Genomic DNA, 66,886 nt, shown 5'->3' with positions numbered 1-66,886 from the left:
GTGGCAACTGATTGTACATTTATTTTTTTTTTTTTTACTGTAATGGTATCCATGTAATAGATGTACAGCTCCAACACTTTACTTACTTTAATTTACTTAACTTTACTTACTTGACTTCACTTTACTTACTTTAATTTACTTACTTTACTTACTTCACTTTACTTACTTTACTTCACTTAACTTACTTTACTTATTTTACTTACTTTACTTCACTTACTTTACTTTAGTTTACTTACTTTACTTACTTTACTTCACCTTACTTACTTTAATTTACTTACTTTACTTACTTCACTTTACTTACTTTACTTCACTAACTTTACTTTCTTTACTTCACTTTACTTTCTTCACTTTACTTACTTTACTTTACTTACTTTACTTCACTTTACTTACTTTAATTTACTTACTTTACTTCACTTTACTTAACTTACTTTACTTACTTTACTTTCTTTACTTCACTTTACTTACTTCACTTTACTTACTTTACTTAACTTACTTTACTTTACTTTACTTACTTTACTTCACTAACTTTACTTTCTTTACTTCACTTTACTTTCTTCACTTTACTTACTTTACTTAACTTACTTTACTTACTTTACTTTCTTTACTTCACTTTACTTACTTCACTTTACTTACTTTACTTAACTTACTTTACTTTACTTACTTTACTTCACTAACTTTACTTTCTTTACTTAACTTTACTTTACTTACTTTACTTTACTTACTTGACTTTACTTTACTTACTAAATGGACTATTGTGGACTGAAGCATGGACTGGAGCACTGACGCTGTAAACAGCTTTCAGTCAAAAGAGGTTGTCTGATAAAAAGGTGAAATGGTGAAAATACGCTCAATATAGTGTACTTTTTAACAGTTCTAGAATTTTACGGGAGGGATTTTTTAGGTTGTTAAAATATGTTTTGTTTCTGTCCCCGTCCACAGCAGTACATTGCTGAGCTACCAAAGTGGCACCCCTGCTGCTTCTCCAAACTGGGGTCGTGCCAGCTGTAGGTAAAACACTGACACTGCATCCCAGATCCAGTAAAGGGAACAATAACTGGTTTTGTTCTCAGTGCTTCTGGGTTCATGTCAAGTTTATTTTCTTGCAAAGCTCTAATCGCCAAAGTATTTCAAACCTTTTTTTTCCTACAAAATTAGACACAGCACCTTTGGCTAACTGAACCCATTCCTTTGTGTTTTATTGTGTGTGAGTCACGTAGATGGAAGCAGGATTTCATTTGGACAGTGCTCATGCATGTTATGACTTGTCTGACTGACCGTCTCGTTTTAGACTCTCAGATGTCTCATAGTGTTTGTGTGTGTGACGGCATCTGTGTATTGGCTGCTGTAGCTGCACATATAATATATATGTTTGTTAATATGTTATATTTCATGCTTGTGTCTTGTTTTCATCTGTTAGTGGATTGTGAATGTTGAGTTGTGTTTGTGTGTGAGTGACACCAGTGGGTCAGTCTTCACAGTGATGCTGTTAAACCCATTTCACCGGGCTGAGGGTTGGTGACAACGATCAGAGTTTCAGGTTGCAGTGTGTTCCTGAACACGCACAGTTGAATTTAGTGTCTCCGTCCACAGCTCATTTACAGCTGAGGTGACGGGCGGAAGTATTTGGTTAGCGTTGCACCTACAGCAACTTTCCCAAGACTGTGTATAAATATACAGGCTTAAAATGGAAATGCAAACTTGGCGACTGAACTGTAAATAAACTGTATAAATAAACAGAAATGTAATAGGTGAGTGAACTTTCATGACACAGTTGGCACCGAGATTTTTCAAAAAAGCAAAGCTGGCTAGGTTTTATCGTGATTATTGATGATGGTGTGTGGCCTGTTATTTAAAACTGTTAAACACATACACACACACAGAGGTTTTGGAGATGTTAGAACAATTAACAATGTATGAGCCAGTTCAGTGCCATGCTCACTTCAACAGGAAATAGGAGACTCTTTATGGGGATTGAACACATGGCTTTTCAGTATTGTATCATAGCGTTACAATTAAGAGAAATAAAAGGAAATAGTAATTGCTTGCTGTCTTGTCAACGGATTTACTTTCTAGCCACCAGCAGTGTTCATTTAGGATCACATCAACCAAACAATTTAGTTTTCTTGCATTTGATAAGTGAGAAAAAAGGTTTATTGGATTTTTAAATTGGATTAATTAAGGAATTTGTTTGTTTGCACTCTGTAAACTGTCACGAAGTAGTTCTGGAAACAAAGAGTCCTTTTCTTATACCTGACATGTCTGTGATATTTGTTCCAATCGGCTTTCTGTGGTGTCATGTTGGTTTGTAAATGAAGAGGAGTTCGGCTTCATTTTTGTCTGCTCATGTTTCCAAGTGTAATAGAGCTGCTGACTTTCAGACCTCAACATCCGTTTCCTTATACCCATAAGCCCTTGTGTTATAAGGTCATTTCTGTCGTTGACTGAGGATTCTCACTTCTAACAAATCTCTCCACATTGAGCTTGGAAGGAAACAGTGAACTGCATTTTCAGACATTATTTATCTAGACGTACTTGAGGTTAAATTGCAGCATTCTCACCTGCAAACATACCCAAAGTAAAGCTGGTCTGAAAAATGGTTTTAAAATTCACAATCGATTAAATGACAACATGTACTGTGACAGATTTTGCTTGTAGTGGCAGCAAACCAACAGAGAATTTCCACTTGACTTTACAGTTTCCCTCAGCTCTATGCAGCTTTTTAATATCCTTCAGCTCTCAGCAATTTTTTTTTTCAGAGATGGCTGCAACTGTTTGAGTTCAGTGTTTTCAGACACAGTAAGCAGCTATTTTTAGCAAAAATCTCTGATAAACCCACTGTGCCCAACCTACCCAGTATTTAACGACACAAAGACAAAGTTGGCGACTAGATGGGGAACAGCGAGAAGCACCTGGCAGCTAAAGAGTCACATACTTCCCTCTGGAGTTATTGGCCCCTTTTACACTGCTTGTTCAAGATAGGAATATAGCGCCGTTATGCTGCCTTGCCGTTCTGTAGAATAGGTATGACTGGGGCATGGGAGGACAGAGCTGTCTTGCCTTTAAGCTTGCAACGGAGATAGTAACAGCAGTAGTAGTAGTAGTAGTAACAGTAACTGTGTAAAAAGGACAGCCAGCAGGATAGGACCATAGGCGGGACAGGTGTGAGGGTTTTGACGATGTGCTATGCATGCGACCAAAAAGCAGCTAGAAGCTGTTAGCAGTCAACTCAAAGAAGAGAACAGCGGCTGAATGTCTGCGAATGAGGACAACAATGTGGTGAGGGAGCTCCTCACCTTCCGGGCAGAAGATAAGATTATTCTCCTTATAACAGAGACAGTAAATGATGATTATTGCCATGTAATGCCGCTGTTATTGTTTAGAAAGCACTGCGGACTAGAGGCTAACGCCATTGTGTTAAACGTCATGCCCATCACGCTTCTTTTGTTTCTGGGATGCCGGCATGCTGTCTAAAATCACGCACTGGAGCATCATGATGCCTTAAGGGACTATGTAGCGCCCTAAAGTGCAATCTCTGTGTCAAAAGGGCTAACGAATACCAAATCAGAGATAGGAAATTCTAAAGAAACACAACCCTAAATAAATGCTAATGTCTGCGTCTGCTGGATTTGTAAACAGGCAACTGTTTGCTAAAAAATACATCGTATCAATCACTTCTCACGAACTGCAGTCAAACTGTCAAACTAGGCTGATCACATTTAAATCAAGTGTCTGTTACTGCATTGCCCATTTCTTGTCTCAAAAGTTTTAGGAAACATTTTAGTGTACTGTTCAGCTGTAAAATGCATCCATCATTGTGGCCCAAACTGGTCTCACTGCGAAGTCACCAAAATCCAGCACTTGGGAAGTGACTTGCGGCATCAGACACCAACAAACAAGGCCATTCTTTCACATCGGCATGATACATGGCCAGTTGACCTTATAGTTTAACAGGGCTCAGCGGCATCAGGGGAAACACAGCGGGACAAGAATGAAAGTTAAGACAACAAAAGTCCGAGTGGGGCAGGTGGGAGGGGTGGTGGATGGGTCCAACAAACACCGACTTACACCCAGGAGAGTAATGTTCGCGTCCCATAAGTTTACAAAGCCAAACCCTGTTCTTTTTTCCTAAACCTAACCACATGCTTTTGATGGCTTAACCCAACTATGTGCGTCAGGGGAGCACATTTTCGGTTTTGTATCAACATTGTGGGTTTATTTTGAAAGAGTCTACTGTATGTAAATGGAGAATTTCCTGTGAAAACAGAAGTGTATTTTGAAAGAAGACAATGCATGTGACAGGCAGAACCTGACACGGCATCCCAAAATGTCAACAACCAACGCACCCAGGGTATCTTGCACGTTATATCCGGACATAGAAAGTCCATGACCAAACACTGATATGTGATGAGGTCAGAGTGAGAATGTGTTGGGTGGCCAGATCAATAACTCTCATTTAACAGCTAAACAGTACACTAAAATATGTTTCTAAAAAAACACTTGAGGCCAGAAACAGGCAATGCAGGATACGGGCCAAACGGAGCAGTTCCACCGGAAACCATGGGGACAGTGTTGCTGTCACTACCCAGTACGTAGCTCTAGTGAGACACGAAGAAGAAAAAACAATGGCGGTTATCGAATGCCCCGGCGGACATCCTAAAGTACTGGAAATTACGCTTGTCGTCAAATTCTGTCATCGGCAGTATTAGAGACTTTGTCTTTTATGCAAGAGGTACATTATCAATATCTCCTCTACAGTCGCCATGTTTGTTTTTGAGTCTGTTGTTGTCATAAACTTTTGACTCTGGGCTGCCTCCTGGTGGATATATTGGTTAACATCCATGCCAACGTAAAGGACGCATGGAAGTATGTGGGCAGTGATGGTAACATCGTTTGAAATGGACGTATACATTTACGTACAGTACAGGCCAAAAGTTTGGACACACCTTCTCATTCAATGCGTTTTCTTTATTTTCATGACTATTTACATTGTAGATTCTCACTGAAGGCATCAAAACTATGAATGAACACATGTGGAGTTATGTACTTAACAAAAAAAGGTGAAATAACTGAAAACTGTTTTATATTCTAGTTTCTTCAAAATAGCCACCCTTTGCTCTGATTACTGCTTTGCACACTCTTGGCATTCTCTCCATGAGCTTCAAGAGGTAGTCACCTGAAATGGTTTCCACTTCACAGGTGTGCCTTATCAGGGTTAATTAGTGGAATTTCTTGCTTTATCAATGGGGTTGGGACCATCAGTTGTGTTGTGCAGAAGTCAGGTTAATACACAGCCGACAGCCCTATTGGACAACTGTTAAAATTCATATTATGGCAAGAACCAATCAGCTAACTAAAGAAAAACGAGTGGCCATCATTACTTTAAGAAATGAAGGTCAGTCAGTCCGGAAAATTGCAAAAACTTTAAATGTGTCCCCAAGTGGAGTCGCAAAAACCATCAAGCGCTACAACGAAACTGGCACACATGAGGACCGACCCAGGAAAGGAAGACCAAGAGTCACCTCTGCTTCTGAGGATAAGTTCATCCGAGTCACCAGCCTCAGAAATCGCAAGTTAACAGCAGCTCAGATCAGAGACCAGATGAATGCCACACAGAGTTCTAGCAGCAGACCCATCTCTAGAACAACTGTTAAGAGGAGACTGCATGGTCAAATAGCTGCTAGGAAACCACTGCTAAGGAGAGGCAACAAGCAGAAGAGATTTGTTTGGGCCAAGAAACACAAGGAATGGACATTAGACCAGTGGAAATCTGTGCTTTGGTCTGATGAGTCCAAATTTGAGATCTTTGGTTCCAACCGCCGTGTCTTTGTGAGACGCAGAAAGGTGAGCGGATGGATTCCACATGCCTGGTTCCACTGTGAAGCATGGAGGAGGAGGTGTGATGGTGTGGGGTGTTTTGCTGGTGACACTGTTGGGATTTATTCAAAATTGAAGGCACACTGAACCAGCATGGCTACCACAGCATCCTGCAGCGACATGCCATCCCATCCGGTTTGCGTTTAGTTGGACCATCATTTATTTTTCAACAGGACAATGACCCCAAACACACCTCCAGGCTGTGTAAGGGCTATTTGACCAAGAAGGAGAGTGATGGAGTGCTGCGGCAGATGACCTGGCCTCCACAGTCACCGGACCTGAACCCAGTCGAGATGGTTTGGGGTGAGCTGGACCGCAGAGTGAAGGCAAAGGGGCCAACAAGTGCTAAACACCTCTGGGAACTCCTTCAAGACTGTTGGAAAACCATTTCAGGTGACTACCTCTTGAAGCTCATGGAGAGAATGCCAAGAGTGTGCAAAGCAGTAATCAGAGCAAAGGGTGGCTATTTTGAAGAAACTAGAATATAAAACATGTTTTCAGTTATTTCACCTTTTTTTGTTAAGTACATAACTCCACATGTGTTCATTCATAGTTTTGATGCCTTCAGTGAGAATCTACAATGTAAATAGTCATGAAAATAAAGAAAACGCATTGAATGAGAAGGTGTGTCCAAACTTTTGGCCTGTACTGTACATAAAGGGAACATAAATGGGCCTTTATGCTGCCTGAGCATTAGCATACACTGTCATGTCTCTCCCCAAGAAAGGGAACTCTGGGTTTCAAAATAAAAAATTTAAAAAAAAAATAAGGAAAGGGAAAGAAAGCAAACTGACTTTATACAAAAGAACAATTCAAAAGGTGTATGTGAGAGACATGGATCAAGAGAGGATGGACGGGGGCCCACAGAGACTGCTTATGCATAGGGCCCAGGATGTGATGTGACGCCCCCAACTGTAGCTTTATGGAGAAAGGCTTCAGAGCTTTACATAAACTGCTCCAAAATGCAGGTATGAACACTCTTCACGTGTCCTTGAACACAACACTGAACCCCTGAATTAAATAAAATCTTTAGGATGGGTCATACATACAAAACTGTTACACAGACTGGAGTATCATAACGTTGTAAACTGCACTGTGTTACAGTTTGTGTAATCTGCATGTGTGTATCTTTCACAATAAACCATCTTTCCTGCTGTGGATATTTTTTGCAGGTGCAGCCCGCCTCGGGGACGCGCAGGACCGCGCGCCCCGGCTTCACAAGGTACCTCCCACTTCCCCAGCTTGTTTAAGTGTTCGCCTCGTTCACTTCAATGAGCGCTATTGTTGAAAAGTCTGTGCGTCCCTGAACGCCGGCGGACCCGAGTCTCCAACTCTGACAGACGGAGCGGAGCGAGTGCGCTGCAGTGATACACCTTTGGTTTTTCTGTGGACTGTTGCGTTGCAAGTAGAGGTTTATGAGCAGTTTCGGGGTTTGGCACGGAGAGACACGCCGGCAAAGTGGATAAAAAGTTTGGGTAGAAGCTGCTCCAGCGCATTCCCGCGGACTTTGGATTACTTTAACAAGGTAAGGCTCCCCTGCGCTTCTCTCCAGCCAACTTTAACTGTGATGTTTTAACTCGCTGTGGGTGCATTTTTGTGCACAACGCGACTGACTGAGTAAAACAATTACTTTGCTTCTCAGATGGAATTATGCGCTTTTATATAAGAGAAACCCTCCTCATGTGTGAAGTCTTTTAAGATGCTGTGTTATCGATTAAAACCACAGAGTTAATCAGTTATCCTGTAGAGGCTCTGATAATTGATCCAACCTCAGCCTCTTCACTCCGCCTGCTTCACATGTGAAAGCTTCCCTTGTAGCCGGTGACTCTATCAGCGTATCCTCGCATTCCTCACCGGGGCGCACGGGTCACTATCTCGGGTCAGGATCTGCCGGCCAGACGCGCTCAGAGGGAGGCACGGACAGGAGAGACACAGAGAGGAGTGTTACCCGCAGAGAGATGTGGAAACAGGATTAGCTCTGATCGTTGTCGTGGCTTCAGACCGTGTTTGTGTCGAATGTATCGGATTAGAGGTCGTTATCTGCCGCTCCATGGTGTCTCTCACATCTGGCCGTTTGTTTTCACCTCACATGAGAGACTTTAATCTTTATGATGGGCTGCTGATCCCCAGAGACAAATCAAGACATCCCCACTGGGACATAGAGGCTGTCTGTGGGTTTAAAGCGGTTACTTTGTGGTGTTTGCGTGCAGCGTTTCCTCTGCGAGTGCGGGTCTGTGTGCATTAAGGTTTGCACATATAACCTTTATGAGCAGGTGTTTTTATTCATGCACTAGATATTATTTATTGTGGGTGAGGTTCACGTCTATTTTATTCTGTTCTACAAAGCTCAAACAAGTACGTAATGATTAATTGCAGAAGCAGATTTTCAAGCAGAAATGTCAAACTGTTTCCAGCTTTATAAATCTTAAATTTGCTGCTTTTCTGTTTTTTATTCTTGTAAATTGAATATCGTAGTTTAAAAAATAATGTTCTTACTTTCTGCATTAATCATTTTAAAATAAAATCATCAAATAAATTGACAGTGGAAATAATAGTTAGTTGCATCCCTCTGTGCTATTGATGATGTAAATATTTCCATTAAGAATCTGCTGTGCAGCTTACTGTAAATTATTAGACAATGAAATCTTTAGTCTGTTGAATGATTGCATTTTGATCAATAATGGACTACTTAAGGTTTTAATCAGTAATAAAATGCCAAGTACTGGCAGCTTTCAGCATAACAAATGCGAGGAATTGTTGCTTTCCTTTGTTTTATATCACTGTAGGTTTAATCATTTGGGGCTTTGGACTGTTGGTCGGACAAAACAAGGAGAATAAAGATGTCACTTTGAGATCTGGGAAGTTGTGATGGACAGTTTTCAGAGATTTCTAAAACAACCCGAGACTTAAACTGAAACGCCTCCTGCAGACAAGTGTTGTAAGCTGCTGTTTTGCTACAGTCACTCAACACAGTGCACCTTGTTCTTGTGTAAAACATACAATTCCCCTGCTGTGATGACATCCATATCATATAAAATAAATTAACTATAATTAAGAGATGAATCATAATGTGTTAGGAAAATAAGTTGCAGCTCCAGCTGTGGTATTTGCATGTGCACATAATGTCTTTGCAACATTACATGCAGAAAAGACGATACAAAAAAATCTTAGTGATCTTTATTCATGTCTAGACTGCATATAAACACATACATTATGGTGTACATTGGTAATACATGAGTAATATGTGAGGAAGCATTCTGAGAATCTAATAAATGCAGACCATGAGCTAGGTTTTTTTTTTACCTTACATCGCAATTTTCTGCCTTTGCTGAGTTTGGGTACAATAAGGGCTCTCCAAATCAATATTGGTAGGTGAGCAGCAGGCAGGGAAATAAAGCCAGCGTGGAGTATGAGTATGGGAAAAGCAAAGAAAGGTGGAGACAGCAGGATGGACCGAAGGACGTACGGGAGAGAGGGAGAGCAAAGCAAACATTCCTGACTTGGTGTCTCAGCAATTTAATTAAGGTTTTTGTGAGATGCTGCAGCGAGCACCTCGAGGTGAAGGCTTAACCCCTCTTCCCCCTGTTTCCAGCTTGGACTAATCCCAAGGGTCAGCTAATAAGTGTTCGGGTCATGCCACCATGACAACTAAATAGGGGCGAAGCCGAAGGAAAGCTCCCCAATCAGGGAGTTAATAACCCCATGAAGGAAGTTAAGAGGTACAAGGTGAAGCGGATGGAGTAGTGGGTTGGTTTGTGTGTGCTTGTGTGCATGTGTGTTTTTGTGCGTGTGTGTGTGTGCTTAGAGATGAGATTTCAGTTGTTATCAGCCACACCAGCTCAAAGCCCCTCCTCTTAGTGGGATTTAAGTGTGCCCTGTGGTGCTCTGATGTTACACACAAACTCACCCACACATATACACACACACCCTCCCTTCAGGTCAGATTTCGGTCACTGTACCACTGGTTGGGTAGATTGTTTTTATGGGGAAATAAAATCAGTGACACGACTGGCTGTTCTTATTTTCTGAGACTTGTAACTACAGTCCTGCTTTCTGCTTCAGCGTTGCTGTTTTAAATTTTGGTGAAGTTTTTCTTGGCTTTCAGGGACAAAAAATAAGTCTCCCTGCTTTTGTCGTCTTGACCATTTCTGCTATTTTCTGCTGTTCCCCACATCCACTGTGTTTGACAAGTGCAGATGTGACATTTTTACAACTGCAGAGAGGCCTTTTCCAGCCTCACCCTTCTGCTCTCTTGTTCTTCGATCTGTTTTCCATCTTGGTTTTCTGCTATTCGCCTGATATTTTCTCTGGATTTCTCTTTATGTGGGACAAAGCACCACACTTACTCTCACTCAAATCATCAGTACTGGACAATTCTGTAAATCCCTGGATTACATTTAGTGACAGTGATTTTTAACCTTCAGTGCCAACATTTTTAAATTTTCTATCTACAGTATCTGTGCATGGCAGCTATGCTATGGTTAAAGTAAGGGAAAGATAATGGACTTAAGATATGGTAAGGGTGAGGCACCTAAACACTTGGGTAAGGTTATCCAAAGATAGTACTTTTGAAAGTCAGACTCGCTACACGTCCATCCATCTGTGTGACCTCTACGCCCCTACTTTACACCTACTGATTTGCTAAAGGGCATTGCCATTGGACATTAATTGTGTGCTGCCAAATCTGTGCATGTCAATGTAATTCTTAAGGATACTTAACTATTGTCTCGCTTTTATTTACGATGTAACTGAAGCACTATCAATCAAACCTCAAATGAAGGAAAACAATGGATGTTTATACATTTTTCTACGAAAAGTAATGCATCAAAATTCGTACATATCCTACATATGTACGAACTACTAATTTGAGTATAAACCATGTATTTGAGAAGGCTGTGATCACATAACCAATGTGATGATGGAAGTAAAGACGGTAGCGGCCCCAGTAAGGAGGCAGGTTTGGGTATCAGAGACTTTGCCAAGGAGACTGGTGTTCGGTACCATGTGAAATCTTAGTCCTTTTAAGACTCTGAGTCATGTTTCCTTTCCTAAATCTACCACAGTAACTTTACTTGCTTCAACCTTACCTATGAAACACTACATTTCGCACGTCGTATCTGTTGTATGAGGATTCACTGTCTGGTAACAGCTCTGCATGCATGCATATGTGTGTTAAAAGACAACGCAGAGAGCTCACAGTGGTCTATGCAATGACTTTATGTCATAATTTATCAGCTGTTATATTTCAGTTGCATTAAGTTGCATTTACCTTTTTTACCTTTTTATCGCTTTGTGTTTTTCCTTTCACTAACACGCCATTTCTCATCTCAGGCGGTTTTTTATTTCTGGTGTTTCCGTCATTAAGTTTTGAAGCACAAAATCAAACTGCACATAAAACACAGGTGGAAGAAATCTTGATCTCTCCCTCCTCTTGTCGTCGTGCAGATGTGTAGGTGGGGTGGGCTGAGTGGCTTGTCAGCTCATTTGGGAGCGTTTAAGGAAGCGGGGACCACGCAGATGGAGCGGACGTCCAGCATCAAGCCTCGGACTGCTGATAAATCATTCTGCTCAGTTCAGTCATTACTGCTCAGGGCTTATTTCCCCCTCGTGAACAGGCTGCAGCCATACTGAAACCATTTACAGTAACAAGCTGTTTTGGTAATGCATGCTGACGCTGGTTTGTATTTGGCATACGCAGTTTTCCAAATTATCCAGAACTATAAATCTAAACCTTGGAAGTATCTGGGGGTGCAACTGTGATCACTCTCATTATAGATTGTTCTCATGAGTGTAAAAATGCTGATTATTCCCTGCGACCCCAAGGTGACATCTTTGATTTGCTTGATTTGTCAGAGCAACAGTCCGAACTCCAAAGAATCAATTTGTAATAATACGAAATGGAGAAAATCTGAGAATTCTCATGTTTCTGAAGCTGCAACCAGAGAATCTTTGCCACTTTTTGCTTGATAAACCACTTCAAAGACTCACTGATTATAACTGAATGTTGCCTCAATATGTGTTAGACCCTATAATTACAGTTGTTGGTGACAGACGTTCCTCTCTATTGCACAGCATGAACTTGTTGAATGCACTATTATTCAGATGATGGCAGTTGAGATATTGCTAGACTTAGTTTCTGTTTTCAGCGACATAAAAAGGCTCACATTACGTCTTTACAAGGTTTCTTGACACCGGAGGAATTTGAGACTGAAACCTATGACAGGCTGAGACTGAACATGCTCACCAGAGGGGAACCTCTACTTTTCTAGAACTCAACCCCCAGGGAGGGTTTAGGGGTTGCTGCTCCTTTACTAACCCATGAAGCGTGTCTCTAAGCACCTTCCCCCCTCATCCTCGCAGTGTGTTGTATAAACATGGCGGCTCAGTAGGAAGGTAAAGAGCGTGACACATACAGACTCCTCGTAACATTCCTCTGTGGTACCAGGAGGCACCAGGACAGAAGGATGCCTCCAACGGCAGGTCTGCAGTCGGATCACCTGATGCAGAAATACCAAGATGAGACTGAATGTGACCTGATGTCAACAGTTTCTCCCTCAGCTCATATGATGACATGTTAAAAGAAGTATGCATCTTGTGCAGAGCACATATTCAGACTAGTTGTGGTATGCTGACTGTATGTTAAACATGCAGCAGTGAAGTGAACACCAGGTATGAGCTGGTGCTGAATACAGAGCAGGTAACCAGAAGAGAAAAGTTGTTGTCTCAATGCAAACATCACATGTAATGCAAAAGAAAAGCCAACTTTTTAACCGTGCAAGGCTGGAAGAGGTGGCCATAAGATAAGCTTCAACTAAGTAAAGCACTGACATCCAGTTTAGGAACAACCAGCAGGAAAGTCTGCAAACTAATTCATCCACTCTTTTTCATTCTTCTTCTTCTTCAGAAGAAGAAGACTGTACATACAGTAAGCTTTCATATTCTAACTTGACACCTAATATAACACCGCCTCTCCCTCCATCAACAAACAGCAGCCATACCACTACCTGAAGGTGAGGGGAGGTGTCTGTGTCTGAGGTGGTGAGAATAGGGGAACCCCACCTTCCAGCTTCCTTTTTCAGAGCCCCTCTCTCTTTTTTTCCTGAGGGCACATAGTCTAGCTGTACAGACACACATGCACTCTTTCATCCCCATTCAACAGCCTTCATTCCCCAACACACACACAAACACACAGGCTGGAAGTAGACCATGGCCTGGGGGCTCCAGGGCCTCACAGAGCACTTCAAAGGGTCGAGGTTTGGGATCTATGACATCCTGAACAAGTCAAAGCCACAACAGGTGAAGAGAGACGCCGTTTGACAAACACAAGGTAACCAACAGTGTTGGGTACCATGCACGTGTGTGCTGAAGTCCACACTCGTGTATACTGTGTCATATGTGTCAGGACGTGTGACAAATAATTGAGCCACAGTTGCCTCAGGTGTAAGTTTAAGGGAATGTGTTCTGTGCTTATGCGTGTCTGCGTTCAGGTGCACATGTAGTATCATGTTCCCTTTATTCTCCTTTTGTTGTACAGTTGTGCAGCAAACCCCACTTTTCAAAGAAGTCTGGCCATTTAGAGTTAATGCAGTATTATGCAGGGGTGAGGCCAGGTGTTGTAAACATTAGGGGCTCAGCCCAAACCCAGGGGGGTCCAGGGACATATTTTTCCCATTTACGGCAGCAATGGCACTTTTTTTCAAGCCATTTCAGATAATAGGATGCCTAAAAACCTGTGTCATTTGGTAAAAATATGATAGTTGCCAAGGGGGAAAAAAATATCCAGTAGAGTCTACATCCTATTTTGTATCTAAAGGCCCTGACACACTGAGCTGATGATCAGCTGTTGGTCAGTGTCAGGCTGTCGGTTAGCATCTGTCACCATAATTTTTTCAGTGTCCTGCACCATTGGTTCTCATTGGCCCATATCGGCTCTTTTTTGACTGATTAAGCATGTTTAATTGACATTGGAGGAGCCTGTCGGTGAATGCAATCACTCTGGTGGGCAGTTTGGCTCAGTGCATGAGAAGAGAAACAGAAGTGAGGAAAGTAAACAAAGGGCTAAAGTCAAGAAGGAGTGAGATCAAAACAAACTTGTTATATTTGGTAAGACTATATTTTTAGCCATTGAGATCTTTAGCTGAAATGTAACAAGCACACAGTAAATATGATTTGTTCTTAAAACATCGTGTTGGGTTACTAATACGCTAACTGGCTAACTATCATCTTGAATGCATCCTGTCAGTCCTCTGGTTTCCCTTTGTGAATGATGAACACATACTGCAGGTATGTAGAGTTATTTCTTCTCACGCAGGTGGAGAACGTACGTGCTAGTTGGCTGTCGGCTGTTGTTTTGGTGCACCTTTTTGGCCAAGGCACAGGACACCTGAGGTGACCCAACAGTCAGCTTTTGTCAGCGCTAGTTCTTTGATGTCCATTTTAGTGTGCCTGGGCTGTTTTTGATTTCCTTTTTACTGTCTTCATCATACTAAAATCTAAACACAAAAAATGTTGAGCACGACTTATTTTCAGTCCTGCGATGTGGAAGGAGGTAAAGATTTTCTGATGTTACTAGTTTTAAGTTACATAACATAGGTAGGGCAGGAAGTTGACGTAACCAACATTACTAACCTTAGAAACCTATTTTATTATACTACGCTGGAGTTCACAGAATGACTGTTGAGCTGACAAATCTGAATCCATGCCAAAATAACCTGGGCTTCTGTTATTGCAAATCAAGATCCCCAACAATGCCAAGTCAATATGGCCTTCACTACTCTGAATTGTTGCCAGCAGAAGGACATTTAGATTCTTTTCAACTGATTCGTCTAGACATCTTGTGACTTGCTAATCAGTCACTTTAAATATCAACTATAGCGTGATGGGAATATATGTTTCAGATGCATTATAGAGGGGAGAGGTATGATTGGTTTGGCAGTGGGCCTTGAGAAAAGAGAGTAATGAACAGATTAAAATGATTTGGTGTGACTATAAAAAAGAGAGACTGGACAACAGTTGTGGGAGTGAAAACAAGCAAACTGTATCAGACTGAACATAAATATGGGAAGAATGTGGAATGAAATAACATTGAGGAGAAATATGAGGTGTATGTGAGGAGTGTTGGGGTGAGGTGGTCCAATGGCTTCATTTGTTTATACATAAAACTGCAGGGTTTGAACTGTTGGTTGAAGCTGGCGGTTGGATGGTTTTGGTTTTTGTAGATGTCCGTGGTTTTATTGTACTGGATTCAGACAATTTATTAAATATGAGTGAAATTAATTTTTATTTATAGTCTAGTATTATTTGGTTGAGTAGCAATAGAGGGGCATAAAAGTGTCAGATGATTTGTTGCCAATTAATTGTCATAGAAATAATTGCGATAGACATTTTAATTGTCTATTTCTGTTCATTTGGTGCCACGCAGTGCTGCTGTTGTGTTAGGCTTTGCAACTAGACCTAAATCCATGTTATTTTTTTCAATGTCTGCTCATCAAAATGATGATATTGTTGGCAAAGGAGTGTCAATTAATCCTCAGATAGTTGTCGTCAAATGTTTCACCTCTTGCCTTGCTGCACATAGATTTATTTTAAACATGTTGTTGTAAAACTGTTCAATAATGTAAAGAAATGTGGTTCAAGACAGTAAATGTAGAAGGAGGCTTGATTCTTTTTGTTAAAGTTAGTATGCAAGGGGGAAACAAAACGCCTGTGTTGACTGCTCCTGCTTCAGATTTCAGACCATGGTTGGGAGGCACAGGGGAGACTTTGTTTTGCCTCCAAGGCTTAAGTTAAACTGTACATTCATTTACTACTACTAGACAGCTTTACTGCTTATCTTTTTTCTGTTATGATCCCCAATAACTGTCTGCTTTGAGCGTATCCACCGGCACTTTCTCTTTACTGCTCCACCACACACTCTCTATGCTTGCTCTCCATGCTGAGGTATCCCTGACAGAAGCTACACTAATCTTATAACACCGTGTTTCCAACTGTCTTTTTAAGTTATTTGATTAGACAAAGCTGGATGTGAGTGACAACTCAGCTTAACTTTCCCTGTAGATGTCAAACACACTGCTGCACCTGAAGGGAAGACTTTCAGCTATAAATCAGGGACCCATGATTGGCACTACTCTGTCATCCTCTTGCTGTGTCAGCAACAGAATTTAACCAACAGCAGTAAGATGTGGACAGCCAAGCTCTGTTTTTCCATATTTTTCTTGACATTTGAACCTCGTGTTTAAGTAGACTCTTTATTCAGCCCATACAATGAATGAATACACACCTGATTCACTTGTGTTTTTGCTTCATTTGTAACATTAGCTTTGAATTGCCTTGATTGTGGAATCCAACGATTATGCAAAATGATCGCAGTCAGCTCAAATTATCGCAATCACATTACATAATAGCTGCGACAAGTCCAGGGAAAAGATGTGCGATTGAACTCAATGGATTATAAGAAATGATGCTACAGTGCAAGTATATTAATACTGAATTACAGCCTCCAGGTGTGGCACCACGCTTCTTCCTCCACAGACTAAACCGAGAAAACTGTGACTAACTCAACTTGTTTTGCCGTAAGTCAGACGCACAGTGTTTGTGCACAAGTTCACTGAAATTACACTCCTGTGTTGTTCAGTAATAGCCCCAAGTGAATTTACAGCAACTATAGTTGCGGTTTGTGTGCCTGTAAGCCCAGTCTTGTCGTACCCAATTATGTTGTAATACTCCATAGCCCATTATTTAACTGACACCACACTTCATAGTTTTGTAGCAACGCTGCTGCAGAAAAGATTAGAGGCATGAACTCGCGCATGTAAAGAAACACACATTCATGAAGAAATGTCAAAAAGCTGCTTGATAATTCTGATTTTAACAGACTTCAGGCACATACTGTAGACTCTCTTAAACTTGCATCTTCTCTCTGTCACACACACATTCACACATGCATGCACACACAATCAGAGAGTCCTCCTTGGAGGCCTCACTGCAGCTGGCAGGGGATTAAAAGGTCAGGAGTCAAAGTAGAGGACCAGTCATCCCACAGACTGCCACACAGAAACCGACAAAGCGGAAGAAACACAGAGAGTGTTGAATCAGAGTCAAATTTACAATCCAGATTATCCAAATCAGAAGAAATCTGCCGCACTGTGCGAGCACCACACAAGCGAGTGTGTTCTGCGGTTCACCGTGTTTGAGTTTGGCCTGGAGCTGACTGTCAGATGATTCCTGGACCACCACAGAAAGACAAACCAATTGCCAACATAATTATTATTAATGTAGGTAGGGATTTGGCTCATGAAAAGTATCTTTAACCAATCACATATTTAATATAATTGTTTACATGCAATTAAGAAAAAAGCAGAGTTAATTTGCACATTATACTTTAACACGCAAAGTATCTTTTAGAGCCCGACAACATTGGTCTCTAGTGTTGCAACAAGGCCTCTGATGGCAAACTAAAAAAAAAACCCTCAATAAATCTTGAGGGAAAAATTAAAAAGATCAAAGGGACAGACTAAATGATCCATATAATACAAAGTATCCAAATAAAACTACTGTGGAAGTTAGAGGCTTTCTGTAAATTGAACGGCTTTGTCTGAGGGCAGGGCAAAGCTATGTATTTTATTTTTGTGGGTGACACTGCAATGTTTGGTTTGCTGTAAAACAGGAACTCCAATATTAAAATATGCAGAGAGCTAAGGATAATTATACCAAGCAAACGGCGTCCACAAAAAACTTCAAACGGTCGGCTCAGCATGAGCAATTTAAAGTTGTTCTGAGTCGCCAAGGCATGGATTATTTACTCATCATTCATACATGGCATGTTTGCAGAATGAAAAACTCTCGTCGGCAAAATCTGAGCTTTTAAATAGTAAGACAAACAGCTGCTGGCTACATTCTTGGCATTAGGGTGAAAGTGCAAACAACAGAGAAGCTAATCAGGTTTATCTGGTGAACAAATCGACTATTTAAATGTATTAACGCTCCCTCTGGCTTTCCAACCAACCCTCTGTTTGAGTTAGTGCCATCTCAGATGAAGCATCAGTCTAAATTGTTTTGCACTTGACTCTGCACTTTACACATCCTCTGCCCACTGAACCCAGAGTAGCACACTGTGGCTGTGGGCGAGCCTGTGGTATTTTTTAATTTGGACATCTTGTTCACAGATGAGAACCGAGAGCCACTTCAAAGAGGTGGCAAGAGGATCAAAAGTTATGCTGCAGCAGCTTTTGATGCACACTGGCAGAGAGGAGAGGGAATAATGAAAGTAGGCTTCGTGCTGTGTGTGGAAGCGTATCGGTGTATGTATAAAACAAGACAGCAAACACAGCATGGACAAACGTTAATAAAAAATCTTGGTGGTGTAAAGAGTCACAGTTTGGATCATTTCATGCCCTCGAACAGAAAGAGATACTATCAAATCACTGCGTAAATCCTGTGAATTGAATAAGCCTAGCATTATCTGACTCATTACACAACACACTCTTTCTTCTAAGTTGTTTTAATTAAGGGTGTAGTGCTATCTGTTCAGGTATCAAAGTGCACCTATGATGTGCGTGCATGCTTGCTCCTGCACAGTTAGGTTGTGGCTAATTTTGAAGGTTATGTAACCACTGTACCTATGACGGCAAGTTTATATATATTAGTCACCTTTAACTGTAAAATAAAAGGATGTTTTTGTACCTTTGCATCTTTACTGCTTAACAGATAGGTAACTATAGACTGATAAAAACAATAATTAATTCACTGTGGCCCTCAAAGGCTGCTGACAGCAGCTAACGGCAACTTTCAAGGTGGAATGTTACCTTACATGTTACTTAATACATGAGCTGACATGACATGAATCAATCAACACACCTTAAATGTTAATGAGCCTGTTTATACCTGATATCAACATATGTTTACAGATTACAAGTGGACAGCACTCAATACACGTGCAAACGGCCACCAAGACGGATTGTGATCTGATAACCCAAACCACTTTCTGAGGTGGTCTTGAATGCACTTGACCACATTTCTTTTGTTGTGTTAACACTAATGCCACCCGATGAGTCGGCAGCGGCTCAGAGGTAGAGCAGGTTGTCGACTAATCGGGAGATCAGTGCGATCCCCAGCTCCTTCAGTCTAAAATATTTAAGTATCCTTGGGCAAGATACCGAACCCCATATTGCTCCTAATGGCTGTTCCATTGGTGTGTGAGAGCTTGTGAATGGTTACTGAATAGCAGGTGCCACCATGTATGGCAGCCTTGGCCACCAGTGTGTGAATGTGTGTGTGAGTGGGTGAATGTGACGTTGTGTAAAAGCACTTTGTGGTGCAGAAAGACTAGAAAGGCGCCATGCAAATGCAGTCCATTTACCATTTTTCATGAGTCCGCGATTAGCATGCAACAGGATTTGTTGGCAGCACGCTAACGCTCTATAACTTACTCATTGTCGACCAGTTGGACTAAGTGACCGTCCATCATTTTTGCCCCATGGAGGGAGACATGTTGGATTCTGCTGACAGGGATAGCTCCAGCTGTACAAACACAACGGCTAACATAACTTGTGAGCAGCTAGCAAGAGTGTGGATGTGATAACTGCATGGGGCCCTCTGACAGCAGCAGCAAAGTCTGAACAAAAGTGATGAGCTGAAGACGCATGATAGACGCAGGTATGAATGGTGATGTGTCTCAGCTGTTCACTTGTGTTCAGATCACAGAAACATGCTCATGGTTGGTAAAATCAGACTCAGTATGACAACTTTGACCATTCCATTGTCTTTTATGTCTCTCTTGCATGATGCTTTAGTGACTAGATCTGCAAGCACTTGAAAAAAATGTATGAATTTCCACTGGAGTATGTGACCTGTGAATATTTTATTTCATCACTCTGTTCCGCATTGCTTCGGTGTGCTCTGGCAGCACTACATCTCAGGTTTTGATGTTACAATGGAGGCTACCTTTGTTGCTACACACTGTATGTTTAGCATACTTCATCTACTCTTTGCCAACAAGCATCTAGCTGCACACAAGCTGCTGTATACGTGCAGAGCAGAATAAACTAACCTATCAGTTCATGGACAATATAAACAGGCTGCTTGGGATTTATAAGGCTTCCAGATTTTTTATGATTTTGGACTGACAAACATGGAGCCTGTGTGACTCAGGTAATGGCTGCCTAACATAATGTCAGGTTGCACATTTTACAGGATACTTGCTCCTGATGTGTTTATATGCACCAATTATTAATCTAATAGAACACTTCAAGTTACTAGAGGGTAAAAGTATTACTAATTTGATGGCCCACTACCTAAAAGTTGGACTCTGATACCTGCTGGACTCTTTATTAGACTTTCATAGAGAAGACAGTGTTTATTTCTCTGCGTCTGTTATATGTAATGGACCAGTGCATTAGAGATGGCCGCTAGCTAAACCAAGACACTCCATAAACACAGACACACCGATGCACGTCCAAGACAAGCAGTCAGCAGGTCAGTCAGCTGCAGAAACGACGCGGCCAAAACACACCAGACTGTTACCCTCATTGGAACAGATGGGACGTATTAAACAAACTGAGGTAGCAAAGATTGATGGAGCAATTTCACAGCCTTGTTGCAGAAAATGAACTTAATATATCTGCGTTGGGTTTGATTGGGTTGTTGGTCACTTCAGAGCCTCCTGGCTTTCCCTGCTCGTTAGAATTTGACTGCTGCCATTATTCAAAGGGATGAAAAGCTTTGTGTGCGTGCATGTGTGTGGAGGCGTGCCTCAAAGTCTGTTGCAATAGAAAAAGGTGATAGATTACCACCATTCACTTTACTTGTTGTTTTATATGTTTCCCTTCATATTATTGCCTGTGCTTAATTAGAGTCACAACCATGCAGGGACAGATGAAAACTTTTAAGATGGAGTGTAGTCTCTCAGCTGAGGGTAACAACACATCAGGGTCGGCACACAGTAAGCAGATAACAGTGGACGTGGAATAAAAACTGTAAGTTCACTCAGTTATGTCCCTACAGTTGAAACAAACAGTGTTTTTATAATTGGCAGCTGAACCTATAGAGACGTTAACCGCGTCTTTGTTTTAACATCTCTGCGGCTCACTCTGCTCTTGCACAATGTGTTTTAAGTAAATGTATGCTTCAGCCAAACCCTAAAGGAGGCAACACTACCCATATGCAGAGTTTAAATGAAGTGGAAACCACATGAACTTGGGCCACAAGAACTCAAGCAGGCCCACTGTGAAATCCGCTTTTATGCGCTAAAAGGGAATTTATTGCTGATGCAGTCCTGATCTGATATTGACAGGACACTGTGGACTCATTTCAGCACAAGTTGCGTAGAGTAAAATTTAATTGAAATGACAGGATGGACAGAATTTGCTGGAACTTGTTACACTTGATTGGTTTTTTTATAACAGTGGAATAAAATATTTAGTTTCAGGCAAGCGGCAACCACAGGGGCTGAAAAATGAAGCCAACACTCATGTGCCACAAACTGTAGTTCCTTGAATGGCCACTTGAGGCCAGCTCCAGAAGTGAGTCAATCCTCTTAGACTCCATGTTAAAATGCCAAACTTCACGGCAGAAATAAACATGTTTACAGCCTGGTACAAAAAACAAATGTTGGTCTATAAAGCTAATTTTAATATCTATGACAATTTTTACACAACTCATCTGTTAACATTTCATAAAGGCTTAAAGTTACACATAACTTAGGGCAGGCCGCTTTGAGTAACAGGCTGTCAGCAAGGCTGCTGCAGCTACACCCTCTCATACAAATGTGGTCACTTCTGGCGCCAAAAAACCAAGATGGTGCCAGCCAAAAGGCGAACTTGAGGCTTTAAGACAGAAGTCCACAAACCAAGGGTTGATGCCATGGCAGCTACATCCATTATTTATACAATTTATGCATTCAGGATGATTTTGCATTAGAATTTGATTTCTTTTTGTGGACTAGCTGGTCGACCTGTGTTTGAACTCAGGGAAAACATGTATGTGACTAAAGGAAAGCGTGCATTTCTGCATGCATACCTGTGTTTTTACCACAGCTGTTGTGGTCAAAGCTAATGTGAGGAAATCAGTACAAATCTGTCTGATTTAAGAAGGCTTAACTGCTCAGAAATGTGCCCCATGTTTAGTTGTCCTGTACGTTGTTGAGCTCAGTCTCAGTTTATTCCCTGACTGCTTGAAACGACATATCTTCCCATGAAATCAAACACACCAGATATTATCTTTAAAGGAAACTAACAGGAGCATGGCATCGCTGTCACTCATTTCAGTTCCCGTGAAACTCTCTTAAGTTAGAAAATACTTTTAACTTTTGAGTTAAGTCCAACTGTTTCCATGGGGATTAAAAAACATTTGGGAACTCAAAAACAACAACTTTTAAACCAAAAAAATTGTCAAAAATGTTTTTCAAAAGAGCTCAGTGATCTTATGCCCCGAACAGCAAAGTGTTTATAAAGGCCGGCATTATTCATGCTATCAGTGCAAAATCAAATGAGGTCACTTGTGGCTTCTGTGGGAGTCTTTGCATGTGTGTGTGTGTGCACACTCCATCCATCCACACAAACACAACATATTTTTCTCCCCATTCCCTCCCCAAACATCTCCACAAGCCTCTGGACTTTTTCTTTTTCCTTCAGAGTCGTGTGTCAGCGCCCGTTCTGCAGCGGACCGTGTCGTTTGCCATTCCTTCACATTTCTCTTCCTTTGCTTTGTCTCCTCTTGACAGAAACCACAGTGTAACTACTTGAACTGCTGTTTCCTCATGACTGTAGTATCATTTTACTATGCTGTTGTTTGTAGAATCTCATTGTTGTCTGGTTTTTAGTCACTGTCATGGGATGTTGTTGTCCAATGCTGTTTTCACAAACTTCTCTCGCTAAAAACCTGAAAGACAATCCATTGTCTGCAACCTGTACTGGGAGTGTATGTAGTTGCTGCATGGCTGTGCACCCACATGCATTGCACAAAGTTCAGTTACATCCAACAAAGTCATATTCTGTCCTACTGTGTTTCCACAAAGCCAAAATTGAGTTTAAGTTAATTTCTCTCACATGAAACAATAAAATATCAAAACAGAAAAAGAGAAAATAAATCTCAAGATCTGGGACAAGAAAAAAAACAGTCCCACCTAAAAAGAAAACAAACAGAAGGAGCAAGACAGAGTGCCAACGCCATCTTTGACCTCATTCAACTAAATCACTTGTGGGGCAAACTGAGCTACTTCTTCTGCAGCAGTACAGTCGCAACTCAGATTAGACTCACAGTTGACACATTTGAGGTGAATGTTCACAAGTTTGGTGTTTGTTACTGCTGATAGTGAGGCGAGTGCAAACGCAGAGAGCAAGAGAGAGCCTGGTTTCTGTCCTGATTAACGGTCTGCTGAGGAGATAAGCACTCTGATATGTGTGTGTTTGGGTGTGATGTCATCAGTGGTCTGAACCCATGCTGCTTTGTGAGTTTAGGTAAACATCAGCTGTGGTCTCAACATTAAATGTCCTCTTCACGATAGTTTTGTTGGTGATAGTTTTTCTATTTTGAAAAGGTTTTCTTAACAAAAGTAGAAAGTGGTGGAAAAAACTGAACACAATTGCAGCGTGAAACCTGATTTTCTGGCAGTGACATGTTGCACAAATAGCACAGGATGAACTTTGTCCCAATCTAAAATTAGTTCCATATTTTCCGTCTCTCGCAGACACAAAGGGTTCTCAGCAGAGTCACACTCCCAGGACACATTCTCCGTGTCTGTAGCTGCTTTCACACTGTGAAAAATAATGGCAAGGATCAGGTCTGGTCTTGTAAACTCGATAGCCTGGCGTGGCGCCGAACAGCCCCACAAAGAGTTAAAAAAATCAGATTTTTCTGTTCCTGTGTAAAATGCAACCTTTGTTTCTGGGTCATGAACCAGCCACCGGTCACTGGCTTTAACCGAGCCAAACAAACACAGTTCAGTTTGCACTAATTGATTCCTCTTCCAGCAGAGACAAGAATAAGTGTGTGTGTGTGTTTACTTTAAAGGATCTGTGAGGAGTTTAAGTAAATAGATAAGTGACAAAGTAAACACCAATCCCCTCTCACTAACACACACACACACACACACACACACACACACACACACACACACACGCATGCCAAAACAACACCCTACTTTAGGGATACATTTCTATACACATGAACGGGTTGTGCCTCATATAAATACATTGTTCTGTCTTCATAAGTTTTTGAAGGAAAACACATTTGCCATTTATAATCCAATCATAATCATGTGTATGTGTGTGTGTGTCCTTACTGGCAGTTCCTATAGAAGTCTCTCAGCAGTAAATCTGCCCACACTCCCCGACTTTACACTGGGTTAATGAGGTGATCCAGCAGCAGGGGACGGTTGGTAGAGGTCTTTGTTTCAGTATGTGTGTGTTTGAATGCATCTGGTTACAGGTTTTAAGTGGGTGTAGTGGGGCAGCATTCAAGGCATAAAGGTGTGTTTGCACCAGACAAATATGATGTGGAGATGTATGGCTGTACGTAGCGGCACGGGTTGTTGCTGATTGTCCTGTGCGAGTCTGCCATGCCTGTAAATCTCTGGCACAAATTACTTTGGAGGTTTTGGTGAAGACAGAAGTCCCATAATGGGTTTACAGAGCTCACTGCTGAGGCTGTGGGGAAGTCTGAAGGAAGTTTTGAGCAATTTCTTTTGCAGAAATTTCTTATACTGCTTTGGGAATGGTTCTGTTGATGTTTATGAAAACCAACAAATGACCTGAGAGAAGGAAATACTACTGCATTCATAGTGATGTAACAGGGTCAATTATACAGCAGTAATATGTGTAACAAAGTCAAATATTCATTTGTATTATTAAGTATTATAATTACACTCTTAAGCCTCCTTAGTCAATATGTGGAATGTTTGATACTCAGCTTCTGTACCCCTACGATCACCTCTGGGAGTACTCCACCTATAAAGAGGTGTCTCCCACCATGCCTCTCCCCTTTTGCTGTTGTGCTCCATGGGAGAGGTACGTGACATTGCTCTCATAGTAATTTCCTGTTTTATGGCTGCTAAACTATGTTTATAAATTCATTTTTCAACCTTAACTTTTGTATAATATGCTAACATATTCCTGTGTCAGTTATATGGTCGTAATTGACTAGGATTTTGTTTTCACCTGCAGTTGTCTAGTTAAGCGCATAGCTCGGCTAATCCGTCAAGTCGGACTTCTCGTCTTGTCTGAGTATACATGCAGAAGAGATAATCGAATTTCTGACCAAGTACGTTTGACTCCACCTCGATAGGCAGCACTGTGTCCTTCTTAATATACTGCGTATTGAACTCGTTCCGGTTCTTGTTCAGAAACTTTTTTAAATAAATCCGCATTTTGCGTTTTCCTACCATCCATAAACTTCTCCTTTAGCTGTCGGGGCGTGAATGTAGTTTCCCCATCTGTCCAGAAGTGCATCTTCTGCTTCTCGGTTGCCATGGTGTTTATTTGTTTGTTTTTCCGGGAGTTACTGCACTGCTGCTACGCCATCTCCTTCTTCTTCTGGGTGAAAGCCTGCGAAAGAAAAAGTGGTGCATGCGTAGAATGCCGAGTCCGACTCCAGTCGAACTAAGTGGATACATCCAGCAATAGATTGATTTTCAATTGATTTATCTAGGTGTGTTAGTCGAGCTATGGATAGTCCAATTTCAGTCGGACTAAGCTGTTAACATGCATTTAAAAGTCTGGTTTCAGTCAGACTGAGCCAATAAGTCGATTTTCTCAAGCTGCATGTAAACGTTCTGAGTGAGGTGGGGCATGCACAGCCATACATTTGCTGTGTGTATGGTCCACACAGACTCAAAAAATGGAATGTATGTAGACGTCTTCATAGGGGTCTGTGCGGACCCTTGCAGACATGTGAACGTTGCAGTGAATGTGCAGGTAAAGCCACAATTTGTCAACTAATAAAGGCTCCAACTCCTGAAGGCCCAAGCATAATTTGATATGGTTGCTGACTGCTCAGGAAAGTGAAAGGGGTTAACCCTGAACCAAGAGGATGGCAAAAAAAAAAAGTCTGTCCTGTGCTTTTCAACCTTTGCGTAGAGGCTGAAGCAGGAACAGTTAACATGCAGTTGCCATATGCAGATTTTGTAGGAAGTAAGAATAAAAACTGTTGGATGACAGTAAGGGAAAAAAAACATTGAGGAACATAATCCAGGGTTTAGCAGATTTGTCAACTCGTGACATCCTTGTCTGACAATAGGGTGTACAGACAGTCAAGTTGGGTTCAGTCAAACTGTTGAAGTTTCGCATGGTGACAACTTCGCTGTGACAACACTTCTTTGGCTTTACTTTAAATGTTATTTCCGTCTTTAGTTTCAACTAGAAAAGACATGTATGGCATGATAATATAATAGAGAGATAGATATCATTCCTAGCCAGAATTGGGTCTGATGTTTGTTCACAGCACAGATAAGCTGTAATGGTACAGCATCTGTCTAGACTTGTACAAACAGGAGGTGTCTGACGCCCCCAGTCACCCCCCACAGTCCGGCCCAACCTGTACCCTGCCAGAGGCCACACTTCAGTAACTGACAGCTGGGCTTAACAAGCATGACGGGGCCCCTGTTGGGAAAAAGTCCCGCAGGTGATCATCACTCAGTAATCAGGGGGGATGGATAGAGGGAGGGTGGCAGGAGATTAATGAATGAAAAACAGTAACAAGTGAAGAGTGTTTGGCTCTAAAGCTGCAGTGTGCAACAGCACAACAATGATGGCAGGAAAGTTTACTACATGAAAAAAAAAGGCAAATTAAAACCCCTGTGAACCCTCGCCTAAAAACATTTACTGCTTCTGTGGCTTCTGCCAGCATCTCTGCTTCAGGCTAGGTGCCGTTTCCAGGTGTAAACATCTCATTGAGAGGATCGACAAGTGATGGCAGGGCAGGAATTGACGGATCGGAGGGAGAAGTAATGATACACTTCACTGCTTCAAGGTGAAACATTTGCTTATTGTAGATATAAGACTTTTATTCTAGATAAATAAGCTTAAGCTAATGCAAGAGGGAAATTCACTGTGTACTTAAATTAGTCTTTAACTCCAGCTTTGGGAACTGTGTATCTTTAGCTTTTATAAACATGAGTGTAATTTATTGGGTGAAGCTGTCTTTTGTCTATTAATGTTAGACTTAATGTACTTACTACTAATTTTGGGTAAGCAAAAGTCTGCACTATGTGTAACTGTACTCTTTGTACTCTTTGTAAGCTACTGGAGGATTTGTGACTTCCCTTCTGGAAAGATTTAACAAATGTGTACAGTAAGAAAGGAAGGATAAGGAAGGATAAGGAAAGAGTAGAAATGTTTGAGAGTGTTGTCTCTATTGCCAGTTGCTCACTGGCATGTCTTTGTGAAGCTGAGTGCAGGTAACATGCTCATTTCCAGCTGTTGACAGACAGGCTGTGAGCCAGTTTAGTGTGAAGACACAACACACACAACCTTTACATTCATTCTTTAGTTGTTACCACAGACAGCTTAACTGTGCTCGTGGCGCCTCATCGCTTGCATTCATAGTTTTATCACCTCAGTGGAAAAACCGGTGTCACCAAAAGTCATCCTGGATCAGGGTGTGTGCCCAACTGTGCCACGAGTAAACACCAAATCAGACTGGTGAATTCCTCCTACGATGGTGTGTGTTTCCAGTCTCGCTTCTCTCAATACTCTCTGCAGGTTTGCATTGCATTTGTGTGTGCATAAGTAACGGTAGCCGACATATATACATGTTATCCCTGCACACACAGATGTAACTTAGTGAGTTTGTGACCAGAACGTTGTTAGCTTAAAGTTCCACCACTGCTTTGTAAATTCTGAGCGGGACAATTTGAATAAGGTGTTTTTTTTATGCTGATGAGCATGTCCTTATATGATCTGTATCTTGTGTTGAACCACTGCAAACATGAGGATGCACATGTGTGCTACGAGCATTTTTGGTGACAGGATGCATTTTACGTTCAACTGCAGAGGCTGCAAATTTGCATCTGTAATTAGCACCAGGAAGTGAAATGCCAATGAAAGAGGAGAAGAAGAAGAAGACCAGTAGCCTGCGCTGACGTGGGAGGCTTTAAGTATTAAAAATGTTTTATAGGGTATGCATCCGACATGTTGGTTAGGCCTTAAGGAAACACATAATGTGTCTTTGAATTTAAACCATACTGTCTTTCACTCAAAGCCCGCTGTAAGTTCAATCAACAACACCAAAGAGTTTCGCATGAGTAGCAGTGGCAGTAAATAAGGGTGGCATGAAGAAATCAGAGTAGCGTTAGAGACTCTTAATTTGCATAATTATCTTTGACATCTGTGCTGGACACATTCATTCATTTTTATAATGTTTTTTTTGTTTTGTTTTTTATACAAATATTTTTAAGACGTTTTAAACTTTTTTATACATTTTTTTTTTACTTTTTTGTATATTATTTGCATGGCAATACTTTTTCAAATTATGTATCAACTACTCCAAATCAGCCTCTGGTTACACTGACAGAACAGTTACATAAATATAACACTACAAATGCAAAGACATGTGCGATAGAGCATTCTCACCATGAACATTCTGACTTCTTAAACACAGACGTAACTATTAACCCTAATGATGGCTAAGGTACATTTAGGTGCCAGAGCTCCTGCACTGAAATGGAATGCAGCAATTATCAGTGATATTAGTTACACCTGTGTCTCAGAAGCCAAAATGTGTGCTGTGAGAAAGGTCTGTTGATGGCTCAGAGTCAAACTAAAATATTTCAGCTTTCAAAATCCCCTCGTAGTGTCTTTTTTTTGTATATTTATAGTTTATATATCAGATGTATACAAAGAGTAGACGATAAAGTAGATGCAGTCACAACATCTGTTGGCCTTTCTTGTATTCAAAACCTGCAAACACTTTAAATGTCACATTTCAGTACATTGAGTTTTATAGTATTGCAATGTGAGCACAGTGGCATAATTGGATGTTACACCACATGAGTTTGTACTTCTTACTTGTGAGGACCCTCATTGACAGTGCATTTCCGAGCCCTTTACACCAGACTAACTCCAACTGTGTCTCCAAACAGGAGGCATAACAGTCACATTTTTCAGTTGTCTCACTTGCATCTTTGGAACAGATCTATTTTCAATACTGTATGTCTGCACAGGCTGTGTAACGGCTCATCCCAAACAAAACACACACACCCCCCTCTCAGGACTTCAAACCCAAAGGACACACGCACACACACACACACACACACTCCTCTAATGTCAGGTACTTGTCACTGCAGTTCTGTTTGGAATGACTACAGCAGGAAAACAAAATCTGTCTGTTGGCTTTTCCCCACAAACTCCTCGAGCTAAACACAGATGCCGTTGTGGAAACAGGCAGGGTCTGAGAGGTTGATCTCCTTACAGCAACGTTTTCCAAACCCACAGAAGAGAATTAAGGTCTGACAAGCAGCAGCATCACACCTAAATGTCACTTTGCATTTTCATCATAGCAGCAGCAGCATAGCTGGCATCTCTGCCATACCTGAGTCAGACAGCACAACACCCAGGCGTCGCTAAGGCAGCAACACAAGCCAAAACCCTCCACTGAGCCAGCTAAGGTCACTGTTAATAATGGTGATGGATTATTAGTCAGCAGTCATCTTTGTTTGCTGCAATTATGTCATTTTATATGATTATCTCCCCAACAATACTGTAACTCCTGAGGGTTTTTATGCCCACAGATTGAACTCTTAAGGCCAAAACACACTGGCGGTGAACTTTGTACATCAAAAAATAGGTCCCTATTATTTTCAGTGTACAACCCCACACCGGTGGCTGCTAGACGCATGTTGGCGCTCCTGGGCACGCCACCCCGCGGCACTTCTAGCCTCGCCACCTCCTGAATTAAATTCATGTTCCCCCACTCACTCTTTGCTTGTACAGATCAACTCCCATAGCAGCTCTTTTCCTCTGCTCCTCTGGCAGCTCGACTCCTCTCCTTAGCATGGATGTATAAAGAGAACTTGGTAACCTTTGTTGTTTTATGTGTGACAAAGAATTAATGAGGAGAGACTTGTTGTTGAGGTTGAGAAATATCCCACACAAAACAACCCACAAAACGACCCACAAAAAAGTATTACCTGGCGAGTCATAGCTCTGGAGATCGGCTCTTCAGGTGAGAAATTAAGTTTAACTAGGGACTGCCTAAACACGATTTTAAGCAACTGCAGAGATTTACTGTTTTCAGCTTTACTCCCTCCAGAAGTGCAATTTACTTTAAAGTTCAGGCATCCCTGTCTTTTTGAACAATGCAAGTATTTGGTTACTGGTTGATTAAGTCGTAAGGTATTTATTTTACTATATATCTCAGTTCTGGCGAAGTTGTATCAACAAGCATTCACATGGTTGTAGCATTCTTGAAGCAGACACTGGATACCTACCCCGACCCTGACCTCTGACTCCCACATGGAGGCAAAAGAAGCTTTGTACTGCATGTGAAGCTGCCTCTGGGTACGACAAAGAGATTGTCTGTTCAAGTTTAACAGCTAGCTGTGACTTACTTCTGCAGAAAGCGAACAGAGCTAGTCGTTAGACAAAGTTAAGAGAATGCACAAAGTGAGGAGGACTGGTGGAGAAGAAGAAAAATCCAGCAGGTACTGAGCAATGTCTCTCAAACCAGATCACGATCCAGCAGCAGGTGAAAGCCTGAGGAGGTTAACAGTAGTTTCAAATAACAGGAGGAGATGTGCTGTCACATACCATGTTATTAAGTTGTTCTAGAGGTGACGTGTTAAGGTTTGCGTGTGTGTTGGGTGTTCTGCATTTTGCCGAAATGAATGACAATATTAAGAAATACCTTAAGGCACCGAAAAGAAGAGACTGAGCTTTGAGTGCAGCTGAGAGAGAAAATAAAGACAGTAATCAAGCTTTTACACTTATATTTAATATGCGTTTGATTGGTCTTTCTTTCACGCAGTTCATTGGGTGTAGTGTGACATATTTATGTTTACCTATTGTGAGTCAAGAGGTGATTTGGTTTGTCTGCTTTGCTGGTCACAAGCCCTGAACACAGCTCATTCTGCCTTCTTTAAATCATTTTAAGGAAGCGAAATTGTCTCTCTTCATCCTAACATAGACTAAATGGCAGCTGTCACTGCCCAGTCTAGACAGCAGTTGTCACCACTGATGTGTTAACTGCTGTGTAGAAGACTAAGTTGCCGGGGTTGTTTCACAGTCTCTGTTGATTTCACATCACAAAACTATAAAGCTGTTTTACACTAAACATCTCCTTGGATTACTAGATCGAGACACGGAGGTAAACACCAACAGAAAAGACTCTTCTATCTGTGGCATCATTTAAACTTTTGTTTCATATATTTCCTCTGGTTTCTACTCACTAACCTGCTCAATAGATACTGTGTGTTTAGCAACAGTTGCAGAATCAGAACCAAATGTCTGAGCTCTCTGGATGCACATTACGAAATTCGCAGGTATGCACTGTGTAATGACTTAGATGAGCCGCAGGACCTGATCATCAACAAGTCACAGCACTGCATGAATAAAAGGTCTAATAGTTATCTCAATGAAGCCATTGCATTGGAATGGCAACTACTGGAAAGACATTTTGTGCACACATTCATGGTCCCCAGAGGAAAAGTTTGATCCCCTAACCTTTCATCTAGTGCCATGTATGTATTGAGAGCCACTGTTATTGAGAACAGAGGCTGTAGGGAGTCTGTATGATGCAGAGATTTGCTGGAGTGCACCGGGGTTAAAGGTCAAGAGTTGTCAAAGCAACTCAAGTCAGCCTCAGACTACAGGAGTTATAAAATCGGGTTGCATCACACACATAAGGAGAAACTTAATGGATGTTCTTCTCTCTAATCTCAAACATGCACACATTACCAGATGTGAAAAATAACGGTGCATCACACGCTAAAGGACATTGTGAAGATTACCATGTCAGAGGGAGCATGAACGCACCACCTCACGTGATCTCATGGGAAAGCAGATATAAAACCGGAGACTGACGTGGCGCGACAACTTACGGTTACGTTAACAATGCTTTGCAGTGACAAAAACAAGAGCCGAGGGCTAAACAAGAGAAGATGGTCAACACGTGTTGCCTGTTCTTTAGCGAGAACCAGAGATGAGATTTTAATTGTCAATTTTAATATCTGTCAGCAGCAGCATGCAAGCTAACGTAGGCCTCAAGGGTGAGCATGTTTCCCATTGTTTGGTATGACCATCAGATGCTCCGTACTGACTCAATCATAATTGTAATCATTTGGATTAAAATTATGTTTTAAATTATCAGGGTGGCCCCAATGAGTCTGCGAGCAGTTCAGAAGGTTTAAGAGCGGATCTGTAAACCTCTCACACTGCCAGATAATCTGGGCCACACATCTGTACCAACCAAGGTCCCAGAACAAATTCCTCCTCCAGTAGTCAGGAGGGGTGAATCTGGGGTAAATCCGCCTAAAAATCCCATAGCCTGAGCCTGACTTTAGGCTGTATCCACACTTATCCACAAATAGTTTCAGTCAGTAAATTGATTCGCTGCATTGTAGTTTTCACAGTTCTGTGATTTGGTTTATAACTGTAAGAGCAAAAATACACTCGAGCAACATCTGGGATTTTTTGTTTGAGATAAATGTATATAACACGTGTTTGTGCATGTGCATACACATTACTGTGCACATATAAAATATTCTTGATCTGCTTACACAATAACTTTTGGGGCTAAGAGTTTTAGAAAGACTGGAACCGTTAAACTGATTTTACTGGTAAGCTTTTCAGGCATGAGGTAACAGGATATTCCACTCTGGGGAGTTTCGGGGGTGTGGGAGTTAGGCTAAGGATGTACCACTAACTCACATCCCCTTTTTGTCTCTGTGAAAATGAAGTCATCTCCCCGTAGACCAGCTTTCTAACACAATTTATGATCCTCTTTCTCCTTCTTTGTACCTCCATTCCTGACTCTACTGTCCCCATCTCCTCCCCTCCTTCACCTCTCCCACAGTCCCTCAAAATCCTCCCTCTACCCCTTTTCCTTAAAGTGGTAATCCTGGAAATATCTTAAGTTCATTTTGGCTTCATCTCTAATGATTAAAGGTCATTGCTGTGGAAGTTTCATCAAATATGGTAAATTCTTTTTACGAAATTTTCTGTTGAGAGTTTCAGTGTCTGTAAGTGATGCTTATCATCTTGGATTTAGCTGCTCATATTAACATAAGTTTTTTTAATGATTCTAACAAAACCGTAGAAGGAAAATGCACCACTTCCTGTGCACCAAAGCATTTTTCGCATCAAATGTTGAAAAGAAAGTACAGTATAAGATCTAAGTTGGCTAAAGTAATAAGTGACACCTGTACATTTACAACTGATCTAGAAGCTCCCATGCGCCTGCTCCCTTTTGTTGCTCCTTTATTGCAAACCACTGTTTGTTTGGCACAGAGTATAAATGAATGAAGAATACAAAGCCTCCCCACCTGCTATGATTTAACCACAACAGTTGTCCTGCTTTCCTTTGATACTTCAGTACTCACCTCTGACGGGAATGCACTGCTGCACAAGTGCCACTAACAATGCATTTTGCCTGTTCCTAAAGAATGTGATGAAATACATAGTTGGACTCAATATTCAATCTTGTGGAGTTTTTGACCTCAAACGGCACAATGGAGTTATGTTTATATGAGTGCGACCATGTTTTGTTATTTCTTGTGCATGCACATCAGAACAATGAACATGAACAATACACATTCTTGCCAATGGTTTAACACTATTCCAGTGATCCACAGCTGACAGTAATGCGCCAAGAAACACAGCAAAGTCCCGAGAAAGATGGAAAAAGGAATCCGCCGGCAAGTTAACATGGATGTAAACAATACAGGATTTAAAATACTTTAAAAAATCAGCTTTGAAAATGTTGCATGAGGAAAGAAATGCATTAAATATGTAAGACCTCAAGGATACACACACATTCATTTATAGTAGGTAAGAAACACTGAATGTAAACATACTTCTTGTTTCTTTACAAGAAAACTCCAAAACACTGCTTTAATAAACACAAACTACTGAGAGTCACAATGATCAGTCGATTAGTTTTCAATTAATAAAGGTACCAGCCTAATACCAGCCTTCAAAAGCTGCAACTTTGAACTCTGCTGCCCGGTTACTCACCTGCACCCCCTCCAGGGACCACATCACCCCTGTACTCAAACAGCTTCAATGGCTCCCTGTCCCAATACCGCATCCAGTACAAACTCCTCCTCATCACCTACAAAGCCCTCAACAACCTTGCCCCCTCTTATCTCACTGACCTCCTCCACCGCCATTCCCCCACCCACCGGCTTCGCTCCACCGACTCCAACCTCCAAAAACCCATCTGTTCAAACTGGCTTTTCCTGAGTTTCCACTAGTCACTTCTCATTTTTCATTTTCATTTTTATTTTATTATCATTGACATTTTTTCAGCACTGTAAAGCGTCTTTGAGTGTCCTGAAAAGTGCTATATAAATCTGATGCATTATTATTATTATTATTATTATTATTATTATCATTATTATTAATAAACTAAACACAAACTAATTTGATAATCGATTCATTGGTTTGAGCCATTTTTTAAGCAAAAAGAAGTAAAAACTCTTAAATAATTTCTGGTCTTACTCCTCTTTGACAGTAAACTGAGTATCTTTGGGTTGCGGACAAAGCGAGACATTTAAGGACGTCATCTTGATCGACATTTTTCACCATTTTCTGACATTTTATACACCAAACAATAATCCATTTTGACAAGTAACATAATCATTAGTTACAGCCCTATATCTATGGATGAATATACACACTAAACCTTCTGCTGTGCTTTGTTTTATTTTGGATTTGGCCATAATGTCTGCTCTCAGCAGCGTCAGGAAGACAAACATTTAATGGAACACTCCTACTGTTTGTCATTATCATCCATTTTATTACATCTTGGGTCTTACTTTTGCAGCTTTGGCCTTCATTTCTATTGGTTATGACAACTCTGGTATCATGGTAATGTAGCAACAGCTAAGTCTAATTGGGCAAAAAGCATGAACGGTCAGGAGATTAGAGAGCAGTTGCTGTAAGCCAGACCATCCAAATGCCGTCATGTAAAGGTAGAAAAATGAGTGTACTTTCAATGCACAGTAAAACTTCAGCTTGACTGGCCATGACCAGCGACCAGCCAGTTGGTCTCTTATATAGGCAAGCTGATTGCGTGTCAATCAAATTTAAATGTATGCGGGGCGTCGGTGGCTTAGTGGATAGAGCAGGCGCCCCATGTTCAAGGCTATTGCCATAGGGGCCCGGGTTCGACTCCAGCCTGTGGCCATTTCCTGCATGTCACCCTGTCTCTCTCTCTTCAGGGCAACTAAATGTTTTAGCGCTACTGATTAAAAAGGAAAGTAAAATGGCAATGTTACTTGAGCTGAAAGGGAGCTGCCAATCAAGGATGGTCTGATCACATCCCCACAATCCTGAGAAATGGTTTGAGCAGCCGAATGAGCTGTTTTTTAAACTAGGTTTCCTAATAGTTATGAATAAGTATTTATATGCTTAGTGAGACACTCATTTGTAGAATCATTTCTGTCAATTATAGTGCACAGACAGAGAGGAAATTAGAATTGGCCAAAATTGGAATCGGCAGGTCAAACTTTAAAACAATCAGAAATCAGAATCAGCCAAGAAAATTGCAGTTGGTTCCTCTCTAGTTAAACTGTGTGCCTGCACAGCTTTCACAAGTGTAGTCAGACAAAGTTGAACCAGGAAGTTGGTCTGGAAACTGTGACAGCTATTTTTGGTTAGAATTTTACAGTTCCTCTTTGTTTTCGTGTCCAAACATGTTTGGATAAATTGGGGATTTGTTCACAACCCGTCTGATCGTCTGACTTCTTAGTAATACCTTCCCAGGAAGTCATTTAATGAGTACGACAGTTTAGGGAATCACAAGCAAACCTACAAGAATAGAATTATGAGATCCTTTAATTCTTCTTGAGTCACAGTCAAACAGCAGCAGTTGTGCTTTGGCAGGATCTTACAGGACCCCCTCCACCTCAGTTTAAGAGAATATTCAACACTGTCATATCTGGCTTTTGTCCTGCACTTTAGGTTTAGAGGAGTCAGGCTTTGTTTACAGCAGATTTGGGATGAATGGAGGCAGTTGTCTGCTACCAGCTATTAACACACCAAACGTCTCCCTCTTTCTCTCTCGTGTCCTCTTCCCTCTCAGTTTACCTCTCAAACTCATCGCCTATTAGTCTCCTTCTCTCTCTTCTCTCTCTCCACCTTTCTCTTATCACAGGGGAGGACAAAGGTTTATGTGGGGCTTTCATTCTGTCTCACAGTGAGCGATGGCTGCAGTGTATTATGGGTAACAGAATCCAGCTGTGTTGTAGACTGTGTGTGTGTCTGCTGCTGTGAACATGTGCAGGAATGTGTGTGTGTGTGTGTGTTGTGTTGTGCTGCTCCGCAGGTCTTGGGTGCGTGTCGACCTGTTTCGTGTCATTTTGACGGCGATGTTTCGCTTTCATCATGCGGCCTTATCTAGGCTCGTACAAATAGCTGAGGATATAGTGTGTGCGGTGGAGTCTTAACAGCAGAATACTCTGTCACAGTTAATCAGGAATTCATGAAGGAGCAAAGAGAACTGGTTTTGCAACTCCAAGTTATGTGAATGCAGAGGGAAAATGTTCCCCGTGTTATGACTGCTATGGTTAATATAGTGCATGGCAGATTCTTGGCTTCGTGGTGTGGGCACCCGGTCATTATCAAACACAAGAGGGTGAAGATGATAAAAAAAAGAGAGGAGTACTTATGTTCAGACTGAGCTGTAAGCTTTTCATTCTTCACTTCATCTCTTCCTATATCCTTGTTTCCCTCCCACTTATCCCGTCACTCCTTTGAAACACTGAGCCAGTTTTAAGATATTAGAGGTGAATATGAAGCAGCTGTGATGGAAGTACATACTTGTGTTTTCCTGCAAGTTAAAATTAAAATATAGTGTTTCGAGCATTTCTGCCCCGTCACTTTGGCAATTGATGCTCGTTTAAACAGCTTTCACTTCCAACTTTATTTTTTTACATGGCTGAACTGAGCACAGCAGTCAAAACTCAAACAAAGATGTCACAAACGCAGCATATACTATTACTACTACTTCTAGTAATAATAATCACTTGTCCATACCCACTGGTAGCTTTGTCACCTTCTACCTATGCCAATCCTCAATGCCTATGTGCAGTTTCACATAGATTGACCATGTCAGTGAGTAGAAAAATGTGGGACAGACAGAATGACACACTGACAGTTTCCATGATTATGTACAGCATACCATACCATGACTTAGTCATACCAAAAATTAGAAAAAAAACCAAGGCATTGGTCCACAGGGGGAGCCACAGCGATTGGTCGCATTTTAGCCATTTTTAAGCATTTTTCTGTTGCTATAGCGCCACCCAGTTGCCAATTAGAGTTAAATTTCTCCAGTCACCTTGAGGCGTCCTGTTCTACATATCTACCAAGTTTAGTAAAAATCCATATGGCGGTTAGGCCTAGATAAGAAATGAGCTCTCTAGCGCCCCCATTTTGTTTGATGGGGTCAATAATGGAGGGTCCCCTCAGATTATGTGTGGTCATATGCCTACAAAGTTGCGTGGTGATGGGTGAAACCCTTGAGATGTTATACACCTTTATGTGATGAGCCACGCCCTCCGCAATATTCATTGCCTTATAGAAGCTCAGTTTTAGTAAGTTTTCCAACTTTTGCCAAGAGGGAATTTTAGATATTGGTCCCTAGATTATGTTCACCCAGTTTTATGCAGATCGGTCAAACTTCCTAGGAAGAGATCGATTTTAAGTGTTTTTCAAAAAATTCAAAATGGCGATAAATCCATATAACCAGAAGTTATGGGTTCTTGAGGCACATTTGTTCCTCATGAGGAGAAGCATCTCTGTGCAGTTTCATGTCTCTACAACATACGGGGCACGAGATATGCCCATTCGAAGTTTGCGATTTCAATCGGTTGCTATAGCGCCCCCCTTTGGCCAATTGATGTAATATTGCTTCATTCACATCCTCCCATGACGCTCTACCACTGTGCCAAATTTCACATGGATTGACCAAGTCAGTGAGGAGAAAAACGTGGAACAGACACACAGACAGAGTTTTCGTCATTATATAGTGAGACTGTAAGTCATAATAATTGTAAGGGTCTAGATTTAAATCCTGCACTGATGAACTGAAAATAAGCAATTAAAGGTCTAGTGTGTAGGATTAAGGGCAGGGGTGTCAAACATACAGCCCGGGGCCAGAACCAGCCCGCCAAAGGGTCCAATCCGGTCCACTGGATGACTTTGCACACCTATGATCATGCCGTTTTTCATGGAGGCATGAAGTTTTCTTAACGAATTCAAGGTAACATGGCATGATTAGCCATAGGTGTAAATGTGAGCGTGGGTGTACCCTGCCTCTCGCCCAATGTCAGCTGGGATTGGCTCCAGCGCCCCCGCAACCCTCAAGAGGATAAGCGGTTGTGAAAATGGATGGATGGCATGACTAAATCATTTACAAATGGTCACATAGTGGGTGAAATATTTCTTTAAACAGACAACTGTAGCTAAAGTAAGAGATGCAGGATATAGTTTTTGAAAGAGACATAAAGAGACAATGCATTCAATGTTTTAATTATTCTCATCATGTAATAAGGTCAATGGGAACAAACTCACCGGCCATCAGATGATTTTTTGATGACATCAACAGATGACAGTGCTATCAAAACTAAAACTCGCTCAAATAAGAAGATGCCTTCTGACCTTGGAATAAGAACTGTCAGACAGGTCAGAGGTCAGGTTCAGCCACAGAGCAGCAGCCCTGAAGCATGAAGGGATTCAGTTTCAGGATGCTTCAGCAGGGCGGATGCTTTTTGAATCCTCTGTGCTGAAGGTGTCTCTACCTTACCACCCAGGTGTGTGTAGCACCCGGCAGTGTGTTTTCCTGAAGACTTGCAACTGACACATGCTGTCAGGAGGGTTTACTACAGTGCATGTCCTGGCACAGGCCCTTTGGAACAGCAAAGCTGCGAGACACATGCACAGTTTACTTGGGATTTGATGTTGCAGACAAGTGTCTTAAAGAGAGTTGAAACCTGTTGTGTTCATTTTTAAATGTGATGTGATACAAACTGTAAGAACCGTCAAAAGCAAAGCACTCCTATATGCATGATTAGTTTCTCTTCCTCAGCTCTGCAACACAACTATTTCTTCATTTATATTCCATTCATTCCTCTCCTTTGCTGTCATCAAATTAACATAGCCAGTGTGTCTGCAGCAGCACCCTTAAAGGAATGACGAGGAGCTCTTATTATAACCCTGTTACTGTTCTATAAACAGTGAATGACTGCACACAAAGAAAGATCCGGATTCTGCAGGAGAGCGTGTCTTTAACCTCAGACATGCACCTCCAAACAAAAGCAGTCGTATGCCCTGTCATAGCATAATGCTTTGTCATCAGTGGAGCATGTTGTATGACTGCAGACAACTTCATTATGTGTGTGTGCATCTTCTGGCTGATGTGTCAGCAAACAATTTTTGCGTTGGCGGTTCTGCCATCTTCACTCATCACTTCATACAGACTAAAAGTAGCACTGGCGCTAACACTTGAAGACAGTCTTAGTCATATTAAAGTCAGTTGCATCTGGATTGTAGCAGAACATGTGAGAAGGACACAGTATCTGATTCTGCACATCAAATACTTAGTTACTTCACTTGGATGTCTGAGCTTCACTGTGCAGAATGATAAATGTGCAAAGTTTGACTATAAGGCTGTTTTCACATTCATCTGCTGAGGGAGAAAAGTTTCTCTGTATTTACATTTCATGTAGTTTTGCACGTACAAGCGAGATGTTGTGATATTGCAACAAGTTTGGGAGCCAACTGTGGTCCAATATGCATCTTCTGCCAACTTTACACCAGACAACTTCTCAAGTGATTTTACTTTTGCAGACAAAATTCCACTGTCGTATCAAAATTATGAAAGTTTTACATCAGTAGATTGCTGATCTCCTGGTCTCGATTGTTTAGTGTAAGGTGATCGTAAAAGTTTGATCTGTCTAAGGTTGGTCTTTTTCTCGTCTTTATGTTCTGACAAAATGAAACATGTTTAATGTAATCGCAAGTTTTAGTCTTGGCTCATGCAGACGCTGAAGTTAAAAGACGTGAACATTGTCAACAACCAATAGCTGCACTCTCTCCAGTACCAAACAGGAAGCAGCAAACTGGGTAGACAGGAAACATGGACGGGATTCCAGGAGGTGTGAGAACATGAACAAGTCTCGGTTCTCCTGTGTGGAAAAGGAGGACAAACTGGTGGAGTTGTGGCGTCAACAAGAGTCTGTGTTTAATTCAGCGTGTATCTGAACTGTATGAACTGTGTCAGCACAGTTTTGCATTGCAGCTTGCTTTTAAATTTTCTCGCTGTTTTGATCTTTTATTAGTCGTTACATTTGCCAAAGCACCACCATGTGGTCGTGTTAAAGCACTCAATGTTTTTGTTTATAACTCGTAAGCTGTGGAATATTTCAGGAGTTGGAGGCCTAATGCTGCTTTTTGGATCAAAATGTATCAGTCAGTGTAAGACATTTCCACCTAAACAGATTTTCCTGCCATTTTTTAAGGTTTGGCCCAAACAGAGTAACACTGCACCAACAAGTGTCAACAGTTACCTAATTACTGGTACGCTGATTCAAAACACTTCAGAATCAGACATCACTCTGTGGTTTACAACAAGACAAGGCAGATTGAGAGAGATTTATTCTACACACTCAAAAACCCATTGTATTCCACCTCATTCTGTTGCCTTCTTGCCACACATCTGTTAGAGTCAGTGGTTGATTTGTATAAAACAAAGAAAAGCATTAGAAACATGCTGAGAGCTTGTATTTGCAGACCAACAAGTCGAGACATGGCACTTATTGTCTAGTTGTGTGACTAACAGGATAGAGGTTTGATCTTTCTCAAATGTGCCGCCGAGGCTGGACAACAAAATTCTCAGACTGGTAGATTCTGGTTGATATTAACTGCTCTTGAAGTCACAGTTTTGGTTCTTAAAACACCAAAAAACTTGTGTTTGCTCTTTCTGTCAATAGTCAACTTCTCTGTCCTGTACTTTCCGTTCCCTCTCTTCCATTTGTGTTTAATAAAGACAGTTTTTGAGAGAGTATTGCAAATTCTTGTCAAGCTGACAGACTCTGACCTCATATGTTATGAGGAGAGGGGGATAAATGGAGGAGACAGAGGGCAGAGAGGGAACGGAGGCATGGGGCCGGAGGTGCACCCCTGACTTTAATAAAACATCTTAGGTTTCTCCTCAACTTCCACCTCAGGAGTCCTGGCAAGGGCAGGAGTGCAAGAGTTTACCAACTCAGGCCAGGTTGGAGGGGGGGAGGGGAGGTGAGAAGAAAAAGGGGACCACTTTATGACAGGTGGTCAGGGAACTATTGGCAACAGGCAAAACACCAAAGATGCAGCCTAATGCACACGAAGACAATCCTCACTAAACTATCTACCATCTCTTAGTCTATGGAAGGGACAATACAGTTTCCAAGGGTTTGAAAATTCTGCCACTTTTTCTATCATTATTCCAGCAAATGATATTCCAAAGACTCTTGATTTTCATTCGTTTTTATCTTTTTCGGCCTGAGTGAAACTCCCTTTGACTGTTGCCAGAGTCACTCTCAAGTTTCAGTCATTGTGGCTCTTGGAGCGTTTCACACCACAATAACCCATCCAGATCAAACAAGTTGGAAAAAAAGGTCCTTTGGGGCTCCAACTGGTCTGGAGTTGAAGGTCACAGTCTCCAGACGCAATCTCAACATATGACTGAATCATTTTTTCCGAAAAATAAAACAAATACCAGCCAAGTGCACAGTATATGCACAATATTGTATTGCTTCATATGCAGGTACAAACACATGGATGTTTTTTCTCTGGAGTAAGAAAATAGCCAATTCACATTACATGACAAGAAAAGGAAAAGAAACAAAATATCATCTTGCACGGTGAAATCCATCACATCATTTATCACAGCACTACTCCCGTTGTAGCCAAAGGCACTAAATCACTGTTTCACAGACAGAACTAAAAGGAAAATGAAGTTGGGAAAGAAGGAGGAGAGACAGGGAATGTCTGTACGTTTGATCTGCTTCTGTGTTTGGCCGTTTGGTTGATAAAACTTTGTGCTGTAATCGTGACTCTTTACCTTCAATCAAAGTCATGTGGTGGCCCCCTAATTTCCTGCATTCCTCTATGTGCCGCCCATGGTTTTGGTAACACAATGAGGCAAATATGTGATTGAGAGTGCATGTGCAACACACACAGCATATTTACCTTGGATATGTTTGTATGTAGAAGCCGTGTGGTGCTGCGAGTGCCGAGCTGCGTTACTGCAGACTGGGTTTCACGGGCTAAGGACCATGTCATAAACACAGGGAAGAGGCTGAATGGCTTTCTCACTTAGCCCCAGGAAGGGTCACCCTGGGTGGGCTGTGGGTCCTGATCCCCGGGGTGTCTGCTGATCAAGGACAGAAAACAGCAAATTCACTATGATGGAGCAGTCGGTGTTACTGTTTGTTTATATACATGTAGAAGCTAAGGTTTGTTGATTGGGCAAGGTGTACGGGTAATAAACAAAAGTCCTCTGGTATTTATTTTTGAGCGAATAGCTTTAGGAATTAGATTAAGAAAAAATTCTTACAGAACTTCCATTTGTTCCTCAGTAATGATGTCAATATGTCTCAATTTGTTTCTTCTGTAAAGCCACACTTTAATTGAGACACGCTTAATAAGCCAACAGTGATTAACACCAGCCATTTTTCATCTCTCTTATGTCTTTCAGGGTTTAAGGCCTGACGTCACCATGCTGCCTTACTTCCTGCTCCTCTTCCTTTCATCTGGTCTGGTGTTATCCTCTGACTGCCCGGCTGACTGTTCTTGCATGGGCCAGAACTCAATATTCTGCATTCATCGACGCTCCAGCACTGTGCCTCGTGTCCCAGCCACCACACAAAATTTATACATCTTCCAGAATGGCATTGACACTTTGTCACAAGACGACTTCAAAAGCCTGGGGGAGTTGGAGTTGCTAGACCTGAGCCAGAACGAGCTGGCAGAGATGCCAGATGGTGTGTTTGAGATGCTGGCAAAGCTGAAAAACTTAGACCTCTCCTCTAACCAAATTACACACATTTCCAAAGGCAGTTTTTCTGGGTTGGTCCAACTAGAGAGGCTGTATCTCCACGCAAACCGCATTCAGAGCATCCATTTGGAAGCTTTTGATGGTTTAGAGATGCTACTGGAACTCAAGCTCCAAGGGAACCAGCTCACCTCTCTGCCATCCCTTCGTTTCCCCAGGCTTCTGCTTCTAGACCTGAGCTACAACAACATCCCAACCCTGGGACCCTCAGACCTCCAGACTCCCCACCTGGAGGCCCTTAAAGTGGCCTCTCTAGGGCTTACATCTGTGGATGAGGATCTCATAGCCTCACTGGGGAACCTTCATGAGCTCGACATCTCCACAAACCAGTTAACTGAGGTTCCCCAGGCCCTAAAGCAAGACTCCCTCAAGGGGCTGATCAAGCTCAGCCTGGCTGCCAACCCATTGGGTGAGCTCAAGGTGGAGGACTTCCAGAAACTGAGTGGACTTCAAGAATTGGATCTAAGTGGACTTAATCTCCAGGGATTTTCCCAGAGTTTCTTCCAGACCTTCCCTAGGTTGGGTCAACTGACAGCAGCTGAGAACCCATTTAACTGCTTGTGTCCATTAGCCTGGTTCCCTGTCTGGCTAAAAGAGAAAGAAGTGAATCTTGGGAGGCCGGAGGAAACCAGGTGTCACTTCCCTCTAGTCAATGCTGGAAAAATGCTTTCAGCACTGGAGCACAAAGATTTCGGTTGTCCACCTACCACCACAGTGCTGATTGGCTCCCCCATTGGAAGTACTCCTGTTCCCCAGATGCCCACCACATCTCCAGACACCATCCATACTAATGCTATTCCCCCTCCTCCTCCACCCAGTGAGGCAACTGTCTCCTCAAAAACAGACAGCCCCCTTTCACCAGAACCTCCAGTCTCCCCGAGTTCCACCAGTGGAGAGATAGGGGAGCACATCTGCCCACCAAATATCTGCCTTAATGGAGGCACCTGTAATTTTGACCCACTGGGGCAACTCAGCTGTCTTTGTCCCTCGGGGACCTCTGGCCTCTACTGTGAAAATGTGGATGAGGTTCCTGAGCCACCAAAACCATCAGCAACAGAAGTTTTGCTAGCTGCCCCTGCAATGCCAGCTGAACTCGATGCTATCAGCTCACGGCAGGTCACCTCCACATCTATCCTTCTTGACTTGCACCGTTTCATTGAGACACGGCCACACATCCGTGGCATCAGGTTGACCTATCGTAACCTCTCAGGACCCGACCGCCGCCCCATTATCCTGAGTGTACCAGCTTCTTACCCTGAGTACACTTTGCGTGGTTTGAGACCCAACTGTACCTACTCAGTCTGTGCCAGTCCTCTGGGTGAAAGAATCAACTCTAGGGCAAACAGCTCAGCTGAAACAGGGTCGTGTACAGAGGCTCGCACAGAAGGGGTCCCACAGACATCTTTAGAGTCCAGGGTGGAGACACAGAGCCCGCTGACATACACTCTCATTCCTGCCCTGGCTGCACTGGCACTGGTGCTAGGGTTGGCCGTGGTGGCTGGGACAATCATTTGTGTCCGAAAGAGAAGGCAGGCCCAGGCAGAAATGGAGCTAGAGCTGGGCCCAGCAGATCCTGATCCCATGGAATTGGAGGGCATAAAGGCCTGCCTGGAGAATGGGGGAAATGGCACACTACCCCACAAACAGCCAGAGATTGACCGCTGTCACACTCCTCAGCCGCCTCCATCTTTGCAGCAAAATGGAGGTTTGGACTATGAAGTTCCCTTGATGCAAGGACACTGCCCATCAAATAACAATCTAGCATCCTTAAAGCCATCATATTTCTAAAATGCAATAAAATACACTTGGAAAGATTTTGAAGAGAGAGGGCTTGCCCATCAGGAGATCCTGCTATGGCTCACTTAGTGGTTAAAAATCAAATCTTCATTCCAATATCAGATATCCACAATTTGAAAAGTGGCACTTACTGTCCAAATGATAACACTGCAGACTGGATCATCTATTTTAGAAATACTGAAAGATGAATTTAAGATTACAGCATATTGGAAATGTGCTAAACCACTGTGGGACAATGATCAGAACATGGTTTACAGTCATCTAGCAGAGTTTAATGGTGGTGAAACCTAACTAAGTGATTAAACTAAGTGCAATCGAATAGAAGGGTCTTAGTAGCAGACTGAAAACGGAAGTGCCTTTTTGCATTGACACAGCTGTAACCAGTGGCTCATTTTAAAAAGAAATCTTTGTTTATATAAAAGAAACTATAGGAATGAGCTGTAATCCTGTTGCTGGATTTGAGAGATACAGAATGGGGATAAGTGCCCCAGTGTTTGGGCTACAGAACTGGAGGAAGTGACAGTGGTTTAAATGAAAACAGCGATGCAGATGTGTGATTCCTGGACCTCATGTCCTGGTACTAAATGGGTTTTCGACCAACTCCAACTGCTCCATGGGGATTATTAAAAAAACTTGCACTGAAAAGAAATATTTCTTTTCCTTTCCAGTGTCCCAGTCACAAACTGCCAAAAGACTGATGGTAGCATTAAGAAATGCAATGACACAAAAACTTTGAAAAATACTTTGCAAAGCTAGTGATAGGCTGACCTGTCTCAACATCATATTTCGTCGTTGACATTATCTAATCTGAAAGAAAACTTCAAGTGTCCTCACATGTGGAGTTGGATTCTTCAGTGTCAACAGATCTACCATATTTCTCTCCACACATCCCGAAGCTTTTGGCTCCGTGAGAGATGAATTTGCTGTGAAAGATAAATGGACTGAATGAAGAGCCATTGAGAATGGACTTTGCCGGCATTGTTCTGCACCGTGATGGGAAAGCTGTTTTGTCTAGTTTATATCATGATATTTTGTTTTTGTTGTGCTTTTTTTTTTTTTTTTTGTAATTTTGTTGTGTTTTATGCTGTTGATGTCCATACAGTATTGCTATTTTTTGCAAGTTGAAACTTTTTTTTTATTGTTCTCCCTTGAAAAAGCCTCCTTAATTCATCATGGATTCTATCATTTTCTTTTTGCATATAAGGTTACATGTTGCTAAAACTTTCCAGAGCTACTTGCAGCAGGTGATGAGTAACACTAGCTTAGATTCTTGAGCTAAAAGCACTAAAACAACCAACTATAATCACATAACTACTAAAAAGTTTTCATGTAAAGACTAAATTTAAACAGTTTTCTTTACATCATGCACAGAATGTTTTTGTATGAGGTTCGCCAAAATATGTCTGAGGAGTTCACCAAGTGAATGTAACTATCAAGTGTCAGACACTTTATATTCTCTGCAAGGTCTGCCAACGCTACATAAGGACAAGCCACAGACTGTTTTTGACAGCCAGAGCTCCCAAAATTGTGTTCAAAGGCCTTTTTGCCACAGAACCCACTCCTATAAAGCAGCACACGCGCGCCGAGAAAAGAAAGGAAGTTCAAAGAGCTCCGAGGAAACTTGCTGTGAGTGTCAGTGAGTTTTAGTCACTAGTTTCCTCTTAGCTGAACCATTTCTGAGATATGGTCTAGACAGGGTCCCCCTGTAGCTGTTTGTTTTCACACACCCTCTCTCTGGCTCCCTGTGCCTCCACTTCAACCATCCACTGTGTTTTGGTACAAAAAGATTATTGGCATGTGTGTTCAGAGACTGTTTTGCTTGTTTACGGCCAACCAGACTGTGAAATGCACCGGCTAAGTGCACCGTTCTGATGTATTTGTTCTTTTTTTTCCTGTCTGAGGTTGGGAATGTCACAAGCTTTTAGTGTTACTTTTCTTTTTTTATATATATCTTTCCCTTTCATGAGAAAGAATCTTAACTTGCAAAGTATAATAGGTTTACAGAGACGTGCCTTAGCAACATTCGTGCAGAGCCTTACTGACATCTTGTAGTGTCATATTACATGCTGATGTGTATTTCAAGAACAAAAGGGCCTTTATGTTGTCTCACAAGATATTGCATTATATTACGTTACAAACTACAAATGAAGAAACATGAAATGTAATGTAATCTGTTTTTAAAAAGACCTTCCTTGGTTCTTGGTGATCTACAGTAATAGCAGAAAGCTTGGATGACTGGGTTTTATCAGTTTTTTCAGGTGTGTGTGTGTGTGTGTGTGTGTGTGTGTGTGTGTGTGTGTGTGTGTGTGTGTGTGCGTGCGTGCGTGCGTGCGTGTGCGTGTGCATGTGTGTTTTACTTCCACTTCTACAGTACGTTGTCTGCTTTATAATTGAGTCCATGCACTACACTCCAGCACTGTCCAAAATCAACTTACCATTCTCTGGCTTCTCTACGTTCTTCGTTCTGTCAATATTCCAGCATAAACACAGACACAGATGCTCATATATCAGCTCTCCAACAATATATCAACTGGAAGACTCTTTGTATCGCTTTGGACAGTGAGAGGAGCAGGAAATGTTTGAAATATTTTCAACATGCTTGTTACAGAACCTTCCCTGTTTATTTAGGGAAGCTTGTCTTTTTTCCTTGTTTAATGTTTGTCAATTATGTCAATTACATTTTTGTTTTGCCAGAATGCTGAGAAAAAGAACAGTATTAAAAAGATTTAATGTTAAATCTGACTGTGACTTTGGCGAATTTTGTTGGCTTAATGATTCAAGTCATTTTTATATGGTTTTATAATGCAGTATACGTACATGTTCATGTGTTTTCCTCCTTGTGGATTTGAGGAATTCAGGCCCATTTGAGGCTCTAAGTCAGTTCTGAATGTTGTCATAGAGCAGAGTTAAACATAAAAACAGAGCAACGTTTTCCAGTAACAACAGAATCTTATTACACACAGTCTGTATCTTTCAATACCTCATTACACACACACACACACACACACACACACACACACACACTAACGTCAACCACAAAATGATTACTTGTGACGTTATGAAGGTTTGTGGATGGAGGTCATTTTCTGTATTTTCCGCTAATAGCCAAGAACGGATGCCAGTGGAAAATATTACCAAATAACACACAATTTCCAAATAACAGATATTACATAGCTCTGCTGCTTTTAGCTACTGGCTGCTTGCTTGTTGATTTAGCATTTTAATATCTTACCCCACGGTAAATTGCAATGAAAACAGTACAACAGGACACATCCAAACTTACAGTGACGATTACAACGTGCAAGTTTTAAGGGCAGAACACTGTTTTATGAAATTTGGTTAATTTTTACGACCAAGTAAATGTTTAGATCATTATTTTACATATAAACAAAAGGACAGCTAACACAGGCTCTGCCCTCTACTGGACCTTAGAAGCAATACTCTCCACAATCACAAGAACATATTTGCCCATGGAAATTTGCATAAACATAGGCTCTCTTCAGCGACAGCAATTTCCCACTGTCTTCTGACCCTTGTGAGGTTAGGCCATGGCTCCAACCAGTTTGGTTGCATATTACCTGGGTTGGCTGGGCCCCCTACTTCTCTGCTACAGCGCCCTAGGTTGTAAAGAAGTAGGTGGGCTACTGCAGCTAACTGTTAAGGCCCATTTATGCTCAACGTTAAATACGGACCCACTCCGTCCGTGCTCCGCGTTCATTTTGTCCGTATTTCTGCACGTTTCCATAAAGCTTAGGGATATGGGCCAAACGGAGCAGTGCCACCGAAAACCGTGGGGGCAGTGTTGCTGTCACTACCTGATACATAGCTCTAGTGAGACAGGAAGAAGAAATAATTCTCCGTCTTCCAGTCGCGATATATTTAACAGCCTCACCGACCACCGCCTTCTACAACGCTGCCTCTGTTTTTGTCTTTTATGCAAGAGGTACATTATCAATATCTCCTCCACAGTCGCCATGTTTGTTTTTGAGTTTGTTGTTGTCATAAACTTTTGACTCTAGGCTGCCCCCTGGTGGATATATTGGTTAACATCCATGCCAACGTAAAGGACGCATGGAAGTATGTGGACAGTGACGGTAACATCGTTTGAAATGGACGTATACATTTTCGTACATAAAGGGAACATAAAAGGACCTTTAGCCAGTCAGGATTAGTGTGGCTGGGTCAATGTTATGTCCCAACAGGGTGTTTATTTATCGGGTTCCACCCCCTGCACTCATAGAGTCCAGTGGAGGGCTGTGTGAGATAGAACAAAGGTTACAATATTGTAACCCTATTTCTATTGGCACAGGCTGAGCGCTCGACCTAGAAGTCCTGTCGCACCTACAACGCTAACTGAAGAGGGTGTAGGATAGCGGATGCCTATGAAGTATACTGTGGGCTACACACACATTCGAGTAGGCACGTCCTGATTGGCCGGCTATGTTTATACAAATTTCAGTGGGCGAATGCATGCTTGTAATTGGAGGAGAGTATTACCATGAAGTCATGTAAAGGCTCTGCCTGTGCTAATAGAACTAGGGTTACAATATTGAAACCTTTGTTCTTGTTCAGCACTGTGTCACTGATCAGTATCCATGGTAAACAAATAAAAACAATAGTGACTTGTGACTTGACACTATTAAGGTATGTTTGCTATGACATGAAAGTAATGGAGCTGCAGTCCACACTGAGTTTTCCACAGAGCTTTTCAAAGTTTAAAAAAAGGCTGACGTGTTTTGGATGAATAATTTATTTAATGGGCCTTTTGGTTTGTCAAAGCAGGAAAAGCACAGGTGAAACTAATTACATTAATTATGGCCACATGCTACTTAAGTGCCCCAGTAAGCCACAACAGTGAGCCAGCATGTAAAAATGCCAGGGCCCTAGAATGACACACCTGAACGGCATGCAGCCATTATGTTAGTAATTACACCTGGGCTAAAGTTTCGGCTGAACCATTCTTAGTGGGAGGAACCTTTCCTATTCAGTATCATCAATTCCTTTGTTCAAATTTGCATATAGGATGAGAATGTGATATGATCAAAGTCAAAGTCAAACCACTTGATTTTTAAGTGTGGATTGACTGGGACAATTGTCTCACAATGCAAAGCACAATGGAAATGAAGGGACAATGGCACCAGGAAAAGTTAGACTCAGTAACTGTTTGAATGCATGTGTTTCAAATTTACATTTTGTGTACTGGCTGCCAAAATATTGACTGTCAACATTAATACAGTGTTTGTAGGCTATATGGTATTTGGACAAAGTTAAAAGAGCAGAGCTTATTCTAAGAAGCCTTCTCAGATATAACTCGATTTAAATACTAAGTTGCTAAGCTGTCTTCAATCCGACAGACCACAGTCACAGTTTGCTGGTTCAATTTGACCATGAATAGCAGCTGAAAGTCAATACAGACAAACAAATACTATATATATATTTATGGAACAGATTATACCCTTTCAGTTTCTAATGAAAAGGAGATTAAAATTGAGGGGATTCTTTGAAAGAGCTGCAGGACTGACAGCAGCCACTGTGGCTCAGCAGGCGGGTTTTTTAGATTATCATCGTGAATTCCACAGAAAATTACTAGGGGGAAAACATTTTTGTTTGGTTGTTTTGTGTGTTTGCTAAAACAAGAACCACTTTGGAGGGTGTGGCCTCTGTGGCAGTCAGGAGAGAGAGATTTCTGTTTTTAGGATTCAGCAGAATAGTTAGTAGTGTACACCAAAGTCAAATTAAACCTAATAAAATATAATAGTGCAGAGTGATCTAAAAGTGAATTTGAGCCACTTGAAGAATGTTTGCAGCTGCCTAGAAGATTCTTGGTTGACCCCTTTGGTTTAGCTTCTGGATGAAAGAACTGAGTGAGAATATTTTTCCCATGGTTCATCCTTTACCGCCAAATAAACCTTAAACAATTCACTAAATCATCACCTGCCTCTCAGGGTTGATCAGAGATAGTGGTATTTGGTAATAACTTAAAAGGATAGTTCACATTATTTTAAGTGGTTAATATGGAGCGTTACCTCCAGTCACTGTATTACATCACATCAGCCCTGTCCTTCAGAGCCTCCACTAGCTCCCTGTTCTGCAACGCATCCAATTCAAAGTCCTTCCCCTCATTTACAAAGCCCTCCATAACCACGTCAACTCCTACCTCACTGACCTGCTCCACCACCACACTCCTTCCCGCAGCCTCTGCTCCTCTGATGCCAACCTCCTGAGTCCACCACTCAGGACTAAGCTCTGGACCTGGGGCCTTCTCCATAGTGACCCCCTACCTCTGGAACTCTCTCCCCAAACACATTTGAGACGTCTCCCGATTCAAATCACTTAAAAAAAAACATAGACTATATGAAAATATGGCGCCACCTGTCACTCAAAGTGACCAGGCCCTTAATTATGCGCAACTTTAAGCCTTTATAAAATTTAAACAGATGAGTTATAAACAGAGTTGAGACTTGAGTACTTTGATTACTTTTTGCAGTAACGAGTAACCTAACGCGTTAGTTTGCTGTTTGAGTAATCAAATACTTAAGTACATTTTCAAACAAGACATCAGTTACTTCCGTTACTTTAAGAACGCTGGTCCTTCAGTTACGAAACAGCAACAGCTGTCGTTTGGTTCTAATAACGTTAAACCTATCAGTCTGAAAGAAGCCATGGAGCATGTGGCTCACTACGTGGTCGGAGAAATGCTGCCGTTGTCTACGGTGGAGTCTAAACAGGTGGAGTAGGACTCGCTGACAGACATATTTCAGACTCAGGACTTGCATTATGCCTGGTACACGCTACACGCTGGTACTCACCAATTAACTTATCCCCGGTCATCTTTCACGGCGTGTGTGATGTCATCGGGTTATTCTTGTCCTATTTTTTTTATCACTTTCACTATTATTTGAGTCACTGTGTGTGTTCATGTGCCGGCCGACATGTTGCTGTAGTCACCTAAAAGCTACAGAAGTGGAGCTACATTTGAAGCGCCACACATAAACTGTCAAGCTACTGTATCTTCCACAGGAAGTTCTGACAAATGTTTCAGAATAAAAGCCTATTTAGAAAATGGAGGGATTCTCTAGTCGAGGTTATATAGGGCTTTTAATTTGAAACAAGCCTTGAGTTTGAAATGACAGTGCAATATGTTAACTTTATAAAGACAACGGAGCGGATAAAAAGTAAATATGTAAACAAACAGAGGGATTAATAAATAACTGAGCGTCTATAATGTAGTCTGTTTCAAATGAAGCTGGGAGCTTCTGCAGTTGTGGTGAGTAAAAGCTCCGCCGCTATTTGTTAATGTTATTACTTTATGTCCGACCGTGACGATGTACCATTGTTTGCTAGCTTGATGCTAATGACAGTAAGGTTGACTCAGCGGGTTGACAAAGTGCCTCTGCTGTTTCACACCATCATTTCCCCCTTTTACTCTGTGTGGTAACATCCCTAGAGGAAATATTAAAAATGCTGGGGTGTTGTTGTCATACAGTTGTCCACGGCAGCAGATCGTTCTGTGTTTCTACTGGTCAAAGTGACGGCTGTGATGGGAGAATTGGATCTCAGTCAAGGGCAAGTGGTCCATAACTTTAATTTTGGAGACAATAAAATGTAGGCTAAGCGCCCTGTGGTCCATTGCCCAATAGGAAATGTAGAATACTCAAAAGTACTTTAAAGTGCTTGAGTTACTTTACTCAGGGAGTAACGTTGGAAGTACTTTTAAAGTAATTGAGTTACTTTACTCAGGGAGTAACGCAGTAAAGTAACTGGTTACTTTTTTAGAACGTAACGCAGTAACGTACTTTGATTACTTTCAAAGTAACCCTTACCCTTAAATAATTTCCCCTCGGGGATCAATAAAGTATTTCTGATTCTGATTCTGATACCCAACACTGGTTATAAAAAAATTCATCCCCCGTACAGTTGTCATGAAAGGGGAAATTAGCCATAGAGACCAAAACCGTTTTTTGTACCAGGCTGTAAACATGTTTATTTCTGCTGTAAAGTTGAGCATTTTAACATGGGGGCCTATGGGGATTGACTTGCTTTTGGAGCCTGCCTCAAGTGGCCATTCAATGAACTGCAGTTTTTGGCACTTTCACACTGGCTTCACTCGTCATCCCTGGGGGTTGCCGCTTGACCAAAACTCATGTTTTCAAAACGTCTTTTTTAATGTGTGAATGATGTGTGTATTTTATTGTATTGTCTTTTGTGATTGTTTTTACTAAATATAAAGTGTTTTTGAGTACCATTAAAAGGGCTCTATCAATAAAATGCATTCAATTTTTTATTATTATTACATACAGTAGGTGTCTGTCAGCATGCCCCCAGTTTTGAGAAGCAGCAGGAGTACTGACACGGAAGCTAAGCAATGCACTGCTGTGGATGTACAGCCCATTCCAACAGGAAAGTCGTTAATGGCTTCAGTTCCCCATGTATGCTCGCGTCAAAGCCCCCAAACTTCATTGGCAAAAAACAGCAATTTTGACTCAGTGAACACAGGAGCTACTAGTATACCATTGCTTCTATCAGTTTGTTAGTTTGTGTTATCTAACCCTAAACCCTTTTCAAGTTATAGTTGGTAATCCTGTTCAGAAACACTTCTTGTTATACTGGGTGAAATGGTCCTTCCACCCTGAGAGTAGTCAATACATAATGTGTTCAGAAAAAGGAATGAAAAAAATCAGACCTCTGTGGCAGCTGCAGGCCTGTAAAAACTCTGACCAATCTCTGCTATTCGGTGCGAATGGAAAGAACCAATCAGATGCCTTCATGTCTCGTCCTGCCCGAGCCCCCCTCCCTCCCTCCTCCCTGCGTGCACTCATGACGTGACACCGTTGCCGGAAATATTCAGCACACACCTCAGCAGAAATACCGAGTTAGCAGGAGTTTGCTGCACAATGGCAGAGAAAATGCAGCCAAAAGTACCACTTCCAGCGTTACTTGTAACGGCTCGCCCCACTAAACAGGCTGAGAAAAGAAAGTCAGAGGCAGAAAAGGCTGCGACAAAAAAGGCTTTGGATAAAGCGAGAGGACAAACAAGACATCAACATCCGTGCAGCTTTTGAATGGTGGAGACAACTGAGGGAGCTGAAGGGCTTGAAAAGTGATGCAGAGGTTGCTGTCTTTCTGTTGGACAGGTAATTATTTGTTTGCTTTGGGGGGATTTGTTATTTTACTCGGCTCTCCTCTGCCCTGCTGACTGCAGGATGCGCGTTCAAGCTTGTGTGAGGCCCTGCCTTTGGACGGAGCACTGACGGGAGGGGGAGCAGGGGGTGGAGCTTAGAGAAGGTGCTGCTTTCAAATCTTGCTAACTCTCCAACGTTACCAACTATAGCTTTAAAGAAGCAACAGACAGCATTTTTGCCTATATATATCATTATGAAAATAATGTGGGTTGCACAGGGTAGTATACACAGTAAAATCAGACTATCAGCGTACATAGGTTACTTAATGGCTTTGCAATCTTTGCAATAAGCTTCTGCCACCAGGGACGAATTTTCGCAGAAAAAATCTGCTTTACGGCAGGAAATGCGTCATGTATTGCCAAACTGACCAATCAGGGACTGGAGCTGGTCCTTATGAGGAACTGGCCAGGGCATGAGATAGTTGAGTCAGGAGCACAATGGCAGATGGACAAAGTTTGGAGATAAGTGAAAAACGGCCTCCCAAAAGAAAACGAGCTCCTCTGTCTGAGGAGGCGAGGATGCACAAAAAGGAGAGTGATAAAAGAAGAGGAAAAACAAGAGTACACCTCAGTCAGGCGTTCAAGAGATGGAGGGAGCTCCGTGACCAAAGAGGCTTTAACACTGGTGTCCAGCTAGCTTTCTTTCTAATGGATCAGTAAGTAACACGGCTAAATGTTAGCTAGCCGAGAGAGGACTGTACTGTACTGGCTGCTAGTTCATTCCTAACTGGCCAGCATCGCAAATCGCCGCAACCAGGGACCGGGTAGCGAGTGTTGGTCGGCTGACATCCTTGTTGCCATTCTACGGCAGGCCTTGGACGGTGATACCCCTCACTTGTTTTTTTCTTCAGATAAATCTGATAATTGTTGCTCGGTCTCTTTACTCATTTATTTAGTAGAGTGTCCACACACCTTCTCATTCTACATATACATGGAGGTATACTGGTGGCTTTACAGCCTACATTTTATTGATTATCTCTGATCCCATGGTCAATTTGGGCTTTGCGACAGTGCGAGCAACACTGCTGACGCTAGGTGGCGCCAAGCTAAAAAATAAACAAATCCTATCTGTTGCCTCTTTAAATGCCAAGGCCACACATTAACACGAACAAAGTAACTCATCAAGGCAGCAGTAGACCATCTGCTCCTGTATTCTGCATGTTAAATCACTGATTTTCTCAGTCAAGTCCAGCTCTGGAGAGAACAATATAATGGCTACAGTTTCCTGTTGGAAATTGTGGTCTAATGGCAAGGTAAAGAAATGCAAATACTTGTAGTATAGCATACACTTAAACTGTTTTAGTTTTTCAGGTGGCTAAGATACGATTTATTGCTCACCCCATCCACAGCAGTACATTGCTTAACTTCCATGTCAGCACTCCTGCAGCTTCTCCGGACTCTGGACATGCCAACTGACATCTACTGTGTAGCTGTAATACACTGACTATGGATAAATATCTTCAAAAGAGCCGAGCTATCCCTTTAATTGTGTTTTAAATGTGGCGGGTTGTAGAGTACATAAATAGCAAAAGAAAGATTTTGAATAAAATAACCTCCCTCTTCTGAAACTTTTAATACTACAGGGACTGTCTGTAAAATGTCTGATTGTAACTTCAGAGGGGGAATGCTTGAAACAACATGTTTAACTAATGACAAATCAGTGTCTGGGACAATATGTTACCCCAGAAACATAACAGACAGTGCAACGCTTGGATGCCATTCGATGCCATGCTGTCTCAACTTGTCACGGACATGGATACAAGCAATTTGTTGTGTTGAGCTGGAAAAGGACATTTTCTCTGTTTAAATTACAGAAACAGACCCAACAGATGAGATCAGCTGGTAGCTAGGCAGCAGCTACTGTTGCAAGTTTATGCTATTTTGCAGCACTGGACTGCAGACACGGAAAGTGGGGGAGGGGGGGGGGGGTGTCTAGCTTGCAAGATAAGATCTTTCCTTTTTTTTCCAGCAGAAGGATTCAAAAATATGAGAGCCAATGTGAGCAGTTAGACTTTGATCGATGAGGATCACTAAGCCCCTGTTTTTATAAGGAAAATAACATTTCCATCATTGGCATCGGGCAAAGAAACTAGATTTTAATAATGATGGAAAACTTAGACTACAAGTTTGATTGTGTTAAGGCATGTAACTCTGGGGTCACTCCTATGTTTCCCAGGTTCTGTGTTCCCCAGATTTATCTAGCAGATAATGTGAACCTGAAAAGCTCAGTATTCACTTAATATGACGTGGGTTAGGTTAGGGGACTGAATCATTAATAAGAGCAATGAGATTGTTGTGGCACAGGTCTTTGGCTAAATATAGTTGCTCTTTCTGTTAAAACAACCATTCCTAAATATCTGAAGTCTAAAATATTAATTGAAAAAATAACAACTAACCAATTAAGGGAAGAAGGCCAAGTTAGGGTTGGAAAAGAAGTCTAGGGCCAGGTTTTTTTTCCATTTCTAAAAAGTTTAAGGTTAGGAAAGAGGTTAAAGGTATGATTAAGGTGAGGTATTATTACTGACAATTGCAATTACTAACTATTCTCATCTCCACACAAGTTAAGGTTAAGAAAGAGGTCAAGAAAGAGGCTCCAAAACCTTTACACATACTCATAATCGTCTATTTTAATTGTACATTTGAAGCTATTTTTGATCCTTCATCTGATATGTTTTGTGTATCAATATGCAGAATAAACCAGAGGTATTTCAGGGACCGAGAGTGACAGGAAAGTGGCATGAACACAACTGGTGAGTAAAAGAATGTGTGTTGAAATACTGAACTGGGGAACTTAGGACCCTGGAAACATAGATAGGCTCACGGGAACTAGCTACAGGGCAAGAGAAAAGTCATGGAATTAGTTTAGTTTTGGTAAATTCATGGAATTTTGTTGTGCGTAATGCAGTTGTTACAGTGATCTTTCGTGGATAACCTGCCACATAATCAAACTTAACGGCAAATTAATTTTCTGCACCTGTCCACTTAACGTAGCTCTAATATGCATCAATGTATGACAGTGTTTAGTTTGCCATTGTTTATGTTTCGTCATTTTCTGCCAGGGCTCGCCTTTGCTGTATGCAGGCTAGGTGCATTTATCTGTGAATAGAGTTTGAATCCAAAACATGGGGCAAGTGGGGCAACAAAAAAATGTAATATATGTGCTTAAAAAGTCATGGAAAAGCCCTAGATGGCTATTAGATGGAATATCCATTGCTCAGGCATTTTATAAAGTGTTATAAGAAGAAATTTAAGGTTTCAAACCTATTGCAGGGATGGCAATCTTCTTAATGGCTTATCAGTCGATTAAAGGTAGGTGTAAAGTACGAAAAAGATGACTGAAATACAGTGAGATTTTAGGAAAAGTCATGTTTTTATTACTTAACACCCATCCAAAATTGATTTCCTCCCATTTGATAAGCAGCTTGCTAATATCTACCTCTGGATCACTGCATTTTTTTCCTATCCCAGCACTAAACTTTACAAAAGCATCAAGATGTTTAATGCAGTGTAGGTTTAAAACTACAAATCTGACAGTTGCTGTTACCCTAAACTCTTTTCACTGTGTAGTTTTTGGAAATGCAACATAGCAGTGCACAACAGGCCACACGCCTTCAATTACAAAAAGCATAAAAGACCCAGCAACACTCACAATCTGAGATAACCATTCACAAGCGTGCCTTAAAGGGCCAGTGTGTAAAATGGGTTGAAAACAGTGACATCAGTGGTCAAATTCTAGATAGCAGGGCTCACTCGCTCTCCCCTCCTGTCGGGTAAATGACGGCGGCCTCGTAGGGACAAAAAGCCTTGCGCACGAGTTTTTCAGGAGTAGGTCTATCTAGCGACAAGGTGAATATTTATTTAGAAATCGAAACCATGTTACGATATTGTAATGAATCCCTCACGAGCAGGAGACCAGAGGAGCGTTCAGGAAAAAGGCCCGTTTATTTGAGCACTCCAAAAACTCTGGTAACACTCCAGAGGGTAGAAGACTCCGTCCCAAACTCTGACTCTTCTAGCGCAACACACACACTTCATAACTTTACACACATACTCGTTTACCATTCCGAGTGGGAACCCCCCTCCCCTCTCTGCTCAATCTCCAGCCCGCACACTGACTGACAGCGTAGCCTGTAAACAGAGCTCAGCTGTTTATTTAGCCTAGCAATATCTCCAGACTATAGTAGCTGCAATGGACGACTTTGAACGCAATTTTGAAGAGTTTCTTCTAGCGGACACAGACCCAGAGCCATACCTGTTTGAGCCGGAGCATACAGATGAGGAACTCCATGTGTTGGATGCTGAGCGGGCGAGAAGAGAGGCTGAATGCACAGAATGGGATTTGGTGCTACTGCTACCATCGCTGGGGAGATATATCATCAGGAGGAAAAGCGCCGCAGAGAGTGCATCACAAGGAGTGAAGTTGCGTCTTCTTTTCCTCGCAGATGACGGTTCGGGTTCATTCTCTCCTGTTGCGTGCTAAGTGTGGTCCATTCGCAAACTTTATAACTAAAAAAAATTTTCACTACTCTCTATCGACGAACTACTAACACTCTCTGCTGTTTCCTCCTCCTCCTTCCTTCCTTCCGCTGTCTTCGTTGGTTCATTTATACACGCGAAACGCGTTCTCTGGCTGGCTGGATTGTCCGCTCGGGCTGCCTTACATACATGGTGGCGCAAGATGGCGACCTCTCTAAAGCAAGGCCCTTGCTATATATATATATGTATATATATATATATATACATATATATATACACATGTAAAAGCATAATTATAAGGCTATGAAAACCAAAAATAAAATTTTATTTTATAGCGATTATACACTTATATGAACATATTAATGGGAAGAATATTCAGATTCAGATTTGACAATAAACCATGCCAAATATTACACACTGGCCCTTTAATGTCCTCAAGGGTTCAGTTCAATCAATTTCAATTCAGTCAATTTCAATTCAGTCAGTCAATTTTATTTATAAAGCCCAATATCACAAATCACAATTTGCCTCACAGGGCTTTACAGCATACGATATCCCTCTGTTCTTTGGTCCCTCACAGCGGATAAGGAAAAACTCCCCGAGGTTGCTTTGACCTTCTAAAAGCTACAGGTTTGATTGGACTGAACCAACACACCTCGTCAATATAGACAGTTGATGCATGCATGCACCATGTAGGGCCACAAAGAATCCCTAAATTAAAACAAACCCCAACTTCACAGCCCATCACCCTCATTAGCCCCAAAATGTGCTTCTCGTTTAAAGACCTTCCTCCGTGGACTGCCGCAGGGTGCTGAGAGAAAAGAAAGAGACAGAGGGAGAAAAAAGAAAGCAGGGGAGTTTGAGGGGGGAGGCTTGATTTATTTGAACAATCTGGTTGTAATGAAAGCAGCCAGGGCTTGCTGGGGGTGGATAGATGGAGTGTGCAGAGAAAAGAGTGGGGAGGAAAGAGTGAATGGGGTGAAATCCAACTGCAGACAGATTGTTGGACTTGATAATGGTTTAAACGGACCCTACAAGCCTCTTAACCCTCCGGCGCTGTGTGTGCGTGCATACATACTTCTGTGTATACACTGTACCTAACTTACCATATTACAACCAAGAATTCCATATGCAACCCATTTGTGCTGCAATATATCTCCCTATCAATGCTGACATACCTGTGTAATATATATGGGCCAATGAGAGATAGAGAGGGAATGTTTACTACAGCTGCTAGCACACTAAAAGCATGGTTTATGTCTTTTGGACGTTGATTCATTTTGAAGAGCAAATTCTGGCTCAAAGAGTTTGGATGTCTCGGTTAGAGGGAATCGCATACTTCATAGTGTTTAAAATCATTTACGAATGCACTAAACCATTTGGCACTGATTCATAACACAGATCTATGGTCCTTTTTCGGAATGCATTTCTAATCTTTAAAGTGTATTCTGAACTGAAGTTTTATGTCCTGGCGTTTGATCTTTGTCCCAGTCCCTGTGAATCCTCTAAAAAAATTCTCCATATTAACCAAGTTACGCAATTTGTCGATGCCGTTTAGAACAACACTTAGAAGTGCTTTCTGATCTGATGCCCCTGTCAGCAAGAAATCATTTGTCTGTGCCTTCCAAAACCAATTGTTTAGGTCACTTTGCTTAGGGTTGGGGACCTTCGTTGGCATGGCTACAATAAATAAAAGCACTTAGTTAAGGTTAGAGCACAATCCTAGACATGGTTTAAAGAGACAACATTGATGATTGGTTGGAAACAGGAAGTCAACAGCTGCTTCCTGTGATATTTTGTTCACGGTAAATTGTCTGCACTTATATAGCGCTTTTGGGAGCAGCATTCTTGTGTTTCAAATACATGGGCCAGGCATGGCCCTCGAACAGGCCTGGGGGGCTCTATCACTGTGTAGTTCCTAGAGTACAAGGAGTTCAGCCCTCCCTGTGATTAGTGGACAACACCTCCCACCTATTGAGTCAAACTTGAGCAGTTGAGACTTGACTTAGACTACTCTGGAATTTGACTTACTCCAGACTCGACTGCCTAAAGACTTTCACATCAGCCTGGATCCAAGTACACTTCACCTTTTAGTCCAGTTCATTTGATTGGTGTGAACCAGTCATGGTTCACTGATTCGTACCTGGGTCAACTGATTGATAAAGGTAGTCTCAAGTACAGTTCCTATGCACTTGGCAGACAAGAGGATTGTTCTTAACATTGTCTCTAAAATATAAGCTCTTGCAGGCATATTGCAAAGCTAGGTTCCATGGATTTGGGATCTTGAAGTGGGCAAGGTCTTCCACACTGTAGCAACAACATGATCAAATGTCAAGTAATGACACAAGTGTACCCGGGTACAGGACAGCATTACTGATGTGAAAGCTGAGCAGCAAAGAAGTGGAGAGGTGGGGCAATTGCACTTGGGGCATGGTATGAATAAATCAAATTGAATATGAAAATGCCCTTAATTGAGGCCTGAAAGTAAAAGCACTTAAATCAAACCTGAGACTTAAGTCTTAAAGGATACAGCTGGTGATATTCCATATTTCCCTTAATGTCAACAAATCTCATGAAAACAGCAAACCCAACAAGTATTTCAAAGCGTGAAATATCTTATTTCTCTGTACCACAGAGCTTGTTGTCCAAAAAAGTATTAAAAACACATCACTTAAGGCCCAGACACACCAAGGCAACAGTTGGCTGTGGGTCAGTGTTGGGCTGTTGGTGAGCATCCATGGCTGTTGTTACTGCAGTGTGTCTCACACTGTTGCCCCTCTTTGGCGCTAATCGAGTTTATTTTGGCCGATTTAGCATGCTGAATTGACATCGGCCATTGCAGAGCCCGTCGGTGAATGAAATCACTCTGACTGGCAGTTCAGCTCAGCACATGAAAAGACAAACGGAACTGAGGAAAGTAAACAAAGAGCTAAAGTTAGGAGGGAGTGAGGCCAAAACAAATTTGTTATATAAGGTACGCCATTAAGCTCTTTGGCATAAACGGTTTGTTATGGTTTGTGTTACTGTTCACTAGCACACGGTAAATATACATTGTTCTTTCAGCACTGGATTGTGATGTTAATGTGCTAACTGGCTAACTCGCAACAAGACACTCCTTTGGTTTCTGTTTATGAATGACGATTACAGACATAGACGACGTGAGGCGATAGCTTTCATCGCCGCTAGTTCCCTGAAGTTGGTTTGGTGTTTCTGGAACTAAAGCCTCACATGTTCCTTCATTAACACAGTCAGTGTAGTTTGCGTTGATCCCATGTGCACTGTCCTGCTTCAGTAGCACAACAAGCATGTATTAATTCATCTCTTAAAATAGTCCCCGACAAATACACTAGGTCCTGTACACTAAGAACCATAGGCTTAGGGCTGAATGAGAGCTATAGGAAAGTCAGTGAAAAGCAAACTAATGGATTATGGTATTTTTTGACATTTTGTAATTTTTTGACATTGAGGGAAAAAATACTGAAAATTTATGGTATACAATTCAGAGTTTGAAGACTTGCATCTGGACTCCTGATTTGCTTATTTGGACTTGATCTGATAGATGTGAGAATTGTTTTGATCTTGTCTTAAATGACCTAAAACAAGTCAAGCTGACATTTAATTAAAACAGCCAATAAGAGAATTGCCTTGCTCATTTCCTTTCAGTATCTAAATGTACAGTTTATTGGAACTTATCTTTGAGATTGAAGAGGACCAGACTGAACACTGATGGTCACAAAAGTGCTTACGTCACTGCTTTTGGACAAAATTAATGACTTAAAGAGCTGAACTGAATCAAGACCAAGTGCAGGCTCACTTTGTAGTTCTTTCCAAAATGGCTACCCACACTGTGGGTTCAGAGCTCATGTTCCTTATTCTCATGAGAAAAACACAGTGGATAAAGCTGTGGATGGCTTTTTTCCTCTGTGAAATGCAATACAATGTTTAATTAAATTAGCTTTAATTGCCATTCATTTGCCCATGGACCAAAGGTCTCCTCTTACCCAGGGCCCTTAATGACTTCCATGTTCTCTGGGGCAGAATTTTAAGTTAAATGAACAGTCCTCAACACAGCGCAACACAAGACCACCCGAGATCTTGCAGATCGTTGAAGCTGTTTGCTAAAAACATTTTCCAAAAATATGTGTAGAGGAGCTCTTGTCATCTCGTGATCTACTGTTGCTAATGGAAGAAATTAAATGTGAGGATGAAGAAAGCAAGAATGAGACAGATTACAAAGGAATTCGAATGTTTCTGTGGTTAAACAGTCATCTTCTTGTCAAATGAAACAGCCTTGCTCTTTTCTAAAAAGGTCGCGGTATGAAAAAAAGAAGAAGCAACAAACGAGAACAAAACAAGATCTGTAAATTGTCCTGGAAACTTGAAGAAAAACTTGATGAAAGCAGGAACAAGGAGAACGGAGTAATAAGTGCAGTCAGCGGATGTAACATGCAGGTGAACGAGGAGAGGAGTCATGTTTTTGCAGTGAACTCGGGGGCCTTGGAGCAGCAGCTGAGGGTTTACTGGGCTCCAGAATTTTTGCGGCACAACAATAGGCCCTCGGGGCCAGGGAGGGTCATGTTGTGATAGGAGATGACATGAATGCACAGAGCAGGGATTACCAGGGACTTGCACCTTTTTTAGGCCTTCACTGCAAAGCATAACAGACAAGACTAATACTACACCACGGTGGGGCATGCGTGCCTGTAAACCATATGCTGCAAACATGCATGCAATGTGCATGAAGCATAAATCATGCATCAGCATGGGAAGACCCATTCATGCGTGCAGACATGTCTGAAACACAGATGCAAGGAGTAATTACAGCACTGATAATGCTTGTAAAAGAATAGTGTGTTAAATCTATGATTTATTCTCCATGAACATATCAGTGTTGCCACATGAAAACCATGTAACTCACTCACGGTAATTTTAATGTATCATGTATTACATTTACTGCATAAAATTAATCAAAATCAATCTAATATTTGGTAAAATTAAACACTTTAAAACACTTCAGATAAGTTCTAAAATGCTTACTACTCAAGATGAAAATGCTATCACTTATCTTGGGCCCAACAAAGCTGACATTTTTTAATTTCAAAGTTTGTACCTCACATAACACATGCACAACTAAACACCTTTTCCCCCTCACCATTTTCTCTTGATACAAAAGTGTCGCCACACAAACACATTGAAATAAACAATATCGCCAAATCTTGGATTAGATTCAATGACAACATCTGTCACTTGCTGCAATATATTTGCATGGCAACTGCAGCATGTTTGAGAGCAGGGAAAACTAGTGATTGTGGCAAATAAACTATGGGTACGGAAATGTTAGGGTTATGCAACAAAAAACAGTGCTGTAGTGGTACTGCCCATTGTTCTGACAGCCTATAATTCTAAAGCCCCAATAATCCCAAAAATGTCCCATTAGACCAAAAACCTGTTTGTACAACAGGCTGTTATCCCAAAAACAAATGCCCATTGTTCCAATTCTCCCAAACAGTACTCTCTCAAACACAGGCACATGTCTAAAATAATTATGCAGAATGATGTGATTGGACCTTCGGACTAAAGCAATGGTATGATTGATTGGCTTTGATTGGCTAGTGCTCATTGTCTTCATTGGTTGGATTGGTTAGGATTAGGCATGAGGAGTAAATTGGTTAAGGTTTGGATAAGAATATCAGAGTAAGCCAAGCAGAGGCAGAGGAGGGCAGGTCTTGCCTTCGCCAAAATAGTAAGTACAAATGACATCATTCTGTATAATAGGTAGTCAGTACTTCTGTTTAGGAGAGTGTGAAGCAAATTTTTGGAGAATTGGCTCCTCGGAGCAGGGGCGTTTTTGGTATAAAGGGTTTGTGGTGCAAATTGCAGCACTGGTATTATGTGCCATAACAAAAATGACATGACACTTTTTCTAGAACTCAAGATCAGCTGTGGTCCCAAGATCCCTTTTTGAAGGTCTCATCTCAATTCAATCTCTTTCGTCTCGACTCAATTGTATTTTTATTTGTTGTCTTTGTCTCAGACAAAGAGGACTTGGGATTTTTTTTTTGTAAGACCAGTCAAGACCAAAACTGCAGGGATATCACCAAATTGTCTGTGCAAAAAAGGAGTGTTGAATAAAGATGGCTGAGTTGAATTTTAGCTCCCTGGTGCTTGTCTTTGTTTGCTCATAGAAAACAAAGGAAATTCCCACATATAAAATTCACCTCTGCAATGCCTTTTGATTATTTTATCAAGACATTTCTCGTAGTACATTCATACATGCACATATATCCAGTGTATAATAAAATACAGTAGTACAGTATACAATAAAAGAGGTGACTAAAGAGGAATCTTCATTTATTTCCTATGGATGGTTTTTAGGGGAATGTGGATGTTTCGGATCAATTTAAGAAGTGCCTATGGTTTGCTTGTTGCACATTTTATTATGTGTGTCATGCAGTATGGAACTCGCACTGGTTGTGTCTCAGTCCCAGCCTGCCTTGGTCTTGGTTTGGTCTTGGTCTCACCCCTCAAAGTCTTGGCTTTGTCTCAAACTCAACACATTTTGGTCTTCGTCAATACTTGGCCCCAGTTTAAATGGTCTTGGCAACAAAATTGTAAAAAGCATTTTGTATGTAAGAGAATAATCACGAGTTAACAGGAAGGGAATCGTTAACTGCTGGTTTGTGACAGGATGCAAACTCCAGCCCTCTACAGAAAAAATTTTCTACATGTCCATCCACCACCCAAAACTCTGGACCCTCATTTTCCACCTCACTACATTCAGGCCACTGTACTTCCTGCGCTATGTCGGCTTTAGACGTAAATGGCCAGGTGCAGAATCGTCTATATGAGCATAATTAGCAGGATATTGGCCTGCCTTAGAGCTCCATCCATAAATCCATTGCATGTGCTCTAGATCAAAGCTAAATATAGCTGCTTCCCTCCAAGCTAGCAAGCTTCCAGCTTCACAGAGCTATCTCTCAACCCTGCAGGCATTTGAATCTTAATCAATGGATTTGTTTGATTTTTTCATTGCTTCACTGTTTATGACTCAGTCTCAAACTGCTGCACTCAGAGCTTCTCTTAATGTTCTTTCAGTCCATCCACCTTAGCTTTATTTTACAAAGCTCTTCTCTAAATACTTCCCTGCTGCAGGGCTTATTCCCCTTGACCTTTTACCTCTCAACACATGACCTTTGACCTCTACTAGGAACAGGCAATGGCCAGCCTATTTATGCCCACTTATAGCAACAAAAAGGGGTGTGTTTGGAGTGTTTAGCTATTTTCGGTAACTCATCCCATCCCCTTGTCAGCTTTAACTACTTGCTTTCTATCATCCCCCTCCTGTGTGTCTCTCTCTGCTGCTTTTAATTATCTCTCCCACTCGTCATTCAGCTCGACATGTTTTTACTTAATTTTATGAGACATTCTTTAAATCTTGCTCATTCTTGGGCAGAGTGACACACAAGCTACATCAAAATGCATCCACTGTTTTTACCTTTCGGTTTGATTGTTTTTACCTGTCCCTCCCTCCCCTCTCATGTGGCCCCTCCCTCATTCTGCCTCTTCCTCTCAGGAAATGTCTGGTAAGCCTCTGGGCTTTCCCCCTCCCCTCATCAAATTGATACCAATTAAGTTATTGAATAACAAAGGGCCCTGTTTTTATTGGTGTTTGTCAGGCCAGATGTGAAGGTTTTGACAAGACCTGACAGGAAGGAAAAATGGAAGGGGGGAGATATTAAGAGAAGAAGGAGGAAAGGAAGAGAGAGAGGAGATGCAAACATATCATGTTGACATGTTGACATGTTGATTATTGCGTTGGCATGGTATTTGTTGTGTGTGCTTCACTAATTGTTTATTGTAGCTGAGGCAACCAGCTGGCCAAAATGAACTGATTACACACTTAAAAGATTCCAGATTAATATTATATTATATTAGAGTTTCTTGGGGGATATTTTAGGACTTTAAAATGGGATACACCAACAAGAATGAAACTCAACACTGGACTGTCTTTTTTGTCTTTCCCAAAAAATTAAGCTTGTATTTCAAGACTGAATTTGATTTAGATTTAAAACCTCATTTGCATTTTATTGTTCCAAAACTTTGATTTAAGATTAGATGATGCATTTTTGAGGGTAAATGTGGAAAAAGACAGAGGGGAAATGAAAAATTACTGACAGATGCAACCCAGTTGATTTTTAAAGAACGTTTTGATTTTCATATTTCCCTCTTGGCTGTGGATTCTCATTTCTTCTCCATCATTCCTGCTGATCCACATTAATCTTTTTCCAGATGATGCCACATTTGACTCTTCTA

The 66,886-nt window shown here is 41.5% G+C and overlaps 1 protein-coding gene across 1 annotated transcript; it reads left to right on the top strand.

Annotated features, from left to right (window-relative positions):
- The first annotated feature begins 7,133 nt into the window (after positions 1–7,133).
- Positions 7,134–47,658, top strand: LOC125882986 (vasorin-like). The gene is made up of 2 exons (XM_049567073.1): positions 7,134–7,399; positions 42,763–47,658. The coding sequence occupies exon 2, from the start codon at positions 42,784–42,786 to the stop codon at positions 44,905–44,907; it is 2,124 nt and encodes a 707-aa protein (XP_049423030.1). The 5' UTR covers positions 7,134–7,399; positions 42,763–42,783; the 3' UTR covers positions 44,908–47,658.
- Positions 47,659–66,886: the final 19,228 nt, after the last annotated feature.

This window comes from Epinephelus fuscoguttatus, linkage group LG3 (genome assembly GCF_011397635.1).
Source record: "Epinephelus fuscoguttatus linkage group LG3, E.fuscoguttatus.final_Chr_v1".
NCBI lineage: Eukaryota > Metazoa > Chordata > Actinopteri > Perciformes > Serranidae > Epinephelus > Epinephelus fuscoguttatus.
Note: the sequence above shows the minus strand (reverse complement) of the source record. Positions and strands in the feature narration are given on the sequence as shown.

What these genes read in the sequence shown, in the direction of transcription:
- LOC125882986 (XM_049567073.1), top strand. Translation starts at nt 42,784, where the DNA reads ATGCTGCCTTACTTCCTGCTCCTCTTCCTTTCATCTGGTCTGGTGTTA.